At 40.5% G+C, this 72,089-nt stretch overlaps 2 protein-coding genes across 3 annotated transcripts; one reads left to right on the top strand and one right to left on the bottom strand.

Moving 5' to 3' along the window:
- The first annotated feature begins 14,668 nt into the window (after window positions 1–14,668).
- SYTL4 (synaptotagmin like 4) lies at window positions 14,669–37,751 on the top strand. 2 transcript variants are annotated; one of them, XM_007092551.3, is made up of 16 exons: window positions 14,669–14,827; window positions 15,079–15,294; window positions 15,429–15,538; window positions 15,767–15,869; window positions 22,613–22,714; window positions 23,191–23,266; window positions 23,709–23,799; window positions 23,911–24,014; window positions 24,512–24,604; window positions 25,890–26,068; window positions 26,366–26,468; window positions 26,983–27,144; window positions 30,687–30,795; window positions 32,611–32,710; window positions 33,604–33,812; window positions 35,957–37,751. In XM_007092551.3, exons 1-16 carry the CDS (start codon window positions 14,718–14,720, stop codon window positions 36,103–36,105), a joined length of 2,016 nt encoding a protein of 671 aa, XP_007092613.2. In that variant the 5' UTR covers window positions 14,669–14,717; the 3' UTR covers window positions 36,106–37,751. The 2 variants fall into 2 exon arrangements, with proteins under 2 accessions (XP_007092613.2, XP_007092612.2); XM_007092550.3 differs by having other exon boundaries at window positions 24,506–24,604.
- A 9,979-nt stretch (window positions 37,752–47,730) lies between these two features.
- SRPX2 (sushi repeat containing protein X-linked 2) lies at window positions 47,731–70,006 on the bottom strand. Its single transcript, XM_007092548.3, has 10 exons — window positions 69,787–70,006; window positions 65,193–65,273; window positions 56,214–56,405; window positions 53,712–53,888; window positions 53,283–53,409; window positions 53,010–53,131; window positions 51,730–51,909; window positions 51,258–51,391; window positions 49,242–49,363; window positions 47,731–48,145 (listed from the first exon to the last, which is right to left on the bottom strand). Exons 1-10 carry the CDS (start codon window positions 69,866–69,868, stop codon window positions 47,965–47,967), a joined length of 1,398 nt encoding a protein of 465 aa, XP_007092610.2. The 5' UTR covers window positions 69,869–70,006; the 3' UTR covers window positions 47,731–47,964.
- Between the last annotated feature and the right edge of the window lie 2,083 nt (window positions 70,007–72,089).

The following is a 72,089-nucleotide window of genomic DNA, read 5'->3' as shown; positions in this document are numbered from 1 at the left end:
TTACAATTTACTATCCCATATTGCTATACTGCTTGCCCATACCGTGTTGCTTTATGCCTCCATGCTGTGTTCTCTACTTGATTAATCAACACATACACATTATTTATAGCTAGTTCATGTGCTATTATTGTTGGTATCTCTTTCTAGTTCTCTTTCCCCAAGCTGGACTTAGTGTCCAACCTTGGTATTTTCAATAATACCTTGTGAATATATTTCTTTGGTCACCATGTTCTTTTATGATTATTTAAGTATCTATTTCAATAGACTGTGAACTGCTTTGGGGCAGGGGCTATGCATTATTTTATCCTTAGCCAGTTAGCACAACACTTAACATGTAGTTGCCCGTCTGAACTAGTGTGTATTCTGTAAACAGTGCAAAATACAGAGCTGCAGGTCAGGGGAAGAAGTCGGATTTTAAAGGCCTGAAACCACACAGACATTCAAAGATAACTACCAGGACAGTAGAGGGAGGTGTCACAGAAGAATCTTTGGGCCAGATACATTTACATTATTTAACCCAGGGGCCAGAAGGGGCTCAGGGAGATGGGAGTAGGGGTCTGTATCCAAAGAAAACTTGGAAAAAGAGAAACCGGATTTAGCAGCTTTATAGTTTGAATCTACCTTAAATTTGTTTGCATGGCTTTGATTAGATGTCTAAGACAGATTTTAATAAAATATTTAGAGTTGTTTTCTTGGAGGGACATCACCCTAAAATTGAAAGAGACAGTTGAGGGGCACCTGGGTGGCTCAGTCGGTTAAGCATCCGACTCCTGATTTTGGCTCAGGTCATGATCTCACTGTTTGTTGAGTTCAAGCCCCATATTAGCCTGCATAGCCTGCTTGGGATTCTCTCTCTCCTTTTTCTCTCTCTGCCCCTACCCTGCTTGTTCTCTGTTTCTCAAAATAAATAAATAAACTTAATAAGAAAATTAAAAAAGAGAGAAAGGGACAGTTGATAAAATGACCAACACAGTATCCCAATGTAAACATTTTATTGACTGTAACAGTGTTACATATTCACTCAGTTGTTACCAACCAAAAAATGTTATCAGTTGGTGCCTTTGTGCATAGGTGGCTGGATCCAGACAAGGGGATTTAGGGAAACCCTGCATTTCTGGAAGCTTTCCTTTCATGGATTTTTTTTTTTTTTTGTACAGTGTGCAGACTTATCACATAATCTGTTTTGGTCTCACTTTTCTGTGCTCTAAAATTCACTCTTTTACCTTCAGATTTTCAAATAGTAATTTTTTCCAAAAGGGGATAGATTTTGCTGGCTTTTAAGGGCTATGCCTCATTTATGTTTTGGAAAACCCACACATATAATAGGTATTAATTCTGACAGTGCTTTAGATAGGTCTGCCTCAGATACTGTAATTGCTGTGTTCACAATTAGTTAATAGAGTTCACTTCTGAATATACTTTATGGCAGCACAAATCCATATTCATTATGCTACCCTACATGCATCAGGGCAACTGTATTTTACAATCATCAGAATGACTTATTCTTTCCTAATTAACATACATCATAAATATATGCAAGCAGGATCACAATGACATATGGCAATTTGTAAGAATGGTTTCCCTTCACCCTACTTTAAGCAAAGCATTTCACAACTTTTTTGATCAGTCTCTCTCACCACCAAAAATTTTTATCACCCCTAATATATGTATATTTCCTTATAAACTATATATTCACCACTGTACTAATATTATATAAGACATTCATTTCTATAAAAATAGAAATACAGATGAAATGAACACTTTACAGTTAATTTTAATATTTATTAATGGTGTCATAACCCTTACTCTCATTTTGGTGAGAAAACTGACATTAATGTGCTTTATTTATTTATTATTTTATTTTTTACAATTAAAATTTTTTTAAATTTTTTTTAAAATTTACATCCAAATTAGTTAGCATATAGTGAAACAATGATTTCAGAAGTAGATTCCTTAGTGCCCCTTACCCATTTAACCCATCCCCCCTCCCACAACCCCTCCAGCAACCCTCTGTTCTCCATATTTAAGAGTCTCTTATGTTTTGTCCCCCTCCCTATTTTTATATTATTTTTGCTTCCCTTCTCTTATGTTCATCTGTTTTGTCTCTTAAAGTCCTCATATGAGTGAAGTCATATGATTTTTGTCTGTCTCTGACTAATTTCACTTAGCATAATACCCTCCAGTTCTATCCACGTAGTTGCAAATGGCAAGATTTCATTCTTTCTGACTGCCGAGTAATACTTCATGGTATATATATACCACACCTTCTTTATCCATTCATCCATCGATGGACGTTTGGGCTCTTTCCATCCTTTGGCTATTGTTGATAGTGCTGCTATAAACATGGGGGTGCATGTGTCCCTTCGAAACAGCACACCTGTATCCCTTGGATAAATGCCTACTAGTGCAATTGCTGGGTCGTAGGGTAGTTCTATTTTTAGTTTTTTGAGGAACCTCCATACTGTTTTCCAGAGTGGCTGAACCAGCTTGCATTCCCACCAACAATGCAAAAGAGATCCTCTTTCTCTGCATCCTTGCCAACAGCTGTTGTTGCCTGAGTTGTTAATTCTAGCCATTCTGACAGGTGTGAGGTGGTATCTCATGGTGGTTTTGATTTGTATTTGCCTGATGATGAGTGATGTTGAGCATATTTTCATATGTGTATTTACTATTCATATATTTTCTTTGGTGATGTATTTGTTCAAAGTTTTGTCCACTTAAAAATGTTGGTTGTGTAGGGTTTTTTTTAAAATTATAGTTTTGAGAGTTCTTTGTATATTCTGGGTACAAGTCCTTATCACATACACTATTTACAAATATTTTCTTCCAGTAAAAGTCTTGTCATTTTAGTTTTTTATTAGCATCTTTCAAAGAGAAGAAGTTTTTAATTTTACTGAAGTCTAGTTTACTAACTTCTGGATCATATTTTAAGTGTCATAACTAGGAAATCTTGACATTTTTAAAAATTTTACTTTTGGATATCCAGTTTTTCCAGCATCATTTGTGGAAGTGATTACCATTTCTCTGCTGAATTCTTTTGTACCTTTATCAAAAATCAAGTGACTGTAAACATAAGGTTTTATTTCTGAACTCTTCTGTTGTTCTGTTTATCTTTCTGTATGCCAATTCCATTCTCACTTGATTATTGTAGATTTACGATAAGTCTTGAAATCAGGTTATGTAAATCTTCTAACTTTGTTCTACATATGTTTTGAACCTCACAATATATTGTTATATATATATTTTTTACTTTTAAAAGTCAATTATTGGGGCGCCTGGGTGACTCAGTCGGTTAAGCCTCTGACTTCAGCTCAGGTCATGGATCTCACAGTAGTTTGAGCCCTGTGTTGGGCTCTGCACTGACATCCCAGAGCCTGGAGCCTATCTCAGATTCTGTGTTTCCCTTTCTCTCTGTCCCTCCCCCACTCACACTCTGTGTCTTTCTCTCTCAAAAATAAATAAACATTAAAAATTTTTTTAAGTCAATTATTTTTTTATGTTTATTTATTTACTTTTACAGAACAAGAGCATGAGCTGTGGAGGGGCAGAGGGAGAGGGAGAGGTAGAGAAAATCCCAACCAGGCTCCATGCTATCAGCATAGAGCCCAACACAGGGCTTGATCTCACACACCATAAGATCATGACCTGAGCTGAAACCAAGAATAGGATGCTTAAACAACTGAGCCACCCAGGCAGTCTGGCAGTCAATTATTTTTTATTAAAGTGTTGCTGACACACACTGTTACATTAGTTTCAGATGTGCAACATGGTGATTTGACAAGTTTGTACATTATGCTGTGCTCACAAGCAAAGCTACCATCTGTCACCATACAATACTGTTACAATACCATTATCTGTATTCCCTATGCTATACCTTTTATTCCTGTGACTTATTTACTTCATAACTGGAAGCCTGTATCTCCCATTACTCTTCACCTATTTTGCCCATACCCCCATGTTTCTCCCCTCTAGAAACCATCAGTTTATTCTATATATTGATGGGTCTGTTTCTGCTTTTTGTTTGTTTGTTTGCTCATTTGTTTTGTTTTATAGATTCCACATGTAAGTGAAATCATATTGTGTTTGTCTTTCTCTAACTTATTTTTCACTTAGCATAATATTTTCTGGGTCCATCCATGTTGCAGATGGCAACATCCCATTTTTTTATGGTGAGTAATATTCCAGTGTGTGTGTGTGTGTGTGTGTGTGTGTGTGTGTGTGCGCGCGCGCGCGCACCATATGTTCTTTGCCCATTCATCTATGAGAAAAAAATATTTTTAGGGTGCCTGGGTGGCTCAGCTGGTAAATATTTGAGTCTTGATTTTGGCTCATGTCATGATCTCACAGTTTGTGAAATCGAGGCCCGAGTTGAGCTCTGTGCTGATAGCATGGAGCCTGCTTGGGATTCTCTCTCTCTTCTCTCTCTGCCCCTCCCCCTGCTCTTGCTCTCTGTCTCTCAAAAAATAAATAAACATTAAAAGAAAAACTATTTTTACCCCATAGTTTGCCATTGCATGTATTCTTCATTCCCTTTTGCAGGACCACATTTGTATCTGGATTATTTTTCTTCTGCCCAAAAGACTTTAACAATATTTATAGTGCAGGTCTACTGGCGATTAATTCTTTCAACATTTTCATGTTTGAAAAAAGTATTTATTTCACCTATGCTTTTGGGTGATATTTCACTGTGTTTGGAATTCTAGGTGGACAGGTTTTTTGTTTTTTGTTTTTTGTTTTTTACTTTCAGTATTTTAGAGATGTTCCACTGTCTTCTCATTTCATTGTTTCCAGTGATAAATCTCCTTTCATCATTGTCTTATTTCTTTGTGTGTAACATGTACCCCCGGCCCTAGCTGCTTTGAGATATTCTCATTATCTCTGGTTTAAAAAAAATTGACTGCAGTGTGCCATATCGTGTGTTTTTCTTTATATTTCTTTTGCATAAAGTTTATTGAGTTTCTTGGATCTGTGAGTTTATAGTGTTCATCAAATTTAGAAAAATTTTGGCCAGTATTCCTTCAAATATTTTTTGTGTTCCCATTTCCTTTGGTTACTCCAATTACATGTACATAGCCAGCTTAAAGTTGTTCTACAGTTCATTAATGCTCTCTTTTTATAAAATTATTTTTTCTTACTGTTTCATTTGGATAGTTTCTGTTGCAATGTATTCAAGCTCTCTAATCTTTTCTACTACAATGTGTAATTTGATGTTAATCCCATCTTGGGTATTTTTCATCTTAGGCATTGTAGTTTTTGTCTCTAGGTTTGATTTTGGTATTTTTAAATATCTTCCATATCTTTATTTAACTTTTTAAAATTGGAATACAGTTATAATGACTGTTTTACTGATTTTTTTGTTAATTCTAGCCTTTTTGTCAGTTCTTGGTCAGTTTTTGATTGTTTTATCTCCTCATCATGGACAGTATTTTCCTGCTTTTCTGCGTGCCCGTTAATTTTTTTTTTTATTGAAGTATAGTTGACACACAATGTTATATTAATTTCAGGTGTACACCATAATGATTTGATAACTCTATATGTTATTCTATGTTGAGCTCACCTCAAGTATAGGTACCATCTGTCACCATACAACACTATTAAAATGCCTCTGCTGAACCTTTCATCCTTGTGACTTATTCATTCCATAACTGGAAGCCTCTGCTTCCCATTCCCCTTCACCCATTTACCCCTTCTTCCACTCCATTCCCCTCTGGCAACCACCAGTTTGTTCTCTGTATTTATGATTCTTTTTCTGTTGTTGTTTTTTTATTTGTTGTTTGTTCATTTTTTTTTTTTTTAGATTCCACATTTAAATGAAATCATATGGTATTTACCTTTCCCTGTCTGACTTGTTTTACTAGCCTGATACCCTCTAGGTTCATCCATGTTGTTGCAAATCATGCCTGTTAGTTTTTTATTGGGTACCAGATATTGGGAATTTTACTTTGCTGGGTACTGCATTTTTTTATATTATTATAAATATGCTTGAACTGTGTTCTGGGATGCACTTGAGTTACTTGGAAACAGATTGATCCTTTCAGGCTACTTTGTTGAGATATGTTAGGCAGGACCACAGCAGCACACAGTATAGGGCTAATTAGTTCCCAGTATGGAAGCAAGACCCTTCTGAGTACTTTGTCCCATGCCCTGCGAATCATGAAGTTTTCCAGTTTGGCTGATGAACAGGCACTACTCCTGGCCCTGTGTGGTTGACAGACACTGTTGTTTGAATCCTTTCAGTTGGTTCTGTCCTTGGCCCAGGTAATTTCCTCACAGGCATGCCATGCACTGATCAGTGCTGTGCTGAATACTCAGGAAGACCCTTGATAACTCTCCAAAGATCTGTCTGTGTGTGGCTCTCTCAGTACTCTGTCCTATGAACTTTTGCCACGTGGGTTTTCCCAGACTCTCAGCTCTGTCACCTCAGCTCAAGCAGTTCACCAGTTTCTGCCTATATTCCTCTTCCCTGCACCATAGTCTGGAAATTGTCTCAAGACCATAAACCTGGAAAAAATCGGAGGTCTTTTTTTTTTTTCAATATATGAAATTTATTGTCAAATTGGTTTCCATACAACACCCAGTGCTCATCCCAAAAGGTGCCCTCCTCAATACCCATCACCACCCCCCCATCAACCCTCAGTTTGTTCTCAGTTTTTAACAGTCTCTTATGCTTTGGCTCTCTCCCACTCTAACCTCTTTTTTTTTTTTTTCCCTTCCCCTCCACCATGGGTTTCTGTTACGTTTCTCAGGATCCACATAAGAGTGAAACCATATGGTATCTGTCTTTCTCTGTATGGCTTATTTCACTTAGCATAACACTCTCCATTCCATCCATGTTGCTACAAAGGGCCATATTTCGTTCTTTCTCATTGCCCTGTAGTACTCCATTGTGTATATAAACCACAATTTCTTTATCCATTCCTCAGTTGATGGACATTTAGGCTCTTTCCATAATTTGGCTATTGTTGAGAGTGCTGCTATAAACATTGGGGTACAAGTGCCCCTATGCATCAGTACTCCTGTATCCCTTGGGTCAATTCCTAGCAGTGCTATTGCTGGGTCATAGGGTAGGTCTATTTTTAATTTTCTGGAGGTCTTGCCCTATTTGTTTATTTTCTTTCAGGGACCACAGTTCTTCACTGCCTGAAGCCACCACTGTTTCACGTATTTTATCCATTTAGGGTGGTGGCTTATTTTAGGCAAGGTGGAAATCCACTTTTCGTTACTCTGTTTTAGCTAGAATTAGAAGTCCACTGACTTTCTCAAGTTACAAATTTCATTACCAAGTATAATTTGTAGCCCAGTTTCAATTAACCTTTCAAAAATGTAGACACCATCACATTTCTTGTCATAGCCTTATCAGTTCTGATTATATTCAAAAGTATACAGTAGCAGGGTAAATCTTCTCACATCACTAGTTTCTGTGTAAAACCGAGTATCATTTGCTTAACAATAGCAGTTTCTATCCTTTGAAAGACTCTGATTCACTTTTTTTGTGTTTAGTGAAGTATAAATTTTACCAAAATTGCCCATTTTCCCTGGCCCAAAGAGCAAAATTCTCTTGTATCACTTTAGTGGGACATAATTGATATTCCAATAGGATTTATATGCAAAACCGTCAATAATTACTACTTGTAGGTTTAGAGGAATACTTTAATACCAATTCAGTCTTTTTGCCCTTGAGCATGGGTCACTTTTTCTGAGATTCTTCTGTAACCTTTAATATTATTAGCATAGTTTCTCACTTTTAAAAACAATGCTTGAAACTTTAAATGGTGTATAGATGCACTTTAACTCACTGTATTCTTTAAAAGAAAGTACGTGTCCTTTTTCAAGGACATTCAGGTAAGTCTTAAAGCATGAATACACATATAAACCTGACAAAATAAAAATAGCTAACATTTAGCATTCTTTGTGTTCACATTACTTCAAGCACTTTACATATTTTAGAAACTCATTTAATCTTTATAACAAATCCAAAAAGGTAGGTAAAGTTATTATCTTCATTTTACAAATGAGAACATTGAGGCCCTGAGAGGTTTAGTAACTTGCCTAGGGTCACACAACTAGTAAATGGTGAAGTTGGGATTCAAATTCAGGCAGTCTGGCTCCAGAGCCCATGCTCTTAACCATGACACCATACTACTTCAGGAAAACAAATCCACTTTTGTCTCAGCTCTATTACTGCTCTTCAATTTCTGTGAGTTAAGTTTAAACATATAAATATGGATTTATTTCTGGGTGAAGACATTCAGTAAACATTTATTGACCTTATACTGTGTATCAGACAGTGTGCTAAATATGTTCCTTGGAGTATGAAGTCCAGATACAGTGTCTGCCCTCAAGGAGGTTATATATGGTAGAAGTTTCTAGTTTGAACATGCCCTATATATTTAGGAGATGGGGAGATACCAAGGTGTCCAACAAATGAAACACAGCAAAATCTGTTTATTTGCTGCCCAGTCCAGGGACATTATGTGATGTTTTTTCTAATTCACATCAGTTTCCATTTGGGGAACACCAACAATGATTTTTAATGTACATACTATTCTTATAAGGATTTCTATATTTTTGATAATCTTTTTATATTTTGGGCCCTTGTACAAGGTCATATAACTAATAAATAGCAAAGCTAGAATTTGAACCCAAGTCTGTCTTACACCACTATATTCATTATTCCATGATTCCTATCAGTTTGGCCCAGTTTTTCATTTCTATAACTGGTATTCAGAATTTAAAATAACTTGAGAGATCTCTCCCCACCCTTCTTGAAAACTAGCTGTTAATGTTCACTTATTAATTAATGTTATCTCCTAATCTATAGGTTTAGGGTATAAATTATATATATCCATTTGGATATATAATCAAGAAAGGTATGTTAACCTTTCATTTTCATAGATTTTTCAGTTCCTTCTTGCTTTTGTGTTTGCATTAAAATATTATCTTGAATTTTGAGCACTAAATTGTACATAATTTTCTGAATAAACAAACCATCTTTTCTAAAATAACTTCTTGTGTGTATGAGGTCCCACAAGGATGCTATATTAAAATATTTAATCTGAGTCTTGACACCCCACGACTAACATAGAACAATTGTCCATCAGAGCTTGGGTTCAGACACTCATGTTATCTGAGCTATGGTTTTCTCAGTGGATAATCCTTGCTCTTTTGGCTTCACATCTGTGGCTGAATTTCAGTGAACAGCTTTAATAAGTTTTTTGGGCTTTGGTTTCTCCACTAAACCCTAATATTCATCAGTTGGGAGAATATGAAAGGTCACAGATTTCCTAACTTCAAATCTGTCTGGTTTCATTTGTGCTTCCATTATTTTTCTGAGTTATGTTTTTCAAAATGTGTTATATCATTTACCATAAAACTTTGCATATGAAAGCATTATTTTTTTTTATTTTTTTTATTTTTTTTTTATTTTTTAATATATGAAATTTACTGTCAAATTGGTTTCCATACAACACCCAGTGCTCATCCCAAAAGGTGCCCTCCTCAATACCCATCACCCACCCTGCCCTCCCTCCCACCCCCCATCAACCCTCAGTTTGTTCTCAGTTTTTAACAGTCTCTTATGTGAAAGCATTATTTTTATTCCATATTTTCCTTTTTGAATTTCTAGAATATATTCTATGATATGGGAGTGGTAGTGGTGGTAAAGCAGGCAGCAGATTTCTTCTTTAAGATATTAATGATAGATTTAGTACAATTATAATTTTTCTTTGACCTATAAGTTATTTAGAAATGTCTTTAAATTTCTAAAATGTTTTAGGATTAAAAATGATCTTTTGTTCTTAACTTCATATTTAATTTTCTTGAGGTCAGAGAGCATGATCTGTAGGAGAATGATTTTTCTGAAATTTACTGAGACTTGTATTATAACCTAGTACATGATTATTTTGGGAGGTAAATGGTCCACATGCACTTGAAAAGAATGTGATTTTCCAATTGGATATAGATTTCTACATATGTCCACCAAATCAAGCTTATATTGTTGTTCAACTTGTCTATATATTTACTAATTTTTTATCTCCTTGTGATAATAACTGCAAAGAGGTTATATTGATGTCCCATTTTGATGCTTGATTTTTCAATTTCTCTCTAGCGTACTTAATCTTCCTTTATATATTTAGAAGTGTTTTTATGAGCGCATACAGGTTTATTTACTCTATGTACTAATTTTCTTTATTATTATAATGCTTTTATTGTCTTAAAGTTTTATTGTATAGGTGTTAATATAGCTGCCACAACTTTCTTTGGATTGGCATTTACCTGGTATATCTTTTTCCACCTTTTTTTATTTTCAATCTTTCCTCATCTTTGTTTTAGATGTGTCCCTTGTAAAATGGCACATAGCTGGATTTTTAAAAATTTTATACAATCTGTTAACCTCTGCATTTTAACGGGTGAGTTTTGCTCATATATGTTTTTTATGTTTATTGATATATTGGAGTTTGTTTTTAACCATCTTCTTTTTTCTATTTGTCTCATTTTTTTCCTATGCTTTCCTTTTTCTCCTTGCCTCAGAAATTTTTTATTATCCTGTTTTCTTCTTCACACTACTGATTGTGCAAGATTGCATCTCAAGTGAACTGGCTGGCAACAGGGTTAGTGTTTGAAATAGCAACCCATGGTCCAAAGAGGGGTTGGGGTGGGATATGACTTTTCTGAAAGGAGTCAGATTGGCAAGTAATGGGAGAGGAGGTGGGGAGCTGAGGAAATCATGAGTGGTGTATTCTTTACAAGTGTGAAATAAAGATGTCTGGTGGGAACTGGAAGAAAGGGAAATGGGAGTGTGAGATCAATGAAGGCTTAAAAATAGAACCTGAAAAGACTAGGAAAAGGAACTGGACTAAGGGCAAGTAAAAAGACGTATGAGTGACAGTAAGGGTCCAGCTGAGGTTGGAGACTGAGAATTATGTAGGACTTGGGTATAGGAGCATACAAGGCAAGACTATATTATTGGTACAGGTTTGGGATTTTGATGGGCAGATGCAACAGAGGGATGAAGGTATATGCATATGGAAGATACTGGTGAGAGTAGTTCAAATGTTGAGCCATCTGGAGACCAGAATGGGTTGGAAAGGAAAATAAGTAGGAATCAAGTAGACCAAGAGAAAATGGGACATAGGCTCAAGAGACTGTGGTCTTGATTAGGTTGAAGAATAGGTATAGTGAGAGTGTGCTATGGTCAGAAAATGGGGATTCCTGAATTTAAGATTTTAGAAGAAGGCAATTCTGGTTGTTCAAGTCCATGAGAGCGAAAAACAAGAGATATACAGTATTAGCAGTTCCATTTTCTTATGGTGCTATCTTTATTTCCTCAAGGATTTTCTTACTTCCCTGGATTTTGATGTTACTTGGTCTCATTATTGTGCCAATGTGCCTATCTCATCACAGAACTCTGCTGCCACTCCACAAATCTGACTTCATTCTCATTTCCAATGTGCCAGTAGTGCCATCTATAGTCTTTAACTGCCAGGCAATTGGTGATATCTATTTTATCCATGAGCTGCTGATATTTTGGCCAGTGCTTCACTCATAATCACCCATATGAGAATCCATTTGTACAATGCTTTTAATTGCTCTGTTCAATATTTTATAATTGTTTTGGCCATGATCCTGCCTGGACAGGGCCAGTAGAGCACTAGCTCTAGAATCAGATTGCCTGGGCTTGAATCCCAGCAACTTCAATTGCTTTTTGTTTATTAATGGGCAAGTTAACCCAGCCTTTCCTGGGTCCTCATCTATAAAATGGGGATAACAATAGTACTTCATTCTTGGGGTTGTTGTGAGGATTAAATTAGTTAATATATAAAGTACTTGTTGCCTGGCATATAGTAAATTCTCAATAAATGGAACTGGTGGGATGATGATAGTGATGATGATCAACAATAGTGGCAGCATATGCAGCACTATGTGCCAAATATTGTGTTAGGTGGTGGGCCAGATACATAGAAGAATATTAAAAAAGTCTTTGTTCTCACAGAGTGTATATATTCTCCATGGGTATAAGAACTAAGAATTCTTGGGGCGCCTGGGTATCTCAGTTGGTTAAGTGTCTGACTCTTGGTTTCCACTCAGGTCATCATCTCACGGTTAGTGGGATCAGGCCCTGCATCAGGCTCTGCGATGACAATGCAGAGACTGCTTGAGATCCTATCTCCTTCTCTTTCTGCCCCTCCCCTGCTCACACTCTGTCTCTCTCTCCAAATAAATAAATAAATAAATAAATAAATAAATAAATAAACATTAAAAAAAGAACTAATCATTCTTCCTCAAGATTATCTAAGAAAGGGTCTATGAAGGAAGCTTAGTATCTTATAGTTCAGTAAAGACCAGGAAATAGCCAAGTCAAGAAACTGTTGAGGTTTCAGGAACCTTGTAACTGTGCTGTGTTGTTTATACTCTCAATTGTCCTGTAGGTAATTAGTAAAACAAAACAAAAGAGTGAAAAAGGGCTCGTGGTCTAGTTTCAAGGGGAGCAGAGAATGTAAATATGGGCCTCACTTCCTTTCTCACTGGGTCTACCCTGAGCTCTTTGACTCCCGTGACTACCAAGTGTATACTTTCAGATACAGTCTCTCTTCCTGAGGACCAGCCCTGTGCCTCCAACAATTTTCTGGGTCTAATTACCTGGATGTCCTGTATATAGTACAAACACAATTATGACTAAAATGAAACTTCTTGCCTTACTTCCATACCTGTTTCTTCTCTTATAGCTCTTATCACAGTTAAGATTATCACTAATCTACCAGTTGGTAAACCCAGACATGCAAGGTGGGCATCTTTGACTTTGTCTTCCTTCTTCATCCTCTTAGTTACTCCATTCTGTCAGTTCTTCTTTGCAAATTTTATTCTCTGTTCTTTGTCTTGCTGCCCTGGTTTACACCTGCCCTGTAGCAGATTCATCAAATATGTGTATTCCAAACATGTGTTCCAAATATTGTGATTAATTAACACACATTATTTCATTTTCTTGAGAACTTTTTGAGATATGTCATTTTTGTACATGAGAAACCAGAAGGTGACGGAAATAAAATGGCTTGCCAAGTTGTTTAGAGGCACACTTAGTAAACTGAAATTGTCTTTTGTCTGGACTATTACAATAATCCTGTCTCTTTTGAATTTTCTTTTTTGGTATTTAAAAGTAAGACACTTTTATGTAAAAAAATCATAACCATACAAAGCAAAAATTAAATGTTGCCCCTCCCAATTGTAGTCCCCAAGAAAAACCAATGATCATGGTTTTTGTTCCAGACCTTTTTTCTCTACATATACAAATGTATGGATAAATACTTTATCAAAGGTGTCATTCAGTATAGTCCTGCAACTACCTTTTTTTCCACTCCAAGATGCATCTTCATACAGATCTACCACATTTTTTAAATGGTTGCATAATATGTGGTTATATGGAAGTATTATTTTGTTTAAAGAACTATTTTGTTTTGCTCTTACAAATATTGCAGTAACATTCTTGTGTATATACCCTTGTATGCACATCTATATGGGTATTTCCATCAGGTACATTCTTAGAAGTGATATTGCTTGGCTAAGGAATGTACATATTTTACAATGTGTTATGTACTTCCAAATTGAACTTCAATTTGTCCTTTGAATCAGTCTTTCATACTATAGCTAGAGTGATCTCTGCAAGATGAATTTGATCACGTGATTTCTCAACATCAAAAACAAAGCAACAATAAAGATGTTTGATGGATTTCTATTGTCTGTGTAATAAATTTAAAAATTCTTAATTTTTAAGAGTGAGAGTTATAAAATTTAGCCCCCCCATCTTTGCTACCATTTCCCCCCACCAACAAAAATTTACTGTTTTATAATGAAAAATACACCTCTCTGTAAAACCTACCATGTATACAAATCTTTCTCTTCTCTCTCTATGCAAGATAGAATTAGTTATTTTCTTCTTAATTTCCCATAGCATTGAATTTATTATCCCTCTCATAGCACTTAGTACATTGTGCTGTTTTTATGTGTATCTGTCTCCCCTACTAGTCTGTGGACTTCTTAAGGACAGGAATTGTGTCTAACTCATCTCTATATACCTAGCACTTTGCACAATGCCTGTCAGAGTGGGTGCTTAACAAATGTGCGAAGACATTCTTGAGGTAGTGACAGCAATAAGAACTTTGGGAGATAGAATAGCTTATGGAAGTTTTGTAGTGTAGCATGAAGCTGAGTCCTGAGAACATGGAAGCTGGTCAGGAAAGGAGAAATGGCTTCAACTGGCAGGAGTCCCCATGTGGTTTTCTCCTCTACTACAGAGACCATCTGTCTGATTATTTGGATTAATACACTTGGGATGTGAGAACATTTAAAGTATTGAAAATTGGATGATTGAGGATCCACTTGGTAGAGGGGGAGTTTGACTCAGGTGTTCTGTGCTTATTCCAGACTAAGTGGCTTATGCTGAAAGACTCAACCCTTTTTCTTCAAAAATCAAAGCCTCTTCATTTTCAGGGCAGGATTCAGGTGGAAGTAGGAATAGTAAATAGGTCAGCTACACTTCAACGTTGTGTTTTTATCCTGACTTGAGGGGAAAGTAGCCTATTAAAAGGCCCTAGGGCTGTGGTCTACTCTGGAGTAAATTATCTGTGTGAAATTAGTTCTTATCTTATTTCAGGCAACTCTGGTAACTCTGCTGGTCTGATTGCTTTGAAGAAAGAAGAGTAGAAGAAAAAATAGAATAAATCATGTCAGAGATACTTGACCTTTCTTTTTTGTCTGAGGTGGAGAGGGATTTGATCCTCAGTGTTCTACAACGAGATGAGGAGCTCCGGAAAGCAGATGAGAAAAGGATTAGGTAAGAGTTCCAGAAAAAAGCATGAGTTCCCAGACCTTTGACCAGTTTTGTCTGAACCTCTCCTTACACCTCCCATGTGACTTTCAGAGGAACATGTGTGAGGTTTACAATTCCTCACCGGGTCAGGTGGGGCTCTGAAGTTGTTGCTTTCACAGAACCAAATAGTCTTACTGTCTCTGCCCCTCAACATCTCTCCGTCCAACCTGTGCAGATGGCAAATGTGCTTGTGCTTCTGTTTGGGGTCTTGGCAGGCGACTGAAGAATGAGTTACTGGAGATAAAAAGGAAAGGGGCCAAGAGGGGAAGCCAGCACTATAGTGATCGGACCTGTGCTCGGTGCCAGGAAAGCCTTGGCCGTTTCACTCCCAAGACCAACACTTGTCGGGGCTGTAATCATCTGGTGTGTCGGGACTGTAGAATCCAGGAAAGCAATGGTACCTGGAGGTGCAAGGTGTGCGCCAAGGAAATGTGAGTATCACCTATGGAGAGAGGAAATGAGGCCCCTGCTGTGGTGAGAATTTCCCTCCTTGGCCTTTGTTAGCTGAATGATGAGGGCCATTTTTTTTTAAATTCATCTGTCATTTTCTTCTATGCCTTCCCAGAGAGCTGAAGAAGGCAACTGGTGACTGGTTTTATGACCAGAAAGTGAATCGCTTTGCTTACCACACAGGCAGTGAGATAATTAGGATGTCCCTGCACCGTAAACCCTCAGGTACTGATCTTCCTGGAATTTTTTTTTTTTTTTTGAGGTGCTTAACTTCAGTGATAGATCCTCTGGTGTGGAATCCTATTATGTTCTTACTGGTGGTAGTTTCACTTCATGGGCTCTGGGGGTGGGGGTGTAATATAAAGATAATATTGCCATCCTGTCTGCAAGTGTAATGTATTCCCCTTCCCCTCTCATCACCACCACCCTGCCATGCTTTTGTTTGTCTTGAAGTGAATAAAAGAGAGACAGTGGGACAGTCCCTTCTTCATCAGTCACAGATGGATGACATCTGGCCAGGAAGAAAGATCATTCAGGAGCAACAGAAGGAGCCCAGGTAAGAACTAGCAATCACTTTCAGAAATGCTATACATCCTTTTAATTCTATCATTTTTAACTTTCTTCTATTTAGAAAATAATAGTTGCTTATTACAGGAAAATTTGGAAAGTACAGAAAAGAATAAATAAGGAGGGAAAAAAAATCCTAATCCCACTACCCACATGTAAACATTAACATTTTCTCATATTTACTCTGTTCTTTTAAGAACAATTTAAAGATGAATAAAAATGACACATACTTATTATTAAAAATTTAACTAGTATAGGAAATAATAAAGAAAGCAACAAATCGCCCAAATTCCTACTACCACAGTATTCACATGTAAAAATTATTTCCAATACCTTTTGTGCATATATATAGATAGAAGGATGGGTGGGTAGATAGACTGAAAAATCTGCATTATATTGGATCATAATATTTACATTAAAAGCATGCTATTTAATTTTACTTGAATTTAACAGAATAAAACACTGAAATAAAATTGAAGAATTGCTAATCTTCAAGTGTTTCTTTACCATAAAAGATATTAGTCATTAACATCCCACTAAGTTTAAGAAAAAAATATAAAAACCATTGAGCAATCATTTTTTTCCTAGTATCTTTTTGGCAACAGCCTTATTTAAATACAATTCACATAACCATACAATTCACCCATTTATAGTGTATAATGCAGTGGTTTCTAATATGTTCACAGAATTGTGAAACCATCACCTCAATTGATTTTAGAACTTTTCATCACCTTAATAAGAAACCCTGTACTCTTTAGTTGTCACTTCCCCAACTTCCTTTTCCTTCCCCATCCCTCAGCAATCACTGATCTCCTTTCTATCTCTATATTTGCCTATTGTGGACATTTCATTTCATTGGAATCAAAGACTATGTGGTCCTTTGTCTTCTCTCACTTAACATAATGTTTTCAGGCTTCATCTATGTTATAGCGTGTAGCAGGACTTCATTTCTTTTCATTGCCAAACAGTATTCTATTATATGTATATGCCATATTTATCCATTCATCTGTAGATGGGCATTTGGGTTGTTTTCACTTTTTGGCTATTATGAGTAATGCGGCTGTGAACTTTCACTATGATTTTTTGTATGAACATACATTTACATTTTTCTTAGGTAGATACCTAGCAGTGGAGTGCTTGGCCAGTCATTTAGTCATTTAAAAAATCTACCTGTTTCAATAATATCAGTGGACTGTCTGCTATGAAAGAGGAGGAAATTAGCTTTCTTACACTTCCTACCAATGCTTTCCCCTACTTCCTTTTTTTATTACTCAAATTACTTTTACTTTGTTAGCACTTATAACATTTACATCCTGCTGTGCAACCATAAACCATCTGCTTGTTTTTAATTTTTTTAATGTTTATTTATTTTTGAGAGAGAGAGCGCACACGTGCCCACAGGAGCCCACACGAGCAAGTGGGGGAGGGGCAGAGAGAGAGAAAGATACAGAATCAGAAGCAGGCTCCAGGCTCTGAGCTATCACCACAGAGCCTGATGCGGGGCTTGAACCCACAAACCGTGAGATCGTGACCTGAGCCAAAGTCAGATGCTTAACGAACTGAGCCACCCAGGCACCCCTGAACTAAATCTTTCTTCTGTTTTCTTAGCCATGACTTTTTGAACTTATGACTTGACACTTTACTCCTTATTTGGCTGCTGCTGGTGAATTGTTTTGGCTTTTATTTGTGTTTTCCCCCTAGATTTCCCTCAGCCAAAGAGAAATAACTTAATCATATTTTATATGATTGTTGAAAAGCAATATAATATGTAAAATGAGTAAATAAAATATGTAAAATGTAGTCCCCTGTAGCCTCACTGCTTCTGCCCCCAGCTATTATCATTAATAGTCATTACTAGTTTTGTTGTATGGACTATCATAACTGTCTAAATGTATAAATATGGATTGGATTCTTACATTTTCATTTCTTTTTTAAATTTTTTTTTAAGTTTATTTATTTTTGAGACAGAGAGAGACAGAGCATGAACGGGGGAGGGTCAGAGAGAGAGGGAGACACAGAATCGGAAGCAGGCTCCAGGCTCTGAGCCATCAGCCCAGAGCCTGATGCGGGGCTCGAACTCACGGACCGCGAGATCGTGACCTGAGCCGAAGTCGGACGCTTAACTGACTGAGCCACCCAGGCGCCCCCATTTCTTTTTTAAAAAGGATCATACTACATACATGTTAGTAAATGATAATAAATGAAAGAGAAAGAACTTTGAAAACTCCATAATATAGATAATCCAGTAGAAAATTGGCAAAGTATTTGAACAGACATTTTTCCAAAGACACTATATAGATGTCAAATGATGCTCAACATCTTTAATTATTAGAGAAATGCAAATTAAAATCATAATAGGATACTACTGTATACCCACTAGAATAGCTAAAATTAAAAAACAGACCATACCAATTGTTGGTGAGAATGTAAAACAACTGGAATTTTCATACACTGCTGGTGGGAATGTGGAACAGTACAGCCACTTTGAAAAACAGTTTAGTAGTAGTTTACTTAAATGTGCACTGCCTTGTCATTCAGCCATCCTATTCCTCAGTATTTACTCCAGAGAAGTGAAAGCGTATTTCCATGCAAAGACTTGTACATGAATATTCATAGCAGCTTTATTTGTAATAGCCAAATGCTGGAAACAACTCTACCAATAAGGTAAAGGGATAAATTGTGGCTTATTTTTACAGTGGAATACTACTCAGCAATGGAAAGGAATAAACTATTGATACAAACAACAAAGAGACAAAAAACAACAAACAAAAAATAGAAGCTATACTGTATGATTCTACTTATATAAAATTCTAGAAAATGCAATCCAAATTTTAATGGCAGAAAGCAGATCAGCGCTTTCTGTCTGGGGTCAGGTAGGGAGTGAGGAATGGATTATGAAGGAACAAGAGGAAGCTTTTAAGAGTGATAGATGTGTTCACTAACTTAATTGTGGTAATGGTTTCACAAGTGTCTGTATATGTTAAAACTCATCAAATTGCACACTTAAACATGTACAGTTTATTTATGTCAGTTATAACTCAAGGTGTAAATGGAACAATCACAGAAAAATATAACATCGACATCTTTCCATGTCAGCACTAAGGGTCTGGCTCATTCTTTTTGCTATCTGTATGGTGTTTCCACACAGCTTTGGGTGGGTGACTCATCTGTTCTAGGTGATGAGGCCCCCTTCTTCCTTTGTGGATAAGGATAAGAATGGCTTTTATTTCCTGAATCTGATGAACACATCTGTCATCATCGGTCAGAATGTAATTTCTGAAACCTGCTGCTTCTGGATGTCTATGACCTCTTGTCTCATTGGACCCAGAAGACTTATTTACCATAAGCATGGAAGCAGATTAAGTGGCCATAAATGATCTTTGCCATAAAATTATGGAGCCGCAGAGATAATCAAATTCAGCCCTCTTATTTTTACAGAAAAGAAAGCAAGATAAGTGATTTACCTGAGATTATACAGATAGTTAGAGCCCAGGACTCCCATCTCTTAGTCTACTTTTTACTGCACAGATGTCAATAATTGCCTTTTTTCCCCAGGGTTATTTGTATCATCTGTGAGTTAGTACATATTAATCTTTAGGAAAAATACAAGCAGAAAACACACTCCATGAGTTATTGTTCAACTACCTCTCTAGAGGAATGGTTCCTCTTTGGGTTCTTTATTCTTTGGAACAAAGGGGGAAAAAGAATGATTCTAAAGTAAAAATGAAATCAACTTCCCTGCTGTGCCTTAGACTATAAAGCTAATACATCTCTCAAGAAATGACTACTGTTTCATGCACACCCTAGGATTTCAAACCCTGCTGTTTTCATGAACTTATTGCAAATATCATGTGATAACCTGGAAAGTTTATTATTTACTGCCTAAAACATTATAGATTCTGGTTACTTTGTTCTTTGTTCATTTAATAGTTCACTCATTTTTTAAACAAATATCTATGAATGCCTACTATTTGCCAGGCACCGTTTTAGGCAGTGGGATACATTGGTAAATACAATAAAGTCCCTTGCTTGTGGAGCTTAGATTTGGGGGTAGATGGACACAGACAATAATCAAATAAATATATCATATCAGATGTTGACAAGTGCTATGAAGAAAATGAAGTAGGTTAAAGGGATAGGGAGTGCCAAGAAAACGTGTGTATATATGCTGTTTCACTTAGGATAACCAGGGAAAAGTCTTAATAACAAGGTGACATCTGAGCAAAGACATGAAGCAAATGAGGGAGGAAGCAATCCCTGGGAGTACATGGGGGGAGTGCACTGTGGGCAGAGAAAGCAGAAGATATAAGGACCCGAAGGTGAGTTTGTATTTGGCACATTTAGGTAATCTGGAACTGAATGGGCAAGGGGAGAACAGTAGGAGACGAGGACAGAGAAGGGATGAGAAGCAGATCATGTAAGACTTTGTTGGCACCTGTAAGGACCCTTTCAGTCCGCTTGAGGAGGAGGACTCTGAATGACGTGATCTTTTTCTCTTTGTTTAAACTGAGGTAAAATTCACATAACATACATTAAGCAGTGGCTCCCCATTTTCTCCAGTCTCTAGTCTGCTTTCTAGAGACACCAGATTTGCCTATTCTGGGTCTTTCATATAAATGGAGTCATGCAAAATGTGTCTTGCTTATTTCACTTAGCATAATATTTTCAAAGTTCATTCATGTTGTAGCATGTATCAGAAGTTTCTTTCTTTTTATTGACAGTAAAGTTTCATTGTATGAATATACTACATTTTGTTTATACTTTCACCCATTGGTGGACATTTACACTGTTTCAACCTGTTGGCTATTATGAATAATGCTGCTATGAACATTCATGTACAAGTTTTTGTGTGGACATATGTTTTCAGTTCTCTTTGGTATATACCTAGAAGTGGAATTGCTGGGTCATATGGTAATTCTATATTTGGACTTATATGTTAAAAGCTCATTTTGACTGCTGTATTGAGGATAGATTGTATAGGGACAAGGGTAGAAATAGGGAGTTCAGTCAGGAAGCTATTGTGATCATCCAGTAGCTAGATGATGGTGGTTTGGACCAAAAGTAGTGGTAATGGGGGATGAGAACTGGTCAGATTCTACATACAATTGAAGATAGAGCCAAGGAGTGCCTGGGTGGCTCTGTCAGTTAAGCATTCGACTCTTAATTTTGGCTCAGGTCATGATCTCATGTTTCATGAGTTTGAGCCCTGCGTCAAGCTCCACACTAGCAGTACAGAGCCTGTGTGGGATTCTCTGTCTCCCTCTCTCTCTGCCTCTTCCCTGCTCATTCTCTCTTTCTCTCAAAATAAATAAATAAACATTAAAAAAAGAAGAGAGAGCTAAGAGTATCTGCTAACAGATTGTATTTGTATTGTGAGAGAGTAAGGAGAGTAAAGGAAAATTAAGATCCTTGACCAGAGAATGAAAGGAGGAAGTTGTCAGTTGATGAAATTGAGGGGATAGCAGATTTGGGGGAGGATTAGGGCCTTAATCTTGTACTTGTTGTCTTTGAGATATCCAAACAGAGATGTGAAGTAGGCTATTGGAAATACCAGCCTGGCATTTGAGTGAGAGATAAATTTAGGAATTATTAGTTTATAGAGGATATTTAAAGCCATGAGACTAGATGAGATCATTTAGGGATAATTCTAGATATCGAAGAGAAGCAGTCTAAGGAATAAGCCTGGACATAATCCAAAGATTAGAGGTTTAGGAGATGAAGGACCAGCAAAGGAGCCTCAGAAAGAGACCCCAGCAAAGTCAGAGGACCAGGAGAGAGTCATGTCCTGGGAGTCAAGTGAAATTAGTTGAGATTCTTGAGGAAGAATGATTTTTCCCCTTTTCTTAACTGCTCTCACAAATTCCTTGAGTCCCAGGAATTGTGTTCTTCCCTTTAGAGATGAGAACTGCTGTTTTGAATGCCCATTCATTAAGCCGAGAAAGAATTCTGGTCTTCTGAATACTGTCTTTGAAACATACTGGTTATTTATGTGTATACATTAAGCCCCACTGAGAACATTCGGTCAACCAATATATGAGTGCCCCCCTGTAGGGTAATTTCTCTTCTAGGAATTGGGAACACAGTAGTGAATAAGATTTGTAGTCACTGATCTCACAGAACTTAGTCTAATGGAGGAGAAAGACATTAAATAAATCATTTGCTTAAATTATTGAATAAATTAAATAATTTGAAAGACATAAATAATTACATATGTGATGACTGCTACCAAGAAATCAGGGTGCTTTAGGAGCATATAAGAAGGTTACTAATCTAGACTTGGAGTGGGGGCATAGTCAGAGAGACCTAGAGGAATTGACATACAAGGAGAGACCTGAAGAAGGAGTTGATTTAGCCAGGTGAAGAAAAGTGCTCATCGTACAAAGAACATCCCAGGAAGAGACAAGAGTAAAAGGGAGAACTTTGGCATGTTCAAGGAACCAAAAGAGCTTAATCCTTCTGGAAATGTAAAGTATAAGGAGAGGTTGAGGGTGAAAGATGAGTCTGGAGAGGTGAGCAGGGGTCAAAATCATAAGGATTTTCTTGCCCTGCTGAGGAGTTTTAACTCAATTCCAACAGCAACGAGGAATTGCCAAAAAGTTTTAAAAGTATATACTCAGATATTTATCTTAGGAAGATCGCTTAGGCTACCACTGTGAATGGGTTGGAAGGAAGCTTGACTCCCAGCAGGAGAGCCCACTTTCTTTACACATTGGCTCTTGGTTTTTATTCTAGCGTGCCATTTGAAGTCCCCAAGCTGAAAAGTGGAAAGAGTGCACTGGAGACTGAGAATGAGAGTCTGGATAGCTACACTGCCGACTTGGATAGCATGTCAAGGTGAAACCCCTGCGAGTCTCTGCACTTCTGCTCAACTGAAGTCTCCATTTTGTTGTCCAGCTCAGGATACATGGGTCCTGTGCCTTCAGTGTTCCTGACTTCTGTCCTCAGCAAGTCAAATGAAGTATTTTCTCTGACCTTGCCACACATTTGTCAGTAGTACATTTACTGTTGGCTTTGAGCACAGCCTTCTGGAGCATGCTAACTTCCACAGGCTACTGCATCTTGGAGGAGTCTTCCTGGACCAGTAGCAACTGTCCCTGCTGTCCCTTAGGAGGGGGGGATTGAGTGCTTATGTTTGTGCAAAGTTGCTTATCTGATTGTTTGCATTCCTTCAAGGTAAATCAGATGTGAAGTTTACCTTCTGGATTTGGTTACTACAATCACCCCAGGCCAGTGGATCTCCTTCCATAGAGCTTCCATAGACGGGGAAGGTGAGGACGTGATTTTATTATAACTTCTATATCTACCTCCAGGAGAGACTCTCTGGATAAATCTGGACTCTTTCCAGAATGGAAGAAGATATCTGCACCCACATCTCAAGTAGAAAAGGTAAGCTTTAGGTATTGGTCGGTTGGGGTCTCTCTCTCTCTTCTCTCTTTCTTTCCCTTCTCAGGAATAGTTTACATCAAGAATTCAGTTAAATGAATTTTAGTTCAGATTCACTTGGGAGCATTTAAGGTTTGGTTGAAACATGTGAGAAAATAGGTTTTGTACTACTTCCTAGGATTAAATTCCTAAGATTAAATTAATCTTTCCTTTAACTTTGCATAATTTAGCAAAAGTCTGAGCCTTATTTTTTTTATAAAATTTTTTAACATTTATTTATTATTGAGAGACCGGGACAGAGCATGAGCATGGGAGGGGCAGAGAGAGGAGGAGACACAGAATATGAAACAGAGTCTGAGCCTTATTCTTAAGTCAATTTTTTCCTTATTCATCCTCCACCTACCCAGCAGTCCTTTTCTATTTCCTGGCCCTCATTCCTTCCTAGGAAACTCAGCCTGGGGGTCAAAATGCAGTATCAATTGATGAGGGTGAAATGATATTTAAGAAGAACACCAGAAAAATCCTCAGGCCTTCAGGTAGGTGTCCCTTCATGGCCTTAGAGATTGAAGTTCTCAATACCCTGGATGGGTTCTTGGTACGGAGAAGAGTACGTTTCTTTTGATTTGGGTTTTTGCTCTTCCACTCAGAATACACTAAATCTGTTATTGATCTTCACCCGGAAGATGTGGGACATGAAAGTGGTTCCTTGGGAGACAGAAGCAAATCTGTCCCAGGCCTCATTGTAGATATGGTAAGTACCTTTGTATTTCACTTGTCCACTCTATGAAATTTTATAAATCTAGAGTTGAACTTAGTACTTGATACTCTTAATAGACCTAATTCTTTAGGAAAGGGCAACATGAATCTTTATTGTAAAGTAAATCTTGTTGCTGAATTGCTTAAAGAAAAATACTGTCTTCATTGTCTCTTTCATCTTCAAATACATTGCTTGATATATAGTTGGGGTTCAAATAAATACTTATTTTGATTCAAATGTAAAGGGGTGGTTGGGTTGGGCAGACAAATGAGAAAGAGATATTCTTATTGTCTTTAAATTTGAGAAAGATGGTTGGAATATAGTTTGGAAACCTGAAATGGGAGACACAAAATAAGGATATGTGCATGCCTGTGTACATGACACCTCAGAGTTTAGCAATAATTATGGCTCCCACCAAAGGAAGTTCATTAGTCTTTGAACTTTTTCTCATTTTATTAACCCTGAATCTATATTTATTGTTCCAGGAAGAGGAAGAGGAAGAGGAAGAAGAAGACATTGACCATCTGGTGAAGCTGCATCGCCAGAAGCTAGCCAGAAGCAGCATGCAAAGTGGTTCGTCCATGGTAAGTTCTATTGGTTCTGTGGCTATAGACATGTTTGGGTACCAGGAATGAAGGAAGTATCTCTCTAGAGCAGAGTCAGGACCTGGGAATCATCTTAGTCACTCTTTCCAGGTAAGTGAGATACATTTGTTTATTCATATCCTCAGTTTAGATAATAGTTGCTTAGTGCACAGCTAGGTGATTTCCCTCAGCCTCTGCCCTGGAAGTAGTTAGGTAATTTGGTAATTAGGACTAGAGACATTCTTTATCACAGCTTTGTGAACAGTAAACCATAACTTCTCCTCTAAAAAGGTAACAGGCCATGAAGTGAGCAAGATAATATTTCTTCATCAGAGCCCACTCCAAATCTCACACTCAAAAGCATTGTTAGGGTGCCTGGGTGGCTCAGTTGGTTAAGCATCCAACTCTTGATTTTGGCTCAAGTCATGCTTTCATGCTTTGTGAGATTGAGCCCCGTGTTGGGCTCTGCGCTGACAGCTCAGAGCCTGCTTGGAATTCTCTCTCTTCCTCTCTCTCAAAATAAATAAATCAACATTTAAAAGAAAAAGAACATTGTCATGAGGGGACCCTGGCAGGGTTAATTGGCATCAGGGTATGATTAAGGAGTAGCAATACAAATCAAAATCATAAAGTTAAAGGGACAGTTAAGAATTAGGGCCTAGTTCTGTCAGAAGTACAAAGATTAGTGTTTAGGGGACACAGAGTCAGGAACCAGAGTGATTAGGGTTTTTTTCTACTTACACACAGGAATAGAATGGCAGGCTTACAGAGATGACTACTACCTGAGAGGTATTTTCACCTCTGGTGGGATTCCTGCCCCCCACCATTCTTACAGAATCACTTTTTCTATAGGTCTTGATAGGGATATGGTGGGTAAAAGAAACCCAAAGATAATTGAGACACTTTGTTTTAATGAGCAACTGACCCCCTCTAGCCAACATTTTAGTGTATATAACATATTAAGACCATAGTTTCCTCCTACCTGTACTCCTTGTCTACCTTCTGGGACAAGTGAAAACTAAAAATAAAATTTATAAAAAGCAGGGAAGAAGAGAGACAGAACATAGATGAGCCAAGAACTGATTATTAACCTCAATAATTATGAGTGTGCTACTAGGCTGTCTCATGCTCTGAGTACAAGCCTGTTGGCAGTACTGGCTTATAGAAGGGGCTTCTGAAGCTTTTGTTTTGTTCCGTGACTGTGGCTTTATTTTGAAGGAAGATGTGAGCAATGTGGGAGGGGGAGTATGCCTTTACCAGATGTTTGTGGGTGCTTTATCTTCAGAGTACAATTGGCAGCATGATGAGTATCTATAGTGAAGCTGGCGATTTTGGAAACATCCTTGTGACCGGCAAGATCGCCTTTTCCCTCAAGTATGAGCAGCAAACACAGACTCTGGTCATCCATGTGAAGGAGTGCCACCAGCTGGCCTATGCTGATGAAGCCAAGAAGCGCTCTAACCCGTGAGTGCTTCTGGAACCTGACCGATGCTCTGAGATGAGAGCTCAGACCCTGGCATCTATGTGGGCATTCTTGAACTGAAGTTATCACTTCCTGGGCAGACAGGGAGGTGTGACTGAGAGTGATTAGGAGAGATATGGGAGATGGACCAGGACTGGGAAAATACAAGAAGGACATGTCTAAGAGGACTTGATGTGACATTTTCATTTCATCATGGCATATGTATATGGAAAGCAGAGAAGTGAAGAACGGGCTTCAGAAAAGACAACAAATGACTCCGTTCTCTCCTTGGTCTCTAGATATGTAAAGACTTATCTTCTGCCTGACAAGTCCCGCCAAGGAAAAAGAAAAACCAGCATCAAGCGGGACACCATCAATCCGCTATATGATGAGACCCTCAGAGTAAGTATCTAGACCCTGGGAGTAGAACTTGCCCTGTCTTATGGGCTAAACTGTGGCAATTCCTCTGCTACACAGCTGGTTGACATGGCTTTCAGTGGCCATGTCTGTTTCTGAAGATGCACCATGGGCATCTGTTCATATACTAACTTCCCAGAGAACAAAGGTGATCTGGCTTTCTTGGATTGTTGTGAAATCAGAGGTTCATGTGACCACAAATATTTTAAAAAGTTATTTTGGATCAGGAGTTTCTGTGGCAATCCTTTTTGAATGTTCCATTGTTCTTTCATCCAGTCAAGGAAAAATTAATTTTCCAGGTCCTTCCATAGAATAGGGTAGGTATTTGTGAAATGGGGTAAGTGGAGGCTTTCATGAAGGAAACTCAGAATTCTTAGGGATTAAAGTAATTTGGTATTCAGGATTATGGACTTTGGGTATGGTTGCTCAGATTTTTGAATAATCTTTTCTGAGGAATTACCACAAACTAATCATCCTGGGCTTCTCCTTTTTTTCGCAGTATGAGATCCCAGAATCTCTCCTGGCTCAGAGGACTTTGCAATTCTCAGTTTGGCATCATGGTCGTTTTGGCAGAAACACTTTCCTTGGAGAGGCAGAGGTCCAGATGGATTTCTGGAAACTTGATAAGAAACTGGATCATTGCTTGCCTTTACATGGGAAGGTAGTCTGCTTTCACAACTTACACAGTTGGCTCTGAGGTAGCATTGTCTACAGTGATCTCTGCTGGTACATATTGGTAGCGTCTTTGAATGTAATATTCTGTAGAGTTCTAGTGCACCCTGCTGGAGCTTCTGAGTTTGACAGTAATTTCAGATGCAATTGTAGACCAGGCAAAGGATGAAGCCATAGTTTTCCTTTGAAAAGTCTTTCATGTGTGTGCCAAGCTTTGCCTCATAACGTTCCAGAGTTTGGGCATATTCTAACATACTAACTTGCATCTTTTCTCCAAGCTAACCTTTTGGGTGTATCCTAATCTATACTCCTTTCCCAAGCTAATCTTTTTACTAAAGCAGTGGGAAGTAAAGGAATTCATGGAGATCTAATTATTGTGCTCTTTGTCACACAAGCCAGGGACAATTTTACTTTGGAGATGGCATCTCAGGCGAGAATATAGCAGTATGCATTGTAGTGCCTGGGATCTGAGTGCAAACCTGGATTTGAATCCTGGTTCTGTTATTTGCCAGCTGGGTAAGTTACCTCTCTTATAAAATAACTTAGGTAAATCACTTAACTTCTGTGAGTCTTAGTTTACTCATCTACAAAATGGAGATAACAGTGCCTGGCATATAATGGACATTCAGTAAGTTACTGTCATTCTGGTTAAGATAAGATTGCTAAAACAGAGTTAGGATTTCTTGATAATATGAACTGTTCAATGGAAAAGTTCCTTGGTAAATTTTTTTTACACCACCATTTTAAATGCTAAAAGCAGTATGTGTTACAGAGACTATCTTTGGAAAGATAGACAAGAAGCTAGTAGTAGTGGCTGCCTCTGGGAAGAGAGACTGAGATGAGAGAGCAGTTTAGTTTTCTCTGTATGCCCTTCCATGACGTTTGAGCTTTTTACCATGTCTACATATGTTGCTTAAGAAATTAAGAATAAAAGGATTTCTGTGCACATGGTTAAAAATGAAAACAACATAGAAGTGTATAAAAAGAAAAGTGCATTTCATTACCTAGAAATAAACACTGTTATCAACTACTTGGATATCTTCATAGAGATTTGGTATTAAGCAGCATGGATATAAACGTAAGGATTTATATTTTTTCCTTTTTATGCAAATAGGCTTATATGAACCTCATCATTTACATGTCTTGAGTGTTTTCATTTAACAATTGATTATTTATCATGGGCCTCTTTCTATGCCATCACTTTCATGTCTATCTCATTTTCATTGCTGTCTAGTATTCTTTCATGTGCCTGTATAATAAATTGTTTGCTTTCTCTGCTGTTAAAACTATGCTGTAATATGTCTTGGCCTTCTTATGTGAATGTAACTATAGAAGAAATTTCTGGTGGTGGAATTGCTGAGTCAAAGGAAAAATACATGCAATATTTTGATAGCTACTGCCCTCCATGGAAAATATTAACAATGTTAAATCTGCCCGTTTAAATACTAATAAAAACAGGAAAACAATTATGACTAAACTATAGCACATTATTAGAAATTTAGAATTTCTTAAGCATTTGGCACACAAGTCATTCTCTCAGGGGCCTACAGTTGATATAATTATATTGGAAACATCACCATAAACCACTATGAAGCACTGCCAATAAAAGTGTCTTACATAAAAAGAAAAAAACTGCATTAAAATGGAGGCATTTGCTCTTAAAATATGCCACTGAAAAAATACACCAATTTCTAGCTAAGGCTGAATTCTAGTTTTTAAGAGTCTACTGAAGTTCACAATCTAGGAGTTAATAAATTCTGTAGACATTTATAAACATCAAAAAAGACTACTCCAGTATTACATAACTATTTTAACTTAAAACATTTTACATTTATTGTCTCTGATCTATCTTTACGTGCGTGCGTGCATGTGTGTGTGTCTCCTAGCAATCCATTTGCTCCCATTCAGTTTTCTCTTCCTGGCATCCACTTCCCTATTCTTTTGTATCTCTCCCATACACTAAACTGTGCATTCTGTGTATGTGGTACATTTTTCCAAACCAGTGGGGATTATGCTTTCCTGGCATTGGTATACTCCATGCTGAGGACCTTAGGTTAGTGGACCCCCAGCAAACACAGGCAGGTGACAGGGTACATCTAGTCTGCACCAGCTCACATTCTAGATACCAAAGCAAAAAGAAAAGAACCATGCCGAGAGAGCCAATAGAGGGAAGCAATTCTGCTACCAGCAGCCAAAGATAACAGGCCACTTGCTGCTCATTCCAGTCATTCATTCATTCATTCATTCACTCTTACATTCATTCAGTAAATATTTCTGGAGCATCTCCTGTGTGCCAGATACTTTGCTAAGTGTCAGGCATACTAGGCTGAGCAAAAATAGGGTGATTCCTGTCCTCCTGGCATTGAGGTTCTAGTGGTAGAGACAGCCATTAATCAAAAGTAATATAAATAAATATAAAATTGTAAATTGTGACATATTTAAATCCTTGCAGTGGAGCTCCCTCCACCTAGCCCTCAAATCTTTGCAAGCTCTCTTTAGAAAAAATTATTCTTTGTCTTTGAAAATCATATGAGTGATACATACCATTTTCTTTAAAAAGACACTGAAGATATACACACAATAAAAAGTGAAAGCCCTCTCTCCTTTCCCCAGTCCACTCCTCTCTGTAGAATAAACAAGTGTTAAGTTTGTATGTATCCTTCTGGGTTTTTCTATGCAGTGTAGTATAGTGATTAAAAGCATAGACTCTGGAGCCAATCTGTCTGAATTTGAATCCTGCCTCTGCCAATTGCTAACTGTATGACCTTGGCAAGTTACTTAACCTCTGTGTTCCATAACCTGTAAATGGGGATAATAGTACCTATCTCATAGGGACTGTCTTGAGGATTACACAAAATGATATACTTAAAGTACTTCTAACAGTGCCTGGCACATAGTAACTATTATACAAGTGATAATAATCATTATTTATATACATACATATTCACATGTACAGACATGGATATATTTTAATAAAAGTGGGAAACTTTTTATGCATTTCACTTTGCTGACTTAACAGTACACCTTGGCTATCTTTCTGAGTCAGCATGTATGGATTCCCTGCATTCTTTTTGATGATTGCATGCCATAATCTATATGCCATACATGGCATTAAAATCACTCATTTAACCTTTCCTATATCGATTGCCATTTGGGTTGTTCCCACTTTTTGGCTCTTACTAATGATGTTGATAGCAAGACTCTTCACCACGGTGTCAGTCCCTGTGAGTTTGCGTGGCAACTTTGCTGGAAGACCTTTGAGGGTATTTGGAATCTAGTAACTGTATCCCCAAATTAGCAAAATAGTGGGAATTGCGGAAGACTTTGTTGCTTCTTCTGCAGCTCCTTCTAAAGGAACTGCCTTGGAAACCTGTGGCTGCCATGGCCTTGGGACCCTGGATTGTATTCACAAGGTGGATTCTCTTACATTATGAAGCTGTTCTTAGGGCTAATTTTAGAATCTCCTCAGCGAGAGGTCTCAACAACTCCTGAGAAGCCCAGCTTGACCTGTCGGGTTTCCCTGTGTTTCAGATCAGTGCTGAGTCCCCGACTGGCTTGCCATCGCACAAAGGCGAGTTGGTGGTTTCATTGAAATACATCCCCGCCTCCAAACTCCCTGTTGGAGGTGACCGGAAAAAGAGTGAGTTTGGGGTGTGTGTGTGGTGGATTTAGCCCTTAGTGTTTTCTATGGGGTGTCTGTGAGATAGTGCGGTGGTGGCTAGCACTGTTGGAGAGACCAGATTGAGAGGCTCCCTGGATCATCTGCTGGGGAAGATTCCTTTACTGAGTAAGACTTTTCAGCAAGAAGGGAATATTTTAGGGTTAGCACTTATTTTTTTAGGCTATTAAACTGACTTGAACTTGGTCCAGCTGTGGCAAGCTATTAAGAGGGCAGAATAGAACAGAAACTTCAGGGGTGAGAACAGGTGGTTGCCAGAGGTAGTGAAGTATGAGGGACAGGAAGGTCAAGGTTGAGGAAGAGTGAATCAACACACCAGGCATTGTGCTAGTGACTGTGGATATGTAGATGAATAAGACATATTTGTCTTCCCCTGAAGAGCTTAGTTTAGCAAGAAAGACAGACAGGAAAAGACCACCGATAATGGGAGTCCTGAATTCTCTTTGGTTATATGTGGGAGAGCTTCAAAGAGGAAATAAGGATGAAACTGGACTTAAGATTTTACCAGGAAGAAAAGGAAGTGGATGGGGTAGAAGGGCAGTTCCAGAAGAGATAGCATGAGCAAAGGTTTTAAAAAGGCATGGTAAATGCCTTTAAAAAGGCATGGTAAGGGGCTGTATGTAAGTGGTGAGGTAGTGAACTCCTTATTTCAGTGGCACTGGAGTTACAGGAGTGGGGCTGGAATTGTTGATGAGGCTGGTGCCTAACTGAAACAGGCTTTGAACATAATGGTAAGGAGTTGAATTCGATCCATTTGTGCAATGAGAAGCCAGAGTTCTTAGAAAGATACCTGTAGCAAGGTCTAATCTATAGGACTTGGGGAATAAAAGAGATCCTCAAAAAGGGAGTGCAGAATGACTAGAGAAGAGAAGCAAGGACAACATTTTAAAGGATGAAGAGAGTAAGAAAAGCCAGTGAGGGTAGAGGGTTATTAGGAAAGATATTGAAGAAGAAAAGAGTGGAGTCGTCAATAGTATTGGGATATCAGGCCAAAGAGGATTGAGAAGACATGGTGCATTGGCATTAGGTTGAGTATTCAGTGGATAAGTGGAAGCAGAAGCCAGATTTCACCAGAAACTAGCCTGAGTGAATGAAGCAAAGAAGTAGAAGTAGTGAACATGGGCTCTTTCTTTCAGGATACTTGTTGGTGAAAGAAAGGAGAAACATGGAGGATAGTTTGAGAAGGCAATAAGGGTAAAGGGAGATTTTCTTTTAAAAGGATTTTTAAAAGAAGAAGAAGAAGAAGAAGAAGAAGAAGAAGAAGAAGAGGTGAGATTAGTGTATATTTAGACTGAGGGGATAGGACTGGTAGAGAAAGATATTAAAAATGGGAAGTAGGGATTGAAATTGATGACATCTGATGAGTCCTATGAAGCGGGCATGGGATCAAGAACACAGGTAGAAGAGTTCCCTTTTTAAAAACTCTTCAACAAATTTCAGGCAACTTTATTTCTCTAAACTCCCATTTTCTCATCTATAAAATAGGAATAATAGTACATATCTTATATGGTTGCTTTGAGAATTAAATGCTTAATGTAGGATCTGGCACATAGCCAGTTTTCTAAAAGTATTTGTTGCTGTTGTCCTTATTAATTGAGCACCTGTTGGTTGCTGTCAGGCACTGTGTTAGGTCCTAAGACTCCAAGTCAGATGTGGTCCAGTTGTCACGAAGCTTGCTGCCTTTAGGGGCAAGGGATGGAAGGTGCTATGTAGATAAAGATCAAGACAAATCTGAAGGTGTAGGGGCTCACTTGCTATGGCTGACATCCCTTACAGGTAAAGGTGGGGAAGGGGGAGAGCTCCAGGTGTGGATCAAAGAAGCCAAGAACCTGACGGCTGCCAAATCAGGAGGGACTTCAGACAGCTTTGTCAAGGGGTGAGTCCCTGGACCAGCATCAAACTAACCAGTTCTAGGACAAGAGAGCTAAGAGATGAACCCAATTTAACCTTTCTCTGTGGACATTATCCTTGTATATCCTACCACCTCCAGCAACCAACTTTGCTCCTGAAAATAGGTAACAGCAAAGCCTCCACAGCCACCTTTGTACTGGTCTAAGCTCAGTTTGGACTGTGACATAGTGTGGATTTCCAAAGAGGAGGGTGGTAGATAGGCTGGACTTTCCCTCTCTTATACACTTATGCTTTTAATTAATCCTGAATAAAAATCTGTGTCCCCTGACTGTTAAGATTTAGGAACTCAGGACTTTGTTCTCCACAATATTTCAACAATGCCAGCTTTCCCCAAATTATACATCACCCCAGTGACTTTCAAGGTCTCTTGAAAATCATGTTTGGCTAGGCCTATAGTTATTACTATTGATTTTATTTAAAGAGAACCTCGTCCAATAGAAATGGAATCATGAGCACTGAGTGTTATATGTAAGCGATGAATCACTGGGTTCTACTCCTGAAGCCAATATTACACTGTATGTTAACTAACTTGAATTTAAATTAAAGAATGTAAAAAATAAATAAAAAAGAAATAAAGAAATGGGATCCAATATCTAACACCCATGTCTGGTAGAGTATAGATAACAGTTTACTATAACATTATGTTAATTTTCTCTCCAGGTTAAAGGAATTGAATCAGGTGAATGATCTAGTGGAGGTAGTGAGAACTCTGCTTCAGCATATTCAAAGGAGGGAGTGTGTGTACTCGGATCTGAATGTTGACTTACCTGCCTGGGCTAGCTAGGGAAAGGGGAATTTAGATAGAAAGTTACTTGCCAGGTTTGAGTAGGTTGTTGATTACTCCCCATCCTCTGCCAGATACCTCCTTCCCATGAGGAACAAGGCCAGTAAGCGTAAAACTCCTGTGATGAAGAAGACTCTGAATCCCCACTACAACCATACATTTGTCTACAATGGCGTGAGGCTGGAAGATCTACAACACATGTGCCTGGAACTGACTGTGTGGGACCGGGAGCCCATGGCCAGCAATGACTTCCTGGGAGGGGTCAGGCTGAGTGTTGGCACTGGTGAGAGCCTCTCCCCCACCCTGACTATTTTAAAGGCCTCTTATATATTTCACTCCTACTATACCCAGCCCCCTTCCTTCAAAGCTCCTCTATAACAAGAGTTGTCTTCTTTCCTTTCAGTTAACCTTTGGGCAATATTTACTGAGTGCCTACTATGTGCAGACCTAGGGGAAGGCTGAGCTCATGCACTGTTACCTGTACAGATAAATGTGACCCTGATGGCCAAGAATGCCATCATCCTACCACCAAAAAAGTCTAAAAACCTACCTGTATCTGTACTTATAATTTCCATCTTCCATTGTGTTATAATGAAAGAAGGGTCCTTTCTAGCAAAGGCCAAGCTCTTTCCAAGTGTTCTGGATCACACCCTCACCTTCCTAACCTCACTTCTGGAATCTCTTCTCTCTCCTGTCTGATCACTTGCACTCTCTCTGCCTCCCTCCTGGAAGTGAACACAGATAAGCTCTGGTATTTCCAATATTAAGAAACAGAAGTAAATCTTTTATTGACCCCACATCCCCCTTCTAATTTCTTAAATTGTCTCTACTTCCTCACATCTCTTTTAGTGCTCAATCCACTGTGATCTGGCTTCTGTCTGACCACTTCACTGAGCAATTGCTCATGACAAAATTTTGTTTTCATCTTACAAGAATATTCATGCTATTTAGCATAGCCGATCACTCCCATTTTCTTTTTTTTTTTTTTAATTTTTTTTAATGTTTATTTTTGAAGGAGAGAGAGACAGAGTGTGAGCAGGGGAGGGGTAGAAGAGAGGGAGACACAGAATCCAAAGCAGGCTTCAGGCTCTGAGCTGTCAGGACAGAGCCTGACACGGGGCTCAAACCCATGAACTGTGAGATCATGACGTAAGTCAAAATTGGACACTTAGCTGACTGAGCCACCCAGGCACCCTGATCACTCCCTTTTCTTAAAATACTTAGCTTCTACTGATACTACACTTTTCTTTGTGGGTTTCCCATTCTCTACCCACTCTAAATATTGGTGCTTTTCAAGACTTAGTCTTGAATCCTCTTTCCCCTCTCTATAGTCTCTGCATGCCTGCAGCTTTTAATACTACTTGTATATTAGTAAGTCATACAAAGCATTTAACACAAAGTGTCTAGAATGATGTTTTTACAAATGTAAGCCGGGTCATATCAGTCTCCTGTTTAAAACCCTTCAGTGGCTTACTACTGTACTTTAGAAGGCAGTCCAAAGTTCTTGCCATTCTGACAGGCCCCTATAGATTCTGGACCCTTTGTTCCTTTATAATCCATCCTATATAACTCTCTTGCTTGCTCAGCCATGCTCCAAGCACAATGATTCTTTCTGCTCTCCAAATATACCAAGCTTATTACAATTTCATAATCTTTGCAATTATAGTTAACCTCAGTCAGGCTTCTTCCCATCTTTCAGAGCTTAACCCAAATGTCTCCTTGGACAGACCCTCAGACCACTCCATCTAAACAAGGCTCTGATCTAGGCACTACAGATCACCCTGTTTATTTACTTCATGACATATATCTTATTATCTGAAGTATCTTGACTTGCTTGTATATTTCCTGCTTTCCCTGTCCAAATATAAGCTGCCTGCAAGGCAGAACTTTTTTTGTTCACCACTGTATCTCCAGAGCCCAGAAGAGTACCTGGTACATAGTAGGCACTCAATACATGTTTGCTGAAAGAATGAGTGTACAAAAGAATAGGAATGAGGCCACATACAATCTGAACTCTAGTCCCTGAATCTACAGCTAGAGAAAAAGGTGTTCAGCTGCTGCTGCTTCCTTTTTTTTTTTTTTTTTTTTAATTTTTCAGTTAAGTTGGCAATAACAGCAGGGAAGTAGCTCTGGCATGAGGTGTCAGACACTTAGAGCTCTGTAATGGCCCCAGAATAAGAGGTCTGAAGCTACCATGTGCTGTTTGGAGTCCCATTTCATCAACTTGAAGTCTCCTGATAGAGTCTCAAGAGCACAGAAATAGCTTTTCAGGGTCAACAGGGAGCAGTTTACAGACTGTTGTCCCAGCAACCTATCTTCGTAGCACACTGTCTTTTACAGGATGGCTACCCTTGCTGTATAACCCTTCTTTTCTGGTAGGCTGTGGAGTGGGTTCCCTGTTCAGCTTCTTCTGGTGTTTCTCCTCAGGGATCAGTAATGGGGAAGTTGTAGACTGGATGGACTCGACTGGGGAAGAAGTGAGCCTGTGGCAGAAGATGCGACAGTACCCAGGGTCTTGGGCGGAAGGGATTTTGCAGCTCCGTTCCTCGATGGCCAAGCAGAAGCTGGGCTTATGAGCCCCTGTCCTTCTATGCAGGTCTCGCCCTGTCCAGGGCAAGTCAGAGGAAGCGAAAAAACCAAGAGCAAAGATTTATATTTAGTGTATGTATGTGTGTGTGTGTGCATGTGTGTTATGTATGTGTGTGTAATAAACATATATTTCTACAAATCTCATTATGTTAGAGTGATGAAGGTTTGTTCCTCTTTTTAAAGCAGGCTCAAGAATAAGGGTCTGTTTAAAATGTTTTCATTTGTGCATAATCTAGTATATTTCCAGAGTCCATTCTTTTATCTTTATGATGTTTAATTAGCTTAAAAATCCTTTAAAACAAGTTTTTATCTCCTGTGTTGCAATTCTTTTCCTACTTCCCCAGGAAGCCCTGGCTACCTTTGGCATTTGTATAGGTCTGAGGCCAGGGCTCTGAGAAGCAGGGTTGGGTTACTAAAGACAGGAGAAGATGGGAGAGAGGTGAGTAGGTCTGCCCTTTCCTTTCCAATTTATGTTTTGAACTCTATTTTTACCTTGACATATTTCTGGAACTTGGTTTTTAACTCTTATTGTTTTTAAGCAATTTCCATATTACTTTGGTCTAATTGTTTTCTTTGAAATGCTAATAAAATTCCTGTTTCTTCAAGCTCTATACACCTTCCCTAGACCTTTAGGGGACCCTTACAATGGAGCTTCTTTAGAAAAACACTTTAATTAGATAGTGACCTTTTGACTGAATCATGGACATGTGCACAATGGCTTCTCAGTGGTCTCATAGGACCAGAATGACTGACAGTGAAATGTCTCCCAGCCCATGCTGGATCTTTGCATTTTATACAGATACAGCTGTTGTTGGACAGCTCCTCATTTCTTTAATAAAAGACAAGATATCGTCACTCTCATATACCACATCTTTCTTAGCATTTGTGTCTGCAGTGTGGTACCACATAGAATATGATGGACATACCATTACACCAGCCAGAATAGCCAAGTACCATCTAAACTGGCCCAGTGTTTCTCCAGACTGGGCACGGTTAGGGCTCCAAGAGAATATGTTCAGAGAATCTCCCAGTTATTCTGACTTCCTTCGTGAAGTGGTTTCACTTTCTATTTTTTCTGTTGTTTCCTGTACTTGACCTAGATGTAACATGGGTGTGGTGTGCTGAGACCTTTCTAAGAAGGGTCTGGTGATCGAAGGTTCATTTTCTGAAACTCACTGTACCAAACTGACCTTGTTATTCTTGCAACAGTATCTACACAGAGTTGTTTGTAAAAGGAGTCTATACTGGAGAAGAAATCCCTTTTGGTAGAGTCTGCTAGCTGACTCTCCTATAAGGCCACTGGACTAGGGGTGGCTGCAGTGGTTTCTATTGTACATGTGAACTGAATAGAGGAGTGTTTTTAAAAGATTTGGTGTGGGTGTGGATTAATATTGTAACAGAAAGCATCATTTGGGATCCTGGGCTGTAACTTGCTCCTTTGTTCTCTACCCCCTGAAATGTATGTGTGCTTCAATAAAGCTTTTTCACCTGTCAAATGTTTACATTTGTTAGTTCTGTAGATGCTTTTCTTTCTGATGTCGTCACTTACTGTTGTTGCTGCTCAGTGGATTGAAGGAGAAGAACCAAAGTGACAAATGCCCTTCCTTAACCATTCTGTGCATATTGAAAGAAAATTTCCCTTTCCCTACATTGCTGCCTGATACCTCTGCCAAGCTCTGATCCATTGACCTTTGTGTTTGGTATCTATGGAGAGAACTGAGAATTCTTCTCAAAAGTCGCATCACCTTTCTTTCTCTCTCAAGTACCAAGGGAACTTTTCCTTTAGCTCTGTAGCCCCGTACCACGAGGAAGGACAGAGATGTGCACAGGGGAAGGAAGATGTTGTTTGCTGTGTTTCTTTCTGGATCCTTCAGTATTTCTAGGAGGTGGGACCTTTTTTACCCTTTGCTCCTACTATCATCATTTAGTCTTGAGAAATGATTAACACATATGCTAAGCAGCATTAACAACTCAGGCAACAACAGACGTTGGCGAGGATGCAGAGAAAGAGGATCTCTTTTGCATTGTTGGTGGCAATGCAAGCTGGTGCCACCACTCTGGAAAATAGTATGGAGGTTCCTCAAAAAACTACAAATAGAACTACCCTATGACCCAGCATTGCACTACTAGGTATTTATCCAAGGGATATAGGTGTGCTGTTTTGAAGGGACACATGCACCCCCATGTTTATAGCAGCACTATCAACAATAGCCAAAGTATGGAAAGAGCCCAAATGTCCATCGATGGATGAATGGACACACACAATGGAGTATTACTCCGCAATCAAAAAAAAAAAAAAAAAAGAAAGAAATCTTGCTATTTACAACTACATGGATGGAACTAGAGGGTATTATGCTAAGCAAAGTTAGTCAGAGAAAGAAAAATATATGACTTCACTCATATGAGGACTTTAAGACACAGAACAGATGAACACAAGGGAATGGAAGCAAAAATAATATAAAAACAGGGAGGGGGACAAAAATAAGAGACTCTTAAATATGGAGAGCAAATAGAGGGTTACTGGAGGGGTAGTGGGAGGGGGAGGGGCTAAATGGGTAAGGGGCATTAAAAAATCTCCTGAAATTATTGTTGCACTATATGCTAATTTGGATATGAATTAAAAAAATAAAATTTAACACACACACACACACACACACATACACATGCACACACGCATACTAAGCAAACCCATCTCAGGAATAAGGCCCCGGGTTAAAAAACCTGGGTTTCTAGGTAGAGCCCAAGTGACTTTTGACCTCTTGTGCAAAAAGGCATTAATATATACTGAATGCCTTTTTTGTACAAAGCTTTATGCTAGGCACATTATATATTATTCCTTAACTTCTCCAAGCACCTTATGAAGTAGGAAAATTTCCCTGTTTACAGGTGAGGAAAGTCAAGCCTACTATTATGCAACAGAGTTAGTATTTGAATCAAGGTCTGACTCTACTATGCTGCTTCCTGTGAGGATGTTCTATGCATTATGGGCAAAGGCTCAGAGGAACGGATGAGTCCTTTCTTTTAAAATATCTCAAAGGGAGGAGACCAGGAAGATGGCAGCATAGGAGGACGCTGGGCTCACCGCGCATCCTGCTGATCACTTAGATTCCACCTACACCTGCCTAAATAACCCAGAAAACCACCAGAGGATTAGCAGAATGGAGTCTCCGGAGCCAAGCGCAGACGAGAGGCCCACGGAAGAGGGTAGGAAGGGCGGCGAGGCAGTGCGTGCTCCATGGACTGGCGGGAGGGAGCCGGGGCAGAGAGGCAGCCCGCCGGCCAAGCAGAGCCCCCGAGTCTGGCTGGCAAAAGCGGAGGGGCCGGATGGGCTGTGTTCCGACAGCAAGCGCGACTTAGCGTCTGGGAGGTCATAAGTTAACAGCTCTGCTTGGAAAGCAGGAAGGCTGGAGGACAAAGGGAGGGAGAGCTGCTGAGCCCCCAGACAACAGAGCTCAGTTTGGCGGGGAACAAAGGCGCTCGCCAGCGCCATCTCCCTCGCCCATCCCCCAGCCAAAATCCCAAAGGGAACCAGTTCCTGCCAGGGAACTTGCTCGCTCCCCGCAAACAACCAACTCTGTGCTTCTGCGGAGCCAAACCTCCGGCAGCGGATCTGACTCCCTCCCGCTGCCACAGGGCCCCTCCTGAAGTGGATCACCTAAGGAGAAGCGAGCTAAGCCTGCCCCTCCTGCTCCCGTGCACCTGGCCTACCCACCCCAGCTAATACACCAGATCCCCAGCAGCACAAGCCTGGCAGTGTACAAGTAGCCCAGACGGGCCACGCCACCCCACAGTGAATCCCGCCCCTAGGAGAGGGGAAGAGAAGGCACACACCAGTCTGACTGTGGCCCCAGCGGTGGGCTGGGGGCAGACATCAGGACTGACTGCGGCCCCGCCCACCAACTCCAGTGATACACCACAGCACAGGGGAAGTGCCCTGCAGGTCCTCACCACTCCAGGGACTATCCAAAATGACCAAACGGAAGAATTCCCCTCAGAAGAATCTCCAGGAAATAACAACAGCTAATGAACTGATCAAAAGGATTTAAATAATATAACAGAAAGTGAATTTAGAATAATACTCGTAAAATTAATCGCTGGGCTTGAAAAGAGTATAGAGGACAGCAGAGAATCTCTTGGTACAGAGATCAAGGGACTAAGGAACAGTCACGAGGAGCTGAAAAACGCTTTAAACGAAATGCAAAACAAAATGGAAATGACGACGGCTCAGACTGAAGAGGCAGAGGAGAGAATAGGTGAACTAGAAGATAAAGTTATGGAAAAAGAGGAAGCTGAGAAAAAGAGAGATAAAAAAATCCAGGAGTATGAGGGGAAAATTAGAGAACTAAGTGATACACTAAAAAGAAATAATATATGCATAATTGGTATCCCAGAGGAGGAAGAGAGAGGGAAAGGTGCTGAAGGGGTACTTGAAGAAATTATAGCTGAGAACTTCCCTGAACTGGGGAAGGAAAAAGGCATTGAAATCCAAGAGGCACAGAGAACTCCCTTCAGACGTAACTTGAATCGATCTTCTGCATGACATATCATAGTGAAACTGGCAAAATACAAGGATAAAGAGAAAATTCTGAAAGCAGCAAGGGATAAACGTGCCCTCACATATAAAGGGAGACCTATAAGACTCGTGACTGATCTCTCTTTTGAAACTTGGCAGGCCAGAAAGGATTGGCACGATATCTTCAGTGTGCTAAACAGAAAAAATATGCAGCCGAGAATCCTTTATCCAGCAAGTCTGTCATTTAGAATAGAAGGAGAGATAAAGGTCTTCCCAAACAAACAAAAACTGAAGGAATTTGTCACCACGAAACCAGCCCTACAAGAGATCCTAAGGGGGATCCTGTGAGACAAAGTACCAGAGACATCACTACAAGCATAAAACATACAGACATCACAATGACTCTAAACCCGTATCTTTCTATAATAACACTGAATGTAAATGGATTAAATGCGCCAACCAAAAGACATAGGGTATCAGAATGGATAAAAAAACAAGACCCATCTATTTGCTGTCTACAAGAGGCCCATTTTAGACCTGAGGACACCTTTAGATTGAGAGTGAGGGGATGGAGAAATATTTATCATGCTACTGGAAGCCAAAAGAAAGCTGGAGTAGCCATACTTATATCAGACAAACTAGACTTTAAATTAAAGGCTGTAACAAGAGATGAAGAAGGGCATTATACAATAATTACAGGGTCTATCCATCAGGAAGAGCTAACAATTATAAATGTCTATGCACCGAATACCGGAGCCCCAAATTTATAAAACAATTACTCATAAACATAAGCAACCTTATTGATAAGAATGTGGTAATTGCAAGGGACTTTAACACCTCACTTACAGAAATGGATAGATCATCTAGACACACGGTCAATAAAGAAACAAGGGCCCTGAATGACACATTGGATCAGATGGACTTGACAGATATATTTAGAACTCTGCATCCCAAAGCAACAGAATATACTTTCTTCTCGAGTGCACACGGAACATTCTCCAAGATAGATCATATACGGGGTCACAAAACAGCCCTTCATAAGTTCACAAGAATTGAAATTATACCATGCATACTTTCAGACCACAATGCTATGAAGCTTGAAATCAACCACAGGAAAAAGTCTGGAAAACCTCCAAAAGCATGGAGGTTAAAGAACACCCTACTAAAAAATGAGTGGGTCAACCAGGCAATTAGAGAAGAAATTAAAAAATATATGGAAACAAACGAAAATGAAAATACAACAATCCAAACGCTTTGGGACGCAGCGAAGGCAGTCCTGAGAGGAAAATACATTGCAATCCAGGCCTATCTCAAGAACCAAGAAAAATCCCAAATACAAAATCTAACAGCACACCTAAAGGAACTGGAAGCAGAACAGCAAAGGCAGCCTAAACCCAGCAGAAGAAGAGAAATCATAAAGATCAGAGCAGAAATAAACAATATAGAATCCAAAAAAAGTGTAGAGCAGATCAACGAAACCAAGAGTTGGTTTTTTGAAAAAATAAACAAAATTGACAAACCTCTAGCCAGGCTTCTCAAAAAGAAAAGGGAGATGACCCAAATAGATAAAATCATGAATGAAAATGGAATTATTACAACCAATCCCTCAGAGATACAAACAATTATCAAGGAATACTATGAAAAATTATATGCCAACAAATTGGACAACCTGGAAGAAATGGACAAATTCCTAAACACCCACACTCTTCCAAAACTCAATCAGGAGGAAATAGAAAGCTTGAACAGACCCATAACCAGCGAAGAAATTGAATCAGTTATCAAAAATCTCCCAACAAATAAGAGTCCAGGACCAGATGGCTTCCCAGGGGAGTTCTACCAGACGTTTAAAGCAGAGATAATACCTATCCTTCTCAAGCTATTCCAAGAAATAGAAAGGGAAGGAAAACTTCCAGGCTCATTCTATGAAGCCAGTATTACTTTGGTTCCTAAACCAGACAGAGACCCAGTAAAAAAAGAGAACTACAGGCCAATATCCCTGATGAATATGGATGCAAAAATTCTCAATAAGATACTAGCAAATCGAATTCAACGGCATATAAAAAGAATTATTCACTATGATCAAGTGGGATTCATTCCTGGGCTGCAGGGCTGGTTCAACATTCGCAAATCAATCAACGTGATACATCACATTAATCAAAGAAATGATAGGAACCATATGATCCTGTCAATCTATGCAGAAAAGGCCTTTGACAAAATCCAGCACCCTTTCTTAATAAAAACCCTTGAGAAAGTCGGGATAGAAGGAACATACTTAAACATCATCAAAGCCATTTATGAAAAGCCCACAGCTAACATCATCCTCAATGGGGAAAAACTGAGAGCTTTTTCCCTGAGATCAGGAACACGACAGGGATGCCCACTCTCACCGCTGCTGTTTAACATAGTGCTGGAAGTTCTAGCATCAGCAATCAGACAACAAAAGGAAATCAAAGGCATCCAAATTGGCAAAGATGAAGTCAAGCTTTCGCTTTTTGCAGATGACATGATATTATACATGGAAAATCCGATAGACTCCACCAAAAGTCTGCTAGAACTGATACATGAATTCAGCAAAGTTGCAGGATACAAAATCAATGTACAGAAATCAGTTGCATTCTTATACACTAACAATGAAACAACAGAAAGACAAATAAAGAAACTGATCCCATTCACAATTGCACCAAGAAGCATAAAATACCTAGGAATAAATCTAACCAAAGATGTAAAAGATCTGTATGCTGAAAACTATAGAAAGCTTATGAAGGTAATTGAAGAAGATATAAAGAAATGGAAAGACATTCCCTGCTCATGGATTGGAAGAATAAATATTGTCAAAATGTCAATACTACCCAAAGCTATCTACACATTCAATGCAATCCCAATCAAAATTGCACCAGCATTCTTCTGGAAACTAGAACAAGCAATCCTAAAATTCATATGGAACCACAAAAGGCCCCGAATAGCCAAAGTAATTTTGAAGGAGAAGACCAAAGCAGGAGGCATCACAATCCCAGACTTTAGCCTCTACTACAAAGCTGTCATCATCAAGACAGCATGGTATTGGCACAGAAACAGACACATAGACCAATGGAATAGAATAGAAACCCCAGAAACAGACCCACAAACGTATGGCCAACTCATCTTTGACAAAGCAGGAAAGAACATCCAATGGAGAAAAGGCAGTCTCTTTAACAAATGGTGCTGGGAGAACTGGACAGCAACATGCAGAAGGTTGAAACTAGACCACTTTCTCACACCATTCACAAAAATAAACTCAAAATGGATAAAGGACCTGAATGTGAGACAGGAAACCATCAAAACCCTAGAGGAGAAAGCAGGAAAAGACCTCTCTGACCTCAGCGGTAGCAATCTCTTACTCGACACATCCCCAAAGGCAAGGGAATTAAAAGCAAAAGTGAATTACTGGGACCTTATGAAGATAAAAAGCTTCTGCACAGCAAAGGAAACAACCAACAAAACTAAAAGGCAACCAACGGAATGGGAAAAGATATTTGCAAATGACATATCGGACAAAGGGCTAGTATCCAAAATCTATAAAGAGCTCACCAAACTCCACACCCAAAAAACAAATAACCCAGTGAAGAAATGGGCAGAAAACATGAATAGACACTTCTCTAAAGAAGACATCCGGATGGCCAACAGGCACATGAAAAGATGTTCAACGTCGCTCCTTTCAGGGAAATACAAATCAAAACCACACTCAGATATCACCTCACGCCAGTCAGAGTGGCCAAAATGAACAAATCAGGAGACTATAGATGCTGGAGAGGATGTGGAGAAACGGGAACCCTCTTGCACGCTTGGTGGGAATGCAAATTGGTGCAGCCGCTCTGGAAAGCAGTGTGGAGGTTCCTCAGAAAAGTAAAAATAGACCTACCCTATGACCCAGCAATAGCACTGCTAGGAATTTATCCAAGGGATACAGGATTCCTGATGCATAGGGGCACTTGTACCCCAATGTTTATAGCAGCACTCTCAACAATAGCCAAATTATGGAAAGAGCCTAAATGTCCATCAACTGATGAATGGATAAAGAAATTGTGGTTTATATACACAATGGAATACTACGTGGCAATGAGAAAGAATGAAATATGGCCTTTTGTAGCAACGTGGATGTAACTGGAGAGTGTGATGCTAAGTGAAATAAGCCATACAGAGAAAGACAGATACCATATGTTTTCACTCTTATGTGGATCCTGAGAAACTTAACAGAAACCCATGGGGGAGGGGAAGGAAAAAAAAAAGAGGTTAGAGTGGGAGAGAGCCAAAGCATAAGAGACTGTTAAAAACTGAGGACAGGGGCGCCTGGATGGCTTGGTCGGTTAAGCGTCCGACTTCGGCTCAGGTCATGATCTCGCGGTTGGTGATTTAGAGCCCCGTGTCGGGCTCTGGGCTGACAGCTCCGAGCCTGGAACCTGCTTCTGATTCTGTGTCTCCTCCTGTCTCTGCCCCTCCCCCACTCATGCTCTGTCTTTCCCTGTCTCAGAAATAAACATTAAAAAAAAATTAAAAAAAACTGAGAACAAACTGAGGGTTGATGGGGGTGGGAGGGAGGGGAGGGTGGGCGATGGGTATTGAGGAGGGCACCTTTTGGGATGTGCACTGGGTGTTGTATGGAAACCAATTTGACAATAAATTTCATATATTGGAGAAAATAAAAAATAAAATATCTCAAAGGAATCAGTTTAGTTTGCTAAGTAGGAAAACCTGAGTGCTTTGGATGTTACCTAACCAGCTGACTGACTGAATAGCTTGTGTGTGTGTGTGTGTGTGTGTGTGTGTGAGAGAGAGAGAGAGAGAGTGAGAGAGAGAGACATCTTGGGGGAGATGGGAGTCAGAGAGAGGAAAACATAAATAAGGTTGGGGTAAGGCTAGCCCCTTGTCTGGCTGTGAACCTGATTCTGCTGCTGCCTGCTTCTGTTCCTTTAGCACCTGGAATTTCTTGCATCATAATGCAAAAGAGCTTACAGTAAATCTTTACCTAAAGAAAGCAAGATTGACTTGCCTGTCTGACTACTCAATAAAATGAAACAAAACAAAAGCTTCTCAATTTTTTTTTAAACAAGAGGAGCATTTCGATGCGAAAGTCAGGCCCAGGTGGAAACTTGATTCAAGAGGCGGTGGGCCTCTTCATGTTATCATTTGGGCCTTTGACCTAGTAGCATGCCCTGCCTTGGCACTTGAGGTGTAAGTGATAAACACAAGGAAGGGCATTTATTTTAACTAATGTGCAATCTTTGCCTTTGGAACCACAGACCTGTCTGACTGGAGATTTCCCACATTAGCTCATTGGATTTCATCTTCTGCCCATAACTTGTCTTTTGACTTTCAAGCTCCTGTATTTCCTTGGAGGGAAGAGGGAGAAGGACATTTTTGCTCCAAGTTTGGTCATTTACTCCATGTCTTGTTCCATTCAGCAACTGCCTTTTTATTTTGCATTAAAAAATGAGATTTCCACTGAGCCCACAGTGAAAACAGCTTCTTTCTGACTCAGTACTATCTCCATATGTTCTGGGCTCATGATTTATGTCCCATCCCTCTTCTTTGGAGAGTGACTTTTCTTGGGTTGAAAGCCTTCCATTTCCCTTTTTCCTAACCGGGGCCCATTTCCAAGTCTTGTGTCTGAGTAGGATTGTATATAGAAACCTTTGTCTTTGCTTGGAGCAGTCAGCTTTCTTTAAATGAAAAGTAGAAAAAGTAGAGGCTGTGCAGCATAATATTTACAAACAGTGACTCTGGCTCCAGACTGCTGATGTTTAAATCCCAACTCTGGCACTTCCTAACTGTCTGAATCTTAGGTAAGTTGCCTAATCTCTCTGTGCTTCAATTCCCTCATCTGTGAAATGAGACCTGCCTTATAAGGCTTTTGTGAAGATTTCAGAGTCCATTGATAGACGGTTTGGAATGGCACCTGGCACATAGTGAGTGCTCAAGCATTAGCTCTGCCTCTCCATTCAGCTTGCTTCTCTAATTTTCCACGGTGACCCCCTAGACAAAGCTGAAGGAGAAAGGCTGCTGAGTCTTAACCATGACCTCAGGTTCCATGAGTATAGAAAAGAAAGTTCTCAGCAGCATGGGAAGAACACCTTTCTTTCAAACACTGACACACCATAGAGTGTTGCTCCATTTCACAAGAGCCCAACCGCAGATTTACTTTCAGGCCTGACTCTTAAGGCTTGACTTTGTGCCGTGGTAGCTCCCACCTGCTCTGTGCTCATCTCTCTTTTTTTAAGCTTTATTTATTTATTTATTTATTTTGAGGGAGATAGAGGTCAGGGTAAGTTGGGGAGGGGCAGAGAGAGAGGGAGAGAGAGAGAGAATCCCAAGCAGGCTCCATACTGCCAGCACAGAGCCTGTTGCAGAGCTCAAACCCACGAAGCCATGGGATCATGACCTGAGCCAAAATCAAGAGTCATATGCTTAACCAACTGAGCCATCCAGGCGCCCCTGTGCTCATCTCTTAAAAGTGATTAGCTAAATAAGTTAATACATGAGGGTGACTCTCTTTTTTTTCCTTCTCCATTACTTAGTTTTACAGAGGCTTGCAGTGGTGGTTTTGAGGTTCTCTAGATCATGAGCTGGGGGCTTCCCTGAAGAAGGGACAGCACTGGTACCTTCTGCTATGACACTGGAGGCTCAGTAAAAAGAGATTGTTGCCCATGATCCAGCTGGAAGGGCCAGGACAAAAGATTCTGCTCTGGCCTGATTTTTCTTCCCAAGCTGCCTCCCATTGCAGCATTTTCCTTACTCTTAGATGAAGCAATGGTTAATGTGACATTTGTAACCCAAGTCCTAAAAGGGGAAATGACAAGTTCCAGAATGTTTTGAAGCTCCCACCACCTCCAATGATATAGTTAGCCTATAGGGAAAATCCAGCTACACTTGCTTAAGTGTCCTGGTTGTTGTGATGGTGCTGCCCTCTGCTGTCACCTCAGGGTAGAGGAACCATTTAAAACACAGCCGTTTAGTGAATGAATTGAGAATTTACTTATCTGGAAGACTTTGGAGCGCTGTGCAGAGGCCCAGGTTAGGGAAAGAAGACTTTCACCCCAAGCCCGTTGCCCAGGGCCTGTCATCAGTCCCTGCCTAGCTTCTTATGCTCCTCAGGTGCTACTGAAAGCAGAAATTTGCTTGGGGAAACTATTACACAGCCCTAAAAAGGGGCCTGGGAATGTCCCAGGATTGGTAAATCTCACCCACCTCAGAGTCCTGTCCTTAGAACTGTGGAAAACCATTTCTTCCTTTTATTAGGCCCCAAGTTTCAGCTAAGAGAGCTTTTTTCCCTTGACCTCAATTATGCCCTGGCTGAAGTTCACTCGCATATGTCCCTTTGCTCCCGTCGTTGGGTCAGCTCCTGGTTGCTCAGTAGGTAGTCATCAATGAATGTGAAGATTTCCTCGGGGGTGACAGGTTCCATGTAGCGTTCCCGGTCAATTCCCTGCTTGTCAATCAACACCATGTTGAAGTAGGAGGGAGTGAGGCGCTGAAATTGCCTAGAGAGAGGAGCCCAGGAGGTGTGAGACCTTGTCTGGGCTTCATCGCACCAGGTTCTACTACCCTTTGACCTTTCACAGCTCTGCCTATGGACTAATTCCTTCCCTCCCTTGTCCTCATCCCCTCTACTACCTATCTCAAGCCTCTTTGTTTTTCTCTGCCCAGACCCTACTCTTGCTGTCCCTATGCATCTAACTCTGCTAAGCCATGTCTTCTTCCCCTCAGATGGAGCAACTTTATTGATAGCAGGCTAGGCTTCCCTCATAGGCTTCCTTCCTTAAGCAGGGTTATCACAGGTAGCTATGCAGGCTGCACAGAATACCTCCAGGGAGTACAAGTCATATGCACTATGATGTAACTAGTGTTTTCTAGAGTTAGGCTGGGCATAACGTGCACAAGCATATATGGCAGCCCTGAGGTTGATTAATATTATTACCTGGTCAACTCTTCTATCTGTACCTGCAAGTTTGTGGTCTCTTTCCTCTGCATGTTTCCCAGTTTCTCCCCTACCTGGGATTGAATCTTTCTGTCCTCGCTGAGACTGAGCCCTAAAGGCAGGTATTGTTTATGAACAGAGAGCAATGATGACTTTATTGGCACTGAGTGTATGTGGAGGCATTGGAGGGGTGGTAATGGATAGATAATGAGAAAAGTCAACTTCTACCACCTGCCACCCACTCTTTGTCCAGGGGCAGAGGGGTATGATTCAGATTTTAGTGCCTACAGATGCCTTTTGTTCCTTTGGAGACTGAAGACATATGAGGCCATGAGGCAACAGAATCAGAGGCTTCTCTGAGTCATATTTGAGTCTGTATCTCAGTCCTGGCTGTGCTTCAGAGTCACCTGAGGTACCTAATAAAAGCATAGTCCTGAGGTGGTTTGGGGTGGAGCCTGGTGATCTGTCTTTTATGCTCTCCCTCCACCCATTTGATTTTGATGTTCTACCACTCTCTAGTTTTACCTAATGTATCCCAAGTGTTCAAACATAAGGCATGCCTCAAGATAGTGTCTGCTGATTTCCCCCCAACCCTCTTGTTGCCAGTGTCCTGCCTAGGGTTGCTGCCCACCCCTTCCCTGTGGCCTCCGAGCCTGGACCTGAGCTCCTCGATTATGTTGGCTGACAGCTGTTGCTCCCGGATGCGCCCCACCTCCTGAGGTGTCTGCCCCACCAGTTCAATGATGGTCACGTGGCGCAGGTCCAGTCCACAGGTGGATTGCTGGGAGGGAAGAGAAGGTTTTATGGAATAGGCTCTCAGACTCAAACCTAAGGCTACTTAGCTGGTTCCTCCTGGGACCAGGCAGTGTGGGAAAGGAAGGACTTCTCCCCCAACCATCATACCATAGCATTTGACAACCTCTTTCATCTGTCATTCCTGAAGCATTTGTCCTAATAGTGTTTCTTTTATTCTAATGAAATGAACCAAACCTGTCACACCACGGGGAGTAGAAAGGTGAAATGTAATTGATAAATTGCAGGAACATAATCTCTCCTTGTTTGGTATTGCATTGGCTTTAAACTACATAGGTTCTTAACAGATGGCTATGGTGATATGATTATAATGGCTATCGTTTATTGAACACACATACCTAATGCTTTGTAAGAATAAGCTGATCCTTACAACATTCTAACAAGGTAGGTGGTATCATTCTTATTCTGTAGAGGAGAAAGTAATTTGCCCAAATTTGCACGACAATGAGATGCTGAGCCAAACTGAAGACTGATGCTGCCTGCCCTCGTGCATGCTCCTTACCACTAGGCAACATGGCCATGGCCTTTCCCTCAGTCTCCAAGATTTCTCCAAAATAGTGCCAGTGCTCTTTTCATTGCCCTTTGTTGCCTTCCTCACACTGGGCAGGACACCTTGTAACCCTACCCTGCCTCTTCGTCCTACTTTGTCCTGCAGGATCGCCTCTTAGCCAGTTATGGAGAGTGAGGTTTAAAACAACATTGAACACTCCCTGGTGCCTGACCCCTTATTTAATCTGTGGGCTAATCCTCTAGTCCTGACCCTCAGAATCACTGTCCTTACTGACTGTTCCTGTTCTTGCTTTCTGTTCAAGCCGAAGTATTGCCTTTGCTCCTCCCCCTAGCCTCCATTTTCTTTGGATTGCTGGAGGAACAAGGTCCTTTTTGATCTAGACACTTAGGGTCATCCTTTTGATAGAGCTGCTGCCATCATGGGCCTCTGAATATTGACTTAGCAACTTCTAAGATTTAACCTTTAGAAATCCCCCGATTTAACCTTTAGAAATCTTCCTAAATAGCATTTTCCCTTACCTGGCTATCCAGTCTCTTGCAGTATCTCAGAGCCATTTCTCTTAGTCCTGTCAGTGCACCCTGCATTCTCTTCAAGAACCTTTTTATAAGACCCAGTGGGTATATGTGTTGTGTCTTATCAACTCCCCCCTCTTCCACAAGTGGATTCAGCCAGATAACTCTTAGTATGTTAAAAATTGTCATGCAACTATCTCATTTTATTTTGTAATATCACAACACTTTTCCTTCTCTTTTGCTACTATAGTGGTGAAGAGCACAGATCCTGGAGTTAGACTGCCTGGGTTCAATCCCAGCATGACTAATCGTGGGCAAATCCCTTAACCTCTCTATGCCTCAGTTTCCTCACCTATGGAATGGGGATAGTAATCGTACTTACCTTATAAAGGTTGTTGTGAGAATTAAATGAATAGGTGTAAAGCATGCGCTTATATACCTAGTATTTAATAGCACTTATTATCTAAGTGTTAGTGCTATTACTCCTTGAAAACATAAACACAATTAATTCTCAACATTTACATTTGCTCACACCTGTCTTACCAGTCTCTCCAGAGTGCTTTGCCATGCTCCCTTGCCATCTTTCACCATGCCCCCTGCAAGTCACACCCACCATTCCTGTGCCCTCACTGCCTTTTCAGTAAAAACATAGCACTTTTTAAAATGTGCTAAATTTGTCTACAGTAAAACTGATCAAATGTTCCCCACAAAAAGTTTGAGGAAGTGGGGTTTGTGCTGCAGAAAAAGCAACTTTTTGATTTGAAAGAGGTAAGGCAGTAATGGGGTGGGGTTAGGGGGTATGTAAAGGAGCTAAGCACTCATTAGGGGGTGGGTCTCACCTGCAGCATAGAGATCTGCATTTTATAATATCTGTTGGAGGGGTCAGGAGCTGAGATGATAAGGAGCCGCTGTTTCTCAAAGAACTGATCCAGAAGGCCAGCAGCTGAGTTGACATTGACATTAATTTTCATAGCTAGGGCAAAAGCAGATGGTTAGTCGGAGTATGGCTTTTTTGTTACTTGTAATGCAGATAACAACACTGTGAGTTTCAGTCTTTCAAGTTAACCCTTTTTGGGTGTTTCTGCCTTTCCTTGGGGGAAATCCTGGAAGAACATTTGGACAGTTTGAATCCTTCTTGGGTAAGAGTATTGTATGGGGGAACATTAGCCCTTAAAATAAACACAGGTCAGAAACCCCCATTCCCACATCATACATCTTGCAATTGGACCATTGTGGCATACAATAAGGAAAGATACTGAAAAGAAGCCCTGATCAATATGTCCACTTTCCCCATCCCCTTGTTTCACTCACGAGCACAGATGGGTGGTGATCCTGACCACTGGCGGCTAGACTGGCAGACCCGGGAGGGGGTTCCTTGGCGTTCATAACCTCCATCACAGTGGTATTCACAGGTGGCACCATAGTTGTCCCCTGCTGAGGTGCAGGTGAGGTAGCCATGCTGTGGTGGTTTGAGAGTTGGGCAGCGTCTCACTGTCAGGGAGAATTTCAAATTAGGGGCTATGGTATCTCTTTTAAGGAAAACGTGTTAAGAGGGTGCCCATGCTGTGTTTTCTAGACCAAGAGACCTAGGATGATCAGAATGAATGCTTTCTCTGTGTTTGCAGTGGCCAAGAGTGGAGCCAGATTTTTCCTCTTAAGGAATTCAATCTGAAATGCAGACAAAAGTGTTCATAAAATCTAGAAGTGCAGGGAGTATACATATTGTCATAAAAAAGCTATCAATCTGTAAAAAAATATGTTTGTTTTCAGATGTTGTGGATACCCTGTGCAAAGATGACTACCTTACAAAATTAATTTTAATATCAAAAATAAATTGGAGAAGACTTAAATATCCATTAGTGGTAGAATGTTAAGCAAATCAAAATACATTCTTAGAAGTAGATTATTATGTTGTCTTTCAAAATATTTCTGAAGAATTTTTAAAGAGTATGAGAAAATTACTTATGTTGTAATAAAAATGAAAAAGAGTGATCTAAGATTGGATATAAGTATGATGTCAACTATATATTTTTTTCAAAGTATATGTAGATAAAAGACTTGAAGGAAGATAGCAAAAGATTAACAATGATTGCCTCTGGATGACTGGGAAATGGATTTTTTTCCCTTTGTACATTTCTTTATTTCCAAAATGTTCAACAATGAGCATGAATTATCTTTATAATGGAAAAACCAAATCAACACAATACAACACAAAACAAAGAGGAAGAATCAGGCAGCCAACACTATCTATTTCAGCAGAAGTGAAAGACTGAGAATGAAAGTTGATTAGATTTGATAATTATAAGACTAAGAAAAGAAACAAATTTTATACAGAGTATCTTCATGAATTTTATCTAGATTTAGGAGAGTGAGAAAGTCTTGTTGGGGAGTCAGGGTTTCTGAAATATGTATACACCTGTAATGCAGCTTCTTGAATGACCCTGTTTAAGTGAACTTGTTTTTTTCCCTCTTCCAATATAAAAGAGGCATCTGCTTCAGGCCTACAGAGGAGAGGGTTCTGGTGGGCATGTAAAGGGTCAGGATAGAGCAGGAATAATGAGCAATGTAGAAATGGAAGACTTCTTTCTGACCTTGTACTTTCACAATGAACTTGCAGCTGGCCCGATTATAGGCTCGATCGTAGGCAGTGTAACGAATCACATGCTCTCCTTCGGGAAAGTGAGAGCCAGGCTCAGGGCCCCGAACTATCACCCTGCATGGTACAGAGTAAGAGAGCCAATGAAGAACGAGACTCTTAGAATTGGGGTTTGAGACACATCATCACTGTGGCATCGGCCCGGGCAGTTCAGTGTGGGCAGAGCCTGAGAAACTGCTGGGAGGCATAAGGGGAATCCAATACTCACCTGGTGATAGTACCATCAGCAGAATCCTTCACCAACGGTGGGTCCCAATATACTCGGGCAGTCAGTTTCTCTGGCTCTGCCATCTTCTCACGTGAGTGGGGACAACGGATCTTGGGGGGATCTATGTCTGTCAAGGTCAGAAATCAAGTGCTGACTCATGGGCCCCGTACCTTCCCTTGAAGTAACCCATAGAAGCAGCACTACACTACTGGGTAGATAAAAGATGCACACTCAGTTCAAGATGCTCAATGAAACTGGGGGAGGAAGCCCAGCTCCAGGGGGAAGTGATGACTTTGTTAAGCTTATGACCAGGGTGCCACCCTCATTGTGAGCAGGAATGTCTTCTGTGGTGAGAATTCCACATCCTTTGTGGATACAATGCTGGGGTGGTTCTTTGTAGCAGGACAACAGGGAGTGACCACCATTTACCTACACATACAGGCTCGCCTCCACTCCATCGCCCATCTTCCATGCAGATTCGGCTGTGGTCACCTTCCAGGTGGTAGCCACTGGAACAGCTGTAGTCACAGCGGGAGTCTAGAAGCACCCCATTTGTGCAGGTGTAAGTGCCACTAGTGATGAATGGCAGTGCGTGGCATCTCACCTCTAAGAGAGAACCAAGTGGCAAGCTCAATGGCCTGTGGACTATCTGCAGGTGATGCCTCAGCATCTAGCACAGGAAGAACCATATCAGAGACAGCAGAAAAAACAAACAGAAAACCTTACCCCAAACTGTCCTTATATTCTTGTGCCTAATTGCCTTTTAATTTTCATATTATAAAGCACAGCAGTGCCCTTGGAGGTGGGGGGAGTCTTAAAGAAGTAAATTACTTGTGCAAGTGCATGGACTTCAGAATCACACTCAAGTTTGGATCCCAGCTCCACTTCTTACTAGCTCTGTGACCTGAGCAAATTACCTCATCTCTCTGAGTCTCACTGTTTTCATCAGTAAAATGTGGATATTTCATAGGATTGTTGTGCAGATTAAAAGACATAATGCATATAAACCTCTGGACTCATTTAGGGCCTCAGCAGCTCCTTTCATATCTTGTTCCTAAAATCCTACATGCCCTTTAGCAAATTCAAAGCTTCCTTTTGAGTATAATTTTTGTGTTAACCACCTCACCCCTCAGCTGAGGCTCACTTTCATGTGGAAGCAGGCTTGTCTTATATCTGGGTGAGAATACAAGTCAGACCAGTGCCTGGACGTCCAGACTCGATGGTATTTGATTAAAGAGGCATCCATGGGCTTTAGAAGTGGAGACTGCTTCCATGAATTGATTGTGACCCTGATTGTGAGCTTGTCAAAGTCTGGTTTGAGATGCCTGATACTCAAGAGAAATAGGCAAGTTATACTTTTGGCTATCTAAGTTCTAGCCTTGCATATGTTCAATTATTGGAGCTTTGAATAAAGATTCTATATAAACTATGTTCATTTGGCTTCTTGGCTAAACCAGACTTGAAGAGGAGTGCCTTTTATATTTTCTAATATCCTTTATTTAAAGACCTATAAAAAATGACTTCCTTGAAATCAGGGCCAAGAAAAAAGGGTTCTCTTTTCAGATGAATTTGTTTTCTTAGTATTATATGACTGAAAATGATCCAAGGTGTTTGCCCTTTTATGTCTTATGAGGAAGGACAAAGACAGATTCAGTATTCAAACATTGTAATTACCCCATTTTAAGCACCTGGAAATATGTATCTCTCCATTCTTTTAACTGATTTTATGTTCATTTATAGACATATTATTTTATTTTATTTTTGTTTAATTTTTTAAAAATGTTTATTTTTGAGAGAGAGAGAGTATGCGCAGGGCAGGTGCAGAGAGAGAGAGAGAGAGAGAGAGAGAGAGAGAGAGAGAGAGAGAGAATCCGAAGCAGGCTCCAGGTTCCGAGCTGTCAGCACAGAACCCAACCCGGGGCTCGAACTCATGGACTGGGAGATCATGTCCTGAGCAGAAGTCGGATGCTTAACCGACTGAGCCACCCAGGTGCCCCTAGACATATTATTTTAATTTTGTAATCCCAATTCAAATTAATTTTGGAAATGATGGCATCTAAGTCCTAAAGCAAATTACTTACAATCACCTAGAGGGGTGTGGTGGCTTCTTTCTTTGTGGCTATCAAGCTTCCCCTTTCCTCCACAGCATCTTCTCTGACCAATCCCATCTGTCTTAGATGCTCATTGCTGTGTGTCCACTCACACGGCATTCATGTGCACACATTTGTGTTTCTATCCCATTAGTCTTATAAGCAGCTTGGGGGTAATTGAGGAATTGAGTGAGCTCATGAAGAGACCAATTCAGCGCCCCCTCCCCTCCAACATGGGTATCCTACAAATGGCATTCAGCAAAGGACATATGGACAGGCAAAGCTCAGCTACTAAAAGTGAGTAGGCTGTAGAGCTTGAATAAGAGGCAGGGATTTGGGAGCTGCGGGGGACATGATTTAGAATGTGTGTATTAGTATTCCCACATTCTAGTTTTAGGGATTCTTCTGGACTTTCAGAAGAAAACGAAGAACAGCAGATGTCTTGTGCCTTCACTGCCAAGGCCCTCTATGCCAGGAAATATAGCAGTTGGCCATGACTGGGAAAGAGTATGAGACCACACACATCCTTAAGAACTCGAGAGAAAAGCCCAGGTTTGCATTAGGCCCCACGTCCAAACTTTATATGTATTCCTGGGCCTGCTGAACCAGAAGGACTTGTTGTTACATAAATGCCCATATTGCTTGGGCAATAACCACAGGAAGGGAAAATGAGCTAGAATGTTAGGATGTGGATAGGTCCTGCAGGACACCTGTGGAAAATCCTCAATTTAAACTTGACAGAGGGCATAGTAACACCTCTGGACATATACCCTCAAGTAGTTGACTGGCTGGCTGGCCTCTCTCACATACACTTGTCAGTATATGCACACACACCACTTACGCCTGCAGTAGGCAGTTCCAGACCAACGGCGGTTTGGCAGACATTGCACCGACCTTCGTCCGATCAGTCGAAAGCCCCGATCGCAGGAGAGCTCACAACGAGTACCCAGGGTGCTGTGATAATTTCCTCCCCTCGGTGAGTAGCATGTGGCTTCTCCATCCTGGATATTTAATGTATAACACCATCGGGGGACTGTAGCAATAGAGGAAAAGTAAGCTAGAGGTACAGTAATCAAGACAGTGTAGTATTGGTGAAAGGACAGCACATAGATCAGTGGATCAGAATAGAGAGCCCATAAATCGACCCATACAAGTAAGTCTGTCAAAATGATTTTTGACAAGGGCACCAAGGCAATTCAATGGAAGAAAGCTTTTGAACTAAAAAGTTCAAAACTTTTGAACAAATGGTGCTGGAGTAATCAAACTTCCATAGGCAAATGAAACAACACAAAACAAAACTTCTGCCTAAGTGTCATAACTTATACAAAAATTAACTTAAAATGGATCATGGACTTAAATGTAAAAAATTAAATTATAGGGGTGCCTGGGTGGCTCAGTCAATCATCTGTCTTTGACTCAGGTCATGATCTCACAGTTCATGAGTTCAAGCCCCATGTCGGGCTCTGTGCTGACAGCTCAGAGCCTGGAGCCTGCCTTGGATTCTGTGTCACCCCCTCTCTCTGCCCTTCCCCAGTTCATTCTCTCTCTCTCTCTGTCAAAAATCACTAAACTTTAAAAAATGAAATAAAATTATAATACTTTTAGAAAAAAAAAAACAGGAGAAAATCTCTGGGATCTAGAACTAGGCAAAGAGGTCTTAGACATGACCAAAAGCTCAATTCATAAAAGAAAAAAAAATCACAAAATTTAACCTTGTCAAAATTTAAAAAGTTTGTTCCGTGAAAAACACTGTAATAGACAAGACAAATCACAAACTGGGAGAAAATATTTGCAAACCACACATCTGACAAAGGAGTAGTATTTAGAATATATAAAGAACTCTCAAAACTCAACAGTAGAAAAGGAAAGAATCCTGTTAGAACATGGGCAAAAGACACGAACAAACATGTCACTGAAAAGGATATACGGATAGCAAATTAAGTACATGAAAAGATGTTCAGTATCATTAGAAATCATTAGTCATTAAAGAAATGCAAATTAAAACCACAGCGAGATACCATTATACACCCATTAGGGTGTCTAAACTTAAAAAAAAAACAAAAACCTGGTAATATCAAGTGTTGGTGAGGATGGAGAGAAATTGGGACTCTCACACATTGCAGGGTGAAATACAAAATGATACTGCCACTTTGGAAAATATTTTGGTAGTTTCTTATAAAGGTAAACACACACTTGCTGTGCAACTCTGCAGTTCCACTTTACGTATTTACCCAAGTGAACAGAAAACCTGTGTTCATACAAAACGCTGTACGCAAATGTTTAAAGTATCTCAATTCACAATTACCAAAATGTGGAAACAGCTCAAACGTCCTGTGGGTGAATGGTTAAACTTACTGTGGTTTATCCATACAGAAGAAAGAAGCACCGACAACATGCAACAACATGGATGGATTTCCGATGCAGTTTGTGACCTGGAAGAAGGCAGACTCACAAGTCTGCATACTGTAGGAGTCCATTTATATGACATTCTGAATTAGGCAAAAATACAGGGACAGATGAATGGTTGCCAGAGATCAGGAGTAAAGGTTGGGGATAATTTTAAAGGGGCAGCTCTAGGCAAATTTTTGAGGTGATGGAACTGTGGTGGTGGTTACCTGACTATATGCATTTGTCAAAACTCATAGAACTGTACACCAAAAGAGTGAATTTTATAGTATGTGAATTTATTTTTTAAATTTTGCAATGTTTGTTTATTTTTGAGAGAGAGTGAGAGACAGAGTGTGAGTGGGGGAGGGGCAGAGAGAGGGAGACACAGAATCCTAAGCAGGCTCCAGGCTCCGAGCTGTCAGCACAGAGCCCCATGCAGGGCTCGACCTCAAGAACCACCAGATCATGACCTGAGCTGAAGTCAGACGCTTAACCTACAAAGCCACCCAGGAGCCCCGCAAATTTATTTTTTAAGTTTATTTTATTTTATTTTTTGAAAGAGAGAGAGAAAGAGAGAGAAAGAGAGAGAGAGAGAGAGAATAGGTGGGGGAGGGGCAGAAAGAAAGGGAGAGACAGAGAATCCCAAGCAAGCCCGGCACTGTCAGTGCAGAACCCGATGCAGGGCTTGAACTCACCAACCGTGAGATCATGACGTGAGTCGAAGTCAGATGCTTAACTGACTGAGCCACCCAGGTGCCCCTACAGTATGCAAATTTAAAATGACTTAAAAAAAATTAACACAAAGATATAAGCTAGAGAGGGGAAGGGATTGCGATAACCAAAGAAGGCTGCTTAGGAATAAAAGTCAGATCCCAGTTCAGTACTGAGCACAAAAGGTAATAGAGCCATTAAATTATAAAGACATTAGAAAGATGCCTCATTGGCTACACAAAACAAATGACTCTTCAGTGGCTTCAGATTTTAAAGGAGCACATATAAACAGGCAAAGGTCCACATGCCCAAGGATGCATACATAGGATGACCCAGAACTGTTAGCCTGGGGCTGGAAAGGCTAAAGCCCCATAAAAGCTCATTCAGCTCCCAAATCCTAAAAGACAAAAAAGGGAGGGCTTTAAAAAAAAAACACATCAGGAGCTAAAGGAACAAAGAAAGGCTAGGAACCTCTGCCTGAGGGCAGCTGGAGAATGAAGACAGATGATAGTGGGAAAACTATCCTTTAAGCAACAATATGCTTGTGGCTTCCCTTGTTAGTTTTGAGCCTGCATCTGTGATACACGACTGCCATCTGGGGACAACAGCTCCAAATTACAGAAAGTCTCTGAAGCACTATAGTTGCAGAGCTGTTGATTATATGTCACAACACAATGACTTTACATGGGAGGCTGGGACCCCAACAAGCACTCCCATTCTATTGCTCACCCATATTCTGTCAAGAAAAATACACATCAGATTGGAATGAATGGAACAAACAAGGATAGCACAGGGAAATATAAAGCTCAGGCAGTAGGAGAGGGCCTAGTTATTGCAAATAAGGTCAAATTTGCTGGCCCCGAGGAATCGTGGCACAAAGCAAACACATTGGAAGGCTGGTAAAAAGCAAAAACACTATTCTGATTTTCTTTTTTCCCCAGCTTTATTAAGGTACAATCGATAAATAAAACTGTATATATTTAAGGTGTACAACGTGATGTTTTAATATACATATACATTGTGAAATGATTACTGAAATCAAGTTAATTCATACAACCATAATTTCACATAGTTACCATTTTTTTTTGTAGTAACCACACTTACGATGTAGTCTCCTAGCAAATTTCAAGTATGTAACACAGTATTATCAACTACGGTCACTATGTTTTATATTAGATCCCCAGAAGGAAGAAAGCAGCCTCTGGGAACTACAGCCTGATGAGGCTGACAGCACTGATAGCAAAGGGTTCTAGAATATTTAAACATAGGCTAATGAGCAGTTAGAAAGAGAAGCGGTTATCTCCGGTGCCCTCAAGAACAATTCCAGAATGACCTCATTTCCTTTTTGGTCACCAGACTGGTCCTTTATGGTCACCAGACTGGTAGAGCAAGGTAAATGGTGGGTACACTATATGGAAGTGAGGCATGTGACAATACCTTTCAGGCCATTGATGTGGATTAGGTGAAGACATACAGGAGAGGTGACAGTACAGTTGTGGAGATTTAGAACTGGTTGAACAACTGTACCTAAAGAATGCTGATGGGAAACTGAAACTAAGAATGTGGCAAAATATTGCTTGGCAAAAATGTCTAGTAGGAAATGTGTTAGTCATTTTCTTTTCTTTTCTTTTCTTTTCTTTTCTTTTCTTTTCTTTTCTTTCTTTTCTTTTCTTTTTTAAATTTGAGATAGAGAGAGCATGAGAAGGGGAGAGGGCAGAGAGAGAGAGAGAGAGAGAGAGAGAGAGAATCTTAAGCAGTCTCTATGTTCAGCATGGAGCCTGATTCGGGGCTCGATCCCACAACCCTGCGATCATGAAGTGAACCAAAATCAAGAGTTGGACACTCAACTGACTGAGCCGCCCAGTTGCCCCTAAAGCCCATATTTTTTCTGATCACAATATCTTCCACTGCAGTATGTTAGGCTGCCATTTTGAAGCATAAATTTACATTCTTAAATAGGTAATATAACCACACGATTCAAGACACAAAAAGTATAAAAAGTTACACAGGAAAAAGTCTCCCTCCCACCCCTGCTCCCTTATCTACCCCCATTTAGTACCCCCATAAAGAACCACTGTTAACTGTTTTTTAAGCATATAAAGCAAATCTTGCTATAGATTATTTTTACCTTCTTCTTTTAACACATAGAGTAATATATTATGCCCGTTGTTCTCACCAATGCTTTAAAAAATAAACACCATGTGTTTTAGAGATCTTTCCATATTACTACATAGCAAGCATGCAATTTATTTAAATGAAATAACATTTATAAAATGCATAGCACAATGATTGGCACATAGTATGTGTTTGTCCAGGGTGAAATTGCTGGAAGGTAGAGGGGCTGGGACTTGTAACTCAGACCCGTGACCTCTTCTCTGTGCAGCTATCCACCTATCTCTTTTGGGGATTATAAGAAAACAAAGTGCTGGCAACAGAGTTGAAATGGCCTTGTCTGTGATTATTTTCGGATAACCCAGGCAGAGTTACCAGTTATCTCAGGGCTGAAGCAATATGCTGGGAAAGCAGTGCCCCCAGAGGATTTAAGGCATACCTCAGAGAAGGGCTTCTGACTCCAAGCCAGGAGTCAGGTTAAGGGAATGAAATAACGTTCAAGATTAGTGAAAATGGTACCAAACTACATGGTCAGGTTGCTCTAAAATAATGATCTGGTTTTTACCAGTTATCTCTTTTAATCTTTTTTCTTTTAATGACAGATTACATTTCTTAAAAATTTTTGATGTTTATTTATGAAAGAGGGAGAGAGAGCATGAGCAGGGGAAGCACAGAGAGAGAGGGGGAAAGAGGATCCAAAGTGGGCTCTATGCTGACAGCAGAGAGCCCAAGAGCCCAATATGGGGCTCAAACCCACCAACTGTGAGATCATGACCTAAGCCAAAGTCAGACGCTTAACCCACTGAACCACCCAGACACCCCACGAAAGGTTACATTTTTGATGAAAGAGATGGAATGACCATGGCTTTGGAGTCAGACAGAGGGACCTGGTTTTAAATTCCTGTTCTGCCACCTCTGAGTTCTGCAACTCTCTAAATTTACCTTCTCTGAGCTAAGTTTCCTCATCTGTAAAATGGGGATAATAGACCAATTTCATGGGGATGTTCTGAGAATCATCTGAAATTGCATGTGTAAAATATATCTATCCCTGGGAATGATATTCCCTAAATCAGTGTCTGGGTTTGAGCCACCAGCTCATTTGGTGTCAAGAAACAACACGCTGCTGCCATCTGGAGACACCATCCCCAAATTACAGAAAGTCTCAAGCACTACAATTGGAGAGCTGTTGTGAAAACACAAAAAGACCTTACAGGAGAGGCTCGGATCTCAGGTTGTACTTTCCCAGTCACCCACTCCCCACTCAACACTGATAACCCCACTCAATTAGTTTTGTGTCCGGAGACCAAATTCCTAAACAGAGCCATGACACATGACCCCAAGGCCAAAGGCCACCATGTGGCTGACATTTTTCTAAGGGGCTTTATGACATTTAAAAATAACCAATGAGTCAGGTTAATATTAATCATAGGGCTACTGGACCCCCCTGAAACCACTTTTCTGCATCTGTTACTTTTTCCTATCCACTTCTTCCATTTACAGTTTTCTGCAATCTGAGTTCTGCTCCCAGGATGTCAATGACCCAGTAAACGTTTCTTGAGCACTACTTTTGACATAGTTCTGGGGGGGTATCACACATGGCTCCTTCTGTTAAACAGGTGACTATTTTGTTGAGGGCAATAAGAAGTAAACCAAAGGGGCAATACCTAATGAATGCCAAATGAGCAGTCCACATAATAAAAGTTTATTTCAGAAGAGGGACATAGTAGATACTCAATAAATATTTATTGAATAAATGGAAGGGAATGAGGGAATGAATGAGGAAAAGCTCAGTGTGCACTAAAGCAGTCAGGGAACAGAGTAGAATTCTACTAATCTGGCTGAAGCATAGATTTCATGTGGGGATAAGGGGTAATGAGTTGTTAGCCTGGGCAGCTGAACTGAGGCCAAATTCTGTTCGAAATGGTCACATTGGGCTACTAGGTGTGGGGAAAGGAGAAGCATGAATCAAAGAATCCAGTTAGGGGGCAACTGTCATTATCCATGTGTGAGGTAATAAAAGTTTTGATCCCATGGAGTAATAAAGAAATGACAGTTCTCGGTGAATGGCTGGTGAGAGGTGATGAAGAAAAGAGGCTATTAAAAATGCCATTGATGGAGAAAGAGGAGCACTCTTGCACTGTCAGTGTGAATGCAAACTGGTGTAGCCACTCTGGAAAACAGTATGAAGGTTCCTCAAAAGTCCAAAATAGAACTACCTTGTAATCCAGCAATTGCACTACTAAGTATTTACCCAAAGTATACAAAAATACTGATATGAAGATACACATATTAAACACTGATTTGAAGATACACAGTCTTTCTCTGACTGACTTATCTCACTTAGCATAGTATACTCTAGCTCCATCCATGTCATTCCAAATGGCAAGATTTCATTCTTTCTTATGGCTAACATCCCATTGTGTATATATATACACCACATCTTATTTATCCATTCATCAGTTGATGGACATTTGGGCTCTTTCCATGATTTGGCTATTGTTGATAATGCTGCTATAAACATACTTAAATGCCATGGAGCCCAAATGGTGGTAAGAAGAGAGGGGCTTTCACATTGCTGCTGAGAGACTAGAGAGATTGAAGTTCAAGAAAGGGCCATATGATTGATGCATTGGGAGAGAATTGTGATCTTCAGGGAATGTTGTTTCAGCATGTAGATTTTTGGGTGAATGGGAAACAGACTGTAGGGAGTTTAGGAGTTAGTGGGTGCTTAGGCAGAGAGGCAGTGGGTGTGGACTCTTTGGCAGCAACAAGATAGGTAGAAGGTAGGTAGAAAGAAGCATAGAGAAACACTAAATCTGATCATTTCTCTATTGAAATTATTCTTTCAAAAGTCACCATTTACCTTCTTCTTGCCAAATATAATGTTTGCAATACCCTCAATTTTTCTCTGCAATATTTGACACAGTAGATTTCTCATTCTTCCTCCTTCCCAAAACTCTCTTCTCATGTGGCTTCTGTGACATGATATATAGTACCTTGATCTCCTTCTACATGGCTTATTTCTGTCCCTTTTTCCCTTGTTGGATTCTCTTCTTCTACTCACATCTGTATATGGTTTCTTTTTTTTATTTTTTAAAAATTTATTTTTACTAAAAATTTTTTAACATTTATTTTTATTTTTGAGAGAGAGACAGAACATGAGCAGGAGAGGGGTAGCAAGAGAGGAAGACACAGAATCTGAAGCAGGCTCCAGGCTCTGAGCTGTCAGCACAGATCCCGATGCAGGGCTTGAACTCACTAAATGTGAGTCAGATGCTTAACCGACTGAGCCACCCAGGCTCCCCATGGGGTTGGTCCTTGCTCTCTATTTCTTTGCCATACCCTCAATCATCTTTAATCAACATTACTGTAGCTGATTAGTGGAGCGTCTCCCTGACCCAGGCTCTACCTTTCCTGACCCCCTACTTCTGTAGACAATAACAAGAGTGATATGGTGAAATTATCATTACCATGCCATCCCTTGTGGGAAGACATATGATGGCTCCTTATAACTCCTAGCACAACAGCTAAACTCCTCTACATGCCTTGTAAAGCATAGAAACAAAGAATCTTAGAAATGGAAGAGATACTAGATATTGCCTGGTCTAACTTCCTTTCTGTATTTTTAAAAATGTTTACTTAATTTTGAGAGAGAGAGACTGAGAGAGAGAGAGAGAGAGAGAGAGAGAGAGAGAGAGAGACGAGGACACAGAATCCAAAGCAGGCTCCAGGCTCTGAGCTGTCAGCACAGAGGTTGACACAGGGCTCGAACTCATGAACTGTGAGATCATGACCTGAGCCAAAGTCAGAGCAGACCTGCCCAAATGACTGAGCTACCCAGGTGCCTCTCTAACTTCCTTTCTAATGCAGGAGTCCCTATTCGACATTCTTCACAGAGAGTCCTCCTGCCTTTCCTAAGAATGGTCCCTAGATTATGGAGCCTTTCCTAATTTTGTCTTACTCTTTATATTCAACTTTATTTTTCTCCTACTCCCTCCACATCCCATCTCCTCCAATCAGGCTGGTTTCTTCTTACATCCTTCCTCTAACAGCTTTGTTCTTGTCTCTATATCTGTGGCCAAATGCTTTGCTAAACACCCTCGCCTCCCTTCTCCAGTTCTCAAAATCCACCCATCACTCAAGGCCTAATATATGTCATCTTTCATGATCCCTGCCCTGACTTCTTTTTATTTAACTCCTATTGCATTTACTGCTACCCCACAGATACACACTAACTTGCTCTGCATGTGTTAATTTTATTGCCCTCTCACCCATTCCCACCCCCAGCAGACTGTAAGCTCTTTGAGGGGGACAAAACCCTATCTTAGATTTTGTATCATCCACAGGCCTACCCTGCATGGGATTAGGTGTACAGCAGGTATTCAGTCAATACTTAATGATTAATAATAGATGGGTAACCTTAGTACTAGACAGAAAAGGTCTCATACAGCAAGTTGTGACCAAGTTCATGATTGGAAATCACAGCCCCTGATTCCCTGAGCTGCAGTTTTGGCACATATGAGCCAAGCTGGAGGAGGATGCTTCAGGGAAGATCTAGGCCTTAGGCCAGAAAAGACCCTTTCTGGGCCTGAGAAGCAGGGAGGCTTACCTCGGTAGTCTAGGGCTGGGGCCTGTGGGACCTCTTCAGCATATACTTCATTGTAGCTTTCATCTGGGTAGTAGCCTGAACCTGCAATGAGGAAGATAATACCAAGATGATATATTAATTTCTTAAGTGCTTCCCAACCTTTCCTCCTATCCAACCTGGTCCCTTCTTGAGGACATGGCATTCCATGGCTAGGGAGCCAGGTGGATATTTAGTGTGGAAAGTTCTACCTTGTAAAGCAGCAGAACTATTATACATAAATCTCAACATCTCAGGTGATAGAAGGTGAGCTCATGATCATGGGTGGAGGTGGGGGTGACTTACTGGTAGCACAAGAAGCTTCCATTCAAAAGAAAAAAATGAACTTTTTGACTATCCATCAATCCCACCAATCTAGACTATAACTGACCCATTTCCTTGATGCAATGTGCAAGGTTTTGGTGAGATATGGATAATGACTAAGCTCTGAGGATGGACTGTTGTCTCAGGTAGGAGTTAAAAATAGAGTCTGAGTAATGGCTTTGCCACTAGTGACAGGACTGCTCATGGTCCTCAGAGAGAAAAAATTCCTCAGGCCCCCACTAACCCACAGGGCACCACCCTTTTGCCACTTGGTTGCCATTGCTAGGGGTGGCATGCCAAGGCAGAGGGAGGGTTCAAAAGGAAGAAGAAATGAGTGTAGTTTCATGTCCTGAGCAGTTTGTCCTGGTTTGCAGGAAAAGGAAGGCAGAGTCCTTTGGGGAAATTTCCTGTTCCTCTAATCATCAGGAGCTTTAGCAGGGAGCTGCTGAGCTAGGAGAACATTCCCAATCCATCCCCATTCGGTTAAGTGGCCCAGTTCCTAGTGGAGGCAAATCTGTGGCTGTCTGTGAGACTAAACAGTGTATTCCACCAGACTGCGGGAAATCAATCATGAATACAAACTAATTGGAATATAACTTAGTCCTTTCTGGCGTGAAGTTTCTGGAAGCTCTCTTTCCAGCCTCTCTGAGCCCTAATGTATGCACAGGAATAGAACAGCCAGCCATGCTGGAGTCAGAAAACAATTCCTCATTTCCAGGAGACGGTGTGCTTTCAGGACAGGGCTGGGGTTTAGTGCTGGAGGCCTTTGGCCTGTGTAAACACTCAGACCACAAGCTCATCTGCCTCCTCTCTGGGAAGAGGCACAGGCCCCCCCCCCCCCACAACCCCAGCACTAAAGGGTGGAGCAAAGGGCTAGATGATGGAGCTCTTCCATTACCCACAAGCCCAGACTGGGGGTTGGGGGAGTGTTGGGAAACCATTCCATCTTAATGAACAAGGGAATGAATCAAATTGAAAGTTTGCCTTATGAAATCATGTCTTCATTGGTTTGCCCTCATTCCAGAGGAAAGAGTTCATTTTTTCCTTTCCCTTTACTTTTTTCTGTTTTCCCAATTCAGTTATTTTCTTGGCTTTCCTTTAGTTCTCCTTAGGCCTCCTCTCCCTTGTTTTCTCTCTTCCCACATGGGAGGGTTCTTTGTGGGGCACGGAATTCTTGTCAGCTGTTTCAGTTTAGTATTAGCCTCAGAGCCTTATAGCTTCTGTAAACAGGAGGCCAGATGTGTGTGATTCCCTAAAGGATTAGTCCCAGCATGCTTGTTCCAGAGCTTGCTTGTGAAGAAATGCCCAGCAGGTTGAAAGCCCCTGTTTACCAGAAGAGCAAGCAGGAGTGTCAGAAGCCTATGGCTGGAGAGCAATAACAACAACAGTGGCGGTAGCAGCAGCATGACTAACATCACTGAGCACATATTTGTCCTCTGTTCAGCCCATTACATATGTTATCTTCTTAAGTCACCCTAACATCTCAGTGAGGTAGACACTCTTATTGTTCTCTGATATACAAATGAAGAAACAGGCTCAAAGGAGTTAAGGGAGTAGCCCAATTTCTCCCACCTTGGAAGGAGCAGAATAGGTATTCCAGCCCAGGGTGCTTTGACCCCTTGATACCAAACTCAGATACACCACTAAAGATGGTAGTAGGAGAAAGCTTTGGACGATATCCAACAGAGATAAAAATCCAAAATGTTTCTTGCCATCCATCTTTTTAACTCTGTGTGTGGGATAAAAGGCCACAATGCAATTTCTATCATTCTAGAATTACAGGGGATGTGGGAAAGCCGAAGGGAAGACTCAGTCAGATAATTACAGTCTCCAGCAGGGTGCAGAGATAGCTGGACTGGTGCCAAGTTTGCATTGTGATGGGAATGGGTTTAGGCCACCTTACCACTTTAAACCTTTCCATGTCCCTCTCTTTGCCTGGGTTCGGGTATTTTATTTTGCAAATATTATGATACTGAGATGAGATATAAGAAAATAGAGGGACACCCTCCCCACATTTTTCTATCTGCTTGCCCCTTCTCAGCACGGAGGATGGGAGGTTTGTGCCACATTCCTTGGTTCTTTTACATCAATCAGTGGTCTGTTACTGGGTCCCTCCAAATTCCATAGTACAGTCAGACCCTCAAAGCACTGTCCTTCACAAAGGTATGGTTGGAAATGTAACTGATAGTTGAGAACTATTTTAAGATATACACTAATGCGTGGCTTATGGTAACAAATATGGTCTGACTTCCTGAACTGCACAGATGTGTCAATCCACACTTTTTAACCCACTGTTCACTTTATTAATATTCTTAGCCCTTCCCAACACCTGCTGATTATTCCTGGATCCTTTTCCTGATTAGCCCTCAATCCACACTTGGTTGCTTTCCTTATGCCATTCCCATTTGAGGACAAAGCTATAGCCATGAATAAACAATGTTGGATGCACGAGGAATGGTCAACAAATATTTGTTGAATGAATGAATGAACATATGAATAGAGCAAGCTCAGACAGCTGAGCTAGTGATGTAGGGTAGGATTATTAAAAAATTTCTGAATTTCTCTCAGCATGTAGCCTTCCAAGAACAGAAGGCAGAATGAAGGCTGTCAGAGACCTCACCAACCTGGGATCCCCAGAAGGAGCCTGGTGATTCTTGTGGAAGTGAACAGTGGCACCCTTGAAAATGGCCCTTTGAAAGCTTCAAATGAGTCTAAGTTTTTTGTTTAAAAAAAAAAACTGGTCTCTCCTCAAGACTCCAATAGTTTGGGCTTCCACTCTAGAAAAGGTAAAGGCCCTTGTACTCCATGAGGTTTCTTTTTTTTTTTTTTTAAGTTTATTTATTTATTTTTGAGAGAGAGAGAGAGCAGTAGTGCGAGGGGCAGAGAGAGAGAAGGAGAGAGAATCTGAAGAAGGCTCTGCACCAGAGCCTGATATGGGGCTCGAACCCACAAACCATGGATCATGACCTGAGCCGAAGTCAGATGCTTAACCGACTGAGCCACAGAGGTATCCCCTCCATTAGGTTTCTTACAGGGGTTCGAAACTAGGCTTTGAGCCATCTAATTTCCACTCCTTAGTCCTCTGGTCTTTGGATGGATTTTGGTGTTATATACTTGAATTGGCTAGGGGGAGGTTGGGAATGACAGCTGCATATATTATCTTCTGGAGACTTGGGGTTCCTTTAACCCCAAACAGTGTGTACTCTGCCAAGGGCTTGACTTGAATTTCTTCTTCTCAATGTCAGCCCTTGTGCTTCACCCCCTACAAAGCCAGGTTAAGCCAAAGAGGAGAAGAAGTTTGCATATTTGTTTAAAAGCTTGATGCAGCTGTTCCAGACAAACAGAGCTACTGCCAAAGGCCTCCACCAGGAGCTAAGGGCATGTGGAAAATTTTAGCTGCAATGTCTGTGGCTGTGATGGAAGCAGTTATTTACTCATCTCTGTATATTTTCCTAACTCTATTGGTTGGGTCTAACTCTTTCTTCTACTCCTCCCAGCCCCCATGATGGTAGATACTGCAGGCCGCAGATTATTCTTAGCACTTGGAATGCCAGATGGGCCCCATCAAAAACCTCTTTCTGCCACCTCATTATCCTTCCTTCATTTCTCTCCCTCCCTCTTTCCTTCTCCTCACTGAGTCTGTTCTCTTCAGCTCCCTATGTCTCCATAGGTAAAGGATGAAACATTTAGGAATCCAGAAATCTCCATCTCTTCTGAAGTAAAAAACAAGCCAGAAGAGACTGGGGAATTCCTGTTTAAGAGATTGTGATCTGTATTGTCATTAACATCTTTGGCAGAAAGGGGCTACAAAAATCTCATCCTATAAGTAAGGTCTAGGGGAGAGAGAGGGAGGGAGAGACTGAGACACACACACACACACAAACACACACACACCACACCACACATACACACACACACACACACACACACACACACACCAGATGAGAGAGAGAAACAGAAAGAGAGAGAGAAAGGGAGGGAGAGATGAAGCTGAGTGCTGAGCAGGTGAGACAATGGCCTCAAAAGTCATGTTGTCCAACCCTCTCATTTTTGTGCTGATGCAGCCTGTTTTCAAATATCTCTTATTTGCCTCAAAAGCCTCCCTTGGTAGCCTGTTGGAATGTTTAACCATCTTTGTTGGTGCAAATAGTTTTTCTTTATTTGTCTCTTATTTCAGTCTAACTCTCCCTTCTCTAATATTTAGTCTAGGTCTTGCCTTCCATGGAAATAATGGGCAACAGATCCTAAAACTTACCTGCATACCATGGTGCTGTCACTGCTGGAATGAAGAAGAGCAGGATAGATAGAGCTCCTCTTTGGGTTAGTTGACCAGCCATCCTTAAAAGAAGTCGGGCTGAGAGGAAGTTAGGGAGACAAGAATAGAGATATGTGGCCAGAAGTACCAGGGGGAAAAAATATCTTTCATAAATCAGCCATCAATGAACTTCCAAAAGTGAGAAGAAGCAGAAATGCGGATCTGTGAGGAAGAAGAGAAATTTTTAGATTATTGAATGCCTGTTATATTGTGTCCTCTGTAAGGACCTTCCACTTTATAGAATAGCAAGGCTCTATTTGTTATTTCTGATCTCTTTTCCTCCCAGGAGGAGGATGACATAAAACAATCAATTCTCAATTAACCATGGTGAGATCAGATGCAAATGTTTCATTGTCCAAATTATAGACAAGGACATGGAGGAACCAAAATCAGGAAGGGGCCAACATAAAGTCATATAGAACCAAGAGGGCATCCTGCAATGTAAAAGCTGCCAGTTGATGGTTTCATCTGTTTAAGTAGCATTTCCTAACCACTAATCTGGGAAAGCATTAGCGTATATGGACTAAGAGCTTGAACTCTGGAGTTACACAGATCTGTATCCAATTCTGTCCATATTAGCTATGGGGTCTTGGAAAACTTTCTTAACTTCCCTGAGCCTCAGTTTCCTCATCTATAAAATGGGAATCATAATAGTATCTACCTTATACAATAGATTATTGCCTGGCACATAGGGAAGCAATCAATATATATTAGATATTATTATACCCCACTTTGTATTAGACAGGACTAGATGTTTCCTTTCTCTAGTCCCTCAGACATTAACTATGGCCTGGATCTTTTCTTAGCTTTGGGTTTTGAGACTTAGTGGTTTGGTAGTGGCTTTTGGCTTTTAAGTCCAGCCTAACCTTCTTGTTTTATTCTGCTGAGCTAGCAGGAAGTCCGTGATGTTGGGAAAAACCTATTGAGGGACATGAGGAGAGGGTGAGCAAGCTTCAATTGCCTTCTCACTTCCTGTCCTGTCTTCACAATGGGATGAGAGTTTTGAGGTTCCCAGTAGGCAAATAATTCATCCAAAACAGTATTAAAACTTGCTGCTTATTGGTATAAACTGGTCACTGCACTTTTCAGCAAGCACCCATTCACCCACATGATATCAATGAAATGCCATGCTCAGGGGAGGAGTCAGTTCCAGAAATGGAGAAACAAAAGATGGCAGATTCTGGCCAGAGTCTCTAAGGGATGTGAAAAGTCCAAGAATGGCAAAAATTCATTTTCCACTTCAATTCAGATTTTGTTCAGACACTGGCAAGGAAGCAGAATAGAAAAAAAAAAATTAGAACAAGCAAGGGAGGCAAGGAAAGTTGAAAGATGTGGGAAGGAAGCTAGAAAAAGAAAATCTGTTAGGGCTGAAGGAAAGAGATAAAAGCATAAAGAGGGAACAAAAGGACAAGAAAGGAAGGATTCAAGAGAGATCCAGGAAAATGAACAGCTAAATAAACTAATCACTGACCTCTCCCACATATGCAGTCTCAATCCAGTTCCTTGGTCCTGGAACACAAGCTTTCCTTTTCAACCCACTACTCTGCATCTGTGACTGCTTCCCTATCTCCTCCCTGATCGGAGACTGAAAACCTCACTCACCGGGAGTCAGCCACCCTCTGCTTCGGGCCAGGAAGGTAGTGGGAACCTGTATCTGCAGCCAGGTCATGGTTCAAATGGCAAGTAGCATATAATCCAGTTTCATAAAAGAACCCACCCCCCCCCCACAACCCATATTGCCCATGTCCTAGGTCTCATTACCTTTGATGATCGTGAAATGAGGTAGTATAATGTAGAGGGGTTCGGCAGCAGATCTTACTTACCTGTTTTATATTTTTTTTGTGCTCTCTTTCTCCTTCTTTTTCTCCTTCCTCTGTGCTCCTCTCATCAGTCGGAAAAACTTCTACTTTACCATTCCTAGAACGAGTGGCTCTTGGTCCGTCCGGGCCTCTGGGATTCTGTTAACACTGCCCAGATATTAGGACATCCACATCTGCCAAAAGTTTCCTTAAAGCTGTATTATCCCCAAAGCTATAAGCTATTCCTCCCTCAGAGAAGGACTTTAGAGAGATGGGGGAGAAAGAACACAAGGATTAGAGGAACACAGTCCATCTGCCACAGAACAGAGGGAAAGTGTGAAAGGTGCTGGCCCAGAGCCCATGAGTATAGTAATAACTAACAGAGCCTGGCTAAAGGGCCTCCAGAGAGAGATGTGGTGTACTGAAGAACACTTCTTTTTATGA

Source organism: Panthera tigris, chromosome X (assembly GCF_018350195.1).
Source record: "Panthera tigris isolate Pti1 chromosome X, P.tigris_Pti1_mat1.1, whole genome shotgun sequence".
Lineage (NCBI taxonomy): Eukaryota > Metazoa > Chordata > Mammalia > Carnivora > Felidae > Panthera > Panthera tigris.
Note: the sequence above shows the minus strand (reverse complement) of the source record. Positions and strands in the feature narration are given on the sequence as shown.

What these genes read in the sequence shown, in the direction of transcription:
- SYTL4 (XM_007092550.3), top strand. Translation starts at nt 14,718, where the DNA reads ATGTCAGAGATACTTGACCTTTCTTTTTTGTCTGAGGTGGAGAGGGAT. An exon ending in CCACATCTCAAGTAGAAAAG is followed by an intron (nt 23,267 to 23,708) that starts GTAAGCTTTAGG and finishes ATTCCTTCCTAG; the next exon opens with GAAACTCAGCCTGGGGGTCA. An exon ending in GCTTGCCTTTACATGGGAAG is followed by an intron (nt 27,145 to 30,686) that starts GTAGTCTGCTTT and finishes CCTGTGTTTCAG; the next exon opens with ATCAGTGCTGAGTCCCCGAC.
- SRPX2 (XM_007092548.3), bottom strand. Translation starts at nt 69,868, where the DNA reads ATGGCTGGTCAACTAACCCAAAGAGGAGCTCTATCTATCCTGCTCTTC. An exon ending in ATCACCACCCATCTGTGCTC is followed by an intron (nt 51,392 to 51,729) that starts GTGAGTGAAACA and finishes CTTTTGCCCTAG; the next exon opens with CTATGAAAATTAATGTCAAT. An exon ending in AACATAATCGAGGAGCTCAG is followed by an intron (nt 48,146 to 49,241) that starts GTCCAGGCTCGG and finishes TCCTCTCTCTAG; the next exon opens with GCAATTTCAGCGCCTCACTC.